Source organism: Arachis ipaensis, chromosome B4, assembly GCF_059453495.1.
Source record: "Arachis ipaensis isolate K30076 ecotype BB chromosome B4, ASM5945349v1, whole genome shotgun sequence".
NCBI classification, from domain to species: Eukaryota; Viridiplantae; Streptophyta; class Magnoliopsida; order Fabales; family Fabaceae; genus Arachis; species Arachis ipaensis.
Genome location: NC_142439.1, coordinates 120,767,340 through 120,834,468, shown reverse-complemented (window position 1 = coordinate 120,834,468; position 67,129 = coordinate 120,767,340). Strand labels below are relative to the sequence as shown.

Sequence of the window (67,129 nt, the reverse complement as noted above, 5' to 3'; positions counted from 1 at the left end):
AAGGCATGACATTCGGTATATTAGACAATAATCAAAACACACTAGGAAAGTTGAGTGTCATCAATTGTTAATCATGGCCTAACCTAGCTATAGTATATTAAATTACTGATCATAGCTAACATAGCCACTATGTTAAGTATTTTGGTAGGATATTTTATAAGGATTTTTAGTTTGAAACTTGTTATACAATAAAGATTTTAAAATATTAAAAATTTTAATCATTTACTAAAAAAAATTATTTCTCATCACTATATCTCCTAATTTAATTGACCAATGATTAATTTGTCACGGATCTGAACTCCTTTTAAAAGTTTTTCATTAACTAATGAATTGCTGCATATATAATGCAAGATTTTAAATTCCGACACTTACTCAAGCAGACGTATGAATTAATCACTTGACCTATCTAAGTAGGTTAAAAAAATATATTTAATACTTTGACACCTGTTTGTCGTTAAATAGAACTTGTTAACTAAATTACTTATTTGGTTAATAATTGATCACATATATGTAACATATATACGTTTAATACATTTTCAGCTTGATACGGTCCTTGTTGCAATTTGCATAATGATATACTTATGTTGAATGCCTCATTGACCTGGCATTCCACTTCACTAAGACACTGATAAGGATGTGAGTAGTAGAAGACAATATAAACTTACATAGATATAAGATTATAAAATAGGAATATATGAAAAAGAAAGACACATTTTGGAAAGCCTATTTGTGATTTAGTATAAATATAATATCTCAGACACGTCAATTTTGTTAACTACACTTGACATCACATTCTAAAAGTAATAGTTATTAATTTATCAATCGATGAACTTAGTGGTGCATGCGGTGTTCATCAAGACAAAGGGATTGGATAATGAAGCAGGTAAGGTGCTTCCATTAGACTATAATTGGGTTTATTAATGGTGGGGAATGGGGATATCACTTGCAAGCACAATGACTAATAATGGATTAAAAGAATATGAATACAAATTTAAAATTAGTTTAATTAAGAAGTGGGAAATAATTTACATTTTTGTGGAAACACCTTTAATTTACTAAATAAAAAGTTAAAACATCATTTGAGATGTTTTATTACTCCCATCAAAGTCAAGGGACAAACATCAAGAGATTTGAGTCCACATTATTTCGAAATAAAGTCCAATAGGCTTTTCAAAATTTGAGATTTGAGTAATCATGCTCCTCTTTCGTTACTTTTGAGGGCCAATTAAATCCACCTAGTTATTATAATACTAAATTATTAACGTCGTGTGCCTCTTTGCTGTCATCAATTCTACAGCATTTTGTGTGTCGCCCCTGTTGTCGTTAATTTTGTAGCATTGCGCAACTCTCCTATTAGGGGGTGAGCATGGACAGTGAGTATTCGATTATTTATTTGAATTCGAATCGAACTAATTAAATTGATTTTAGAATTAACAGATAATTAGATTCAACTCGAACCAAACTAATAACTCTCTTTATTTAGTAATTGGTTTGGGTAACGATTTTAGGAATGCGGAATTCGAATCAACTCGTGGACCAGACCATATATTAATTAAATAAAAAATAAAAATTTTAAAAATATATATGCCTTTTAATGATTTTGAGTTTTTTTCTATTGCACTTTTGTATTTAGCTTTTAATGTATTTGGTGTTTAATATGTTTGAATTTTAATATGTTTAATTTTTAATGTGTTTGATGTTTAATATATTTGGATTTTGATGTCTTTAGTGTTTAATATGTTTAGTTTTTAATGTGTTTAGTTTTTTAATGTATTTAGTATTTAACATATTTGGATTATTTCTATTGATTTTATATGTGTATTGTACTTACATAATTTTTAAGATAAAAATTTTGTTTTTTTTCATGAATTTCTGTTTTATCGAGTATCTAATTATTCGAACCGAACCAATTTATTCTTAATCGGTTTGTTTTGGTTTAGGTACATACAGAAAAAAAACATAAATTCAAACCAAACCAAACTAATTACAATTCAATTGATTCGATTCTAATTTTATTCTAAACTTAGAAGTAACCCGACCCGTACTCACCCCTATCTACTATTATCCGTCCTTCCGACTGTAAACTTCGCGGCAACAACCATGGTAGCCTTGCGTATTAGATTTTGGATGATATTTTTTTATATTTTAGATATTTCTTTTATGAAATTTTAGATTTTTTTATTTTTTATTTTATAATTATAATCATTCACTTAATTAAACCCAAAATATGACGTGAGGAACATCTAAAATAGCATCCGTGAAAATTTAATTGATAAAAAACTATTAACAAAGCATCAACAATATAAGAAATCAATAGAATTAAATAAGGACAAAATAAACTCGCAAATAAGTAAAAATAAATAAAGAAAAAATTGACCAAAGTACACCCGAATTTTCACACTTCTTAATTTTTTAAATGAGTCATTTGCACATAAATATAAAATTTTGTTGTCAATTCTATTCTTCCGTGGCTTGAGTAATTTTTTCGGTGATGGTGGAGGCCAGCTGGCACGGTATTGTGTGATGTGGCTAATTTGGAGTGACACAGTGAAAAATAAAATTACGGATCCAGAAGATTTTGATAGTGGAGCAAAATTTATATAACATGACAATAATTTTTATAATAAAAATAATATATGTACAAAAAAAATAAATATTAAATTTTTTATTAACCGTTATATATTTGTGTATAAATATTATTATTTAATTTATTTTTAATGTGTATTTATATTTTAATATGTATTTTATATGGATAGTTATTTTTTATATACATATAGCATGATTATTGTTATGATTACATTTTATTGTTGTAAAGTACGATTAGCCTTCAAAATATCTAATATACCAATTAAAATACTAAAATAGTAATTTAAATAATAATATATAATTTATAATTCTATTATTTTAGGTTTTATATTTTTAAAAAATTAAATAATTTTTTCTTAGCACTACTATCAAAATTTCTCTTTTTCTATATATATTACTAAACAATTATTTAGAAATTCACTTTTCAACACAATTTAGAAGCAGACTCTTATTGATTTTATAGTTAGAAAAGTTATTTCAATTAATGCAATTGCTACGCAAAAATTAAAGCTAATTTCAAAAGAAGATAAAAAATACTCTTTTGAATTGATTTCTAAAAAATAACACTAATTTCGTTTAAATCTAAGAATTGATCATTCTATTGAATATCTAATATGAAATTCTTAAATTGACGGTTAAGTACCAAAATTTGAGTAAAAAATTATTGTGGGATCAAATTTAATAATCTAATGGGACAAATAAATATTATTATCATATATTACTAAAAAAATTCTAAATTATAGTGGGGGCACTTGCCCCCACAATGCTACACTTGGAACCATCCCTGATTACATTATTAAATTTATTGAAATAAATATAAGAAAATGGCACAATGGAACCACTGTTCATCATCTTCCTTCTCCAATTCCTTCGAACCCTAACACAGAGTGGAAAAAAAAACCAACCAAAGTTGCAATCAAACTCATAAGCCAATATCTCTCAATCCTGCTCCTACAACCCAATCAATGCCAAGGATAGGTCTTGGGTAATTAGATCCGAGGGGTGCCTCATCAATCGGTAACTTGAGCCAACTGGTTCGAGATTACCGATCGAAAACCCACCATCAAGAGTTCTCTTGAGACAAAGCATTTAGAAGCCCAAAGAGGCTTTGGTCATCGATGGCGAGGAACTCAAAATCATTAACTATGTGCTTGTGGTACGAACGTATCAAGGAGTGGTTCGGATAATTAGATCCGAGGGGTGCCTTATCACCCGGTAACTCGAGTCAACTGGCTCGAGATTACCAATCGAACGCCCACTATCAAGAGTTGCCTTGAGAACGGAACATTTAGAGTTGTCATCCCGAAAGCGCTTTGGTATAAAACAAGGATTAAAGATCAACATAAAAGAAGGATCTCATAATACTATCTAAGCCTTAACTCTCAGAAACCCTCCATTCCTAGGAATACAAGACTCATCAAAGATAAAGAGAATTCAAAATGATCACATGAGTTGTTAAACCCCACTACCTAGAAAGGCATGAACTTCAAGAAGGGGTTAACCTTACTCCATCTAATGCAATTCTTTTCTTTTTCATTTTCATTTGCTTGAGGACAAGCAAAGTATTAAATTTGATATTGTGATGCATTCACTTTTTTTGTGTTTTTTCTTCATAATTTTATTTAATTTACTAAGAATTCTTTTTGAATGATCGATGGTTTCATGGTTGAAATAAACATTACTTTGATTTAGTTAAATTTATTGATTACAAGAAACTTTGGAAGGAAAACAGCAAGAAACAGAGAAGAAAAGAGGATAGAAAGCATCAAATAGAATGCTCTCTGGAGTCTGGACTGAACAGAAAGCTTTCCGAATTAAACAGAAAGTCCACTAGACACAAAGTATTGGAAAGCAACCTTCATGTACTATTCATCGATTCGTGCCTATACTAAGTTCAAATTTCGTAAACCGAATAAAAGGACTGCATGGATCAATTTAAGAATTTATATATTTTTCTTATCTTTAAATAAGATTTGGAATAATAGGATTAAATTAAGAAGTTTAAAACTATTCATCCATCTGCGCCTGTCTTTATACAATTTGACACAAAATTATCTATTTTTAAAAACGGAATTAAAGTGTATTGATATTTTAGTAAATTTTAACTGTTGATCTTAATTATATATATTATATATATTTTTTATGTAACACCCTAATTACCCTAAGCTTTACCTCGCGCCGTAAAGCAAAGGTTAATCAAAGGTTACGACAAGTCTAAAGCTCATACGTATTTATATATAGAAATAAATAATAATTCTAGAAGCTGATGAAAAAATAAGCTCAAAAACAGAGTTCAAAAAGCGCAAAACATTCACACGATGCTACACTAATCGAGGCACAAGATATACGTACAGATATCAAGGCATATATAAAGATATATCAAAGTATAATAGTCATAAGGATCTAGCTGCCGCCCGCGAAATTTAAGCCAGCTAGTTATATACATACATACAGAGTTTTGAAAGTAAAACAGCTTATACAATATCTCTCTCAAAGTAAGCCTCTGAGGCATAGATAACTACAAAAGTGAGAGATCTACACAAAATAAACCAAAAGACTTCCAAAACATAGCAAGGATCCTTCGCTTTGTCACTGTCAAGAAACTCACCGAGGTGAGTTACGACCTGCATCTGAAAAACAACAATAGAATATGGTATGAGAACCAAAGGTTCTCATTATGTTAACAGTGCCAGTGATGTAAGATATAAGACTCTGGGACGCCAGAGGCAATCCTAGAACTTCATATCCACCACAAGATTCAAGCTTAAAATATAATTAAACTTTAAAACATTAACTTTAAAAACCACAATGAAAAGGATAATCTAACTTAGTGGATTTCTAATCTAACAATTCTCCACTGTCCCATAGCCTTCGCCAGCCTAATCGCCATGCGATCCATCGCCACCTCCTTCCGAACCTTCTCAATCCCAGCAGAATACATAGATAATAACAATGCAAGTAAAGCACAAGTATAAGCATATATATCAAGTAATTCAATAAGCATTTAGGCATGTTAAACACTTAGGCAAACAATACAAATCGACAAAGCAAACAAACAGATATAATATGCACATGATGAATGCTTGTCCTATTTGGCTATGATATCACATTGTCGGTTCAACTGCCAACCTGACACATCTCCATGGAGATGTCGCCTTTCGGTCACGAATAAAATGGTACCCCCTAGGGATATAGTGTCTGCGCACACTTTTATGATTCTGAAAGAATGCGAGCGGGATACTCTGCCACAGACCTCACATCTCAACGTAAGCGGGACTAACCACCGTCTTTACGCCGCCGCCGCGACCTCGACAGGCGGGATTAACCAAACCGTCCCTGCCAAGTGCATAGCGTCTCAACAAATCTCAGTTTAAAAATATTTCATCAGTGGTTTTCAAAAATTATTTATTTCAGTACTCAGTAGTTCACCACTTCCACAATTCGTACTATCAATCATCAATACAATGCTTCACCATTTCACTCAACCGAATCCGTCTTCAGTACTCTAGAAATCTAAGTCTCCATTTTCTAAATTCTTACAGAAATTCTCTGAAATAATTCACTAACTTATCTTTAGTATTATTAGATCCTAAGGATTAGATTGTACTCTTAAAACAGCATGGAAGGAAGTTTAAAAAGTTAAAGAACCATTGGAAACGAAGAAAAAGCATTTTTCCGAAAAACAGGGTCTATGCGTATACATGCATGCAACTTTTCCATTTCGCGTACGCATGCAAGCGTTCGCATATGCATACACCTCCAGGTTTTACCATTTTCGCGTACGCATACACATGTATGTGTACGCATGAGTGCCAAACAGAATGGCACGTATGTGTATGGGGTGTTTCGCATACGCATACACTCCCAGACTTAGAAAATTTTAAAAAGTTGCAGAAATCAGTTTTAAACCCTAAACTTTAAACGTTCATAACTTTCTCTACAAAAATTTATTTTCATCAAACTTTATATCAATTTAAATATCTTTTAATGAACTTTAATTTAAAATAAATTTCAACAAATTTTGAAAACGTAGGCTCAAGTTATGATCCGTCAAAATTTACTAAAAATTGGTTTTCACCAAATTTCACAACTAAACCAAACCAAAACTCTTACCAAATTTTTACTCACATTACATACTCTTCAACCCCAATAATCAGTTATATCACACTAAAACCATTTTTTTCAACCAACACACTCATCAATCATCATTCTATTCTTATCAATTATCCTAATCAACCTCATTCAATCTTATTACCAACCTTCAATACTATTTATTAACATCCACAACATAATTTATCAAAATAATCAAAATAATCAAATCATCATACATCATCATTCAATCAAATTCAACAACCAATTCAATCCCAACCTATCCTATGGGTCACTAGCCTAAGTGTCCAAAAATATTATATATTACATAGAGAAAACCGAAACCATACCTTAGCCGATTCTCAATATGTACAAAATCACTAATTGATCACACCAAGCTTAAACCAAGCCACCAATTTAACTCCAAATGCTCCCAAATATCCAATGAACATCCAACAAGCTCCAATATTCAAACTAACATAATACATTTCATAGAAATCAAAACTTAATACTCATAATATATCAATTTACAAGAGTTCTTAAAAAATCTTACCTTATGAACTAAAATTTGGGATAGAACCCAACAATCCCTCACTAATGGTTAATACCTAAACAACCAAAACACAAATTTCACTCAAAACCAAAACCCACAAATTCGAAATTTTTAGGACAGCAGAAAAGAGAAAAAATTTCGAAATCTTACCTACAAATGTTAGATGAGAGTAACGGACTCGGCAAGAGTTTCGCATAGCCGCTGACGGTACGCGAATCAGAGCACCGTAGCTCGAGATATGATGGATTGAAGAAGAGAGTGAATAATACCACTTCTTCCTCCTCTCTCTCACTTCTGCAGCTGCACTTAGTGTGTTTAGGTTGTGTTTGAGGCTGAATGGCTTTCATTTAAGCTTATATATATGTTGGGCTTGGTCCAACTCGTTAGTATTTTTGACAAATTTGACTCAATTTTAGGCCAAACCTTTAAAATTAGTGCCCGATTTTTAATTCTAAATGTTTCCTACTGTTTTTATTATTCTCGTTCAATACCGGACATACTTAAATCGGTACAGCCAATTAATTTACTAGTTTGCGTTTTTACGCAGTTTTTTGCAGAAAATTACGTTTTTCAATTCAAAAAAATCTACTGAGTCTAAATATCATATTTAAAATTTTTAATTAATATTCTAAATTTTTAAATCCTAATTTGAGTAATTTTAAATATTTAATTAAACAATTAATTAATTACAATTCTTATATTTTATAATTAAAATCAACTATTAAAAATTATTAAAACATCATTATATCAATATACTTAAACATTTTTATACGAACATTACTTTATCTTCTTCCAAAGCACGGAATAAAGAAACAAATTTATGCATGGCTTATTGGCACCTGCCACCTTATCATATCGTCATGACTCATGAGAGCGCAATCAAGTAATGAAATAAAATTTTAATCTATCTATCTAGAAGTATTTTAATTTCTCAAAATTTCTTGACTTCTTGAGATTAGAGAATTTGAAATTAAGGAATGCCTGGTAGCTTTTCGGGTAGAGACAAGAGGCATTTTCTTAGTGAGATGAATGATTGCTAATTTTGTCCAATCAATGGGGAAAAAGAAAGTCAGAAAAGATTATTCAAAGATCTCATTTTTCTTTTTTTGTATCTAATGATACATAGTAAATCAGAATTATCAATTGTGTATCCCATGACCTCATCTAAATTGAGTATACCAAAACACAAATAATGTTTGCATAACTTTTTAATTTATGCATTTTTTATATTTTTTATAGTATATGTAGAAGATAATTTTTTATTTTTATAGTTAATATTATCTTTTAATATCAAAAGTAAACGATATAAAAAATAAAAAAAATAGTATATATAATATTAAAATTTAATTTTAATACACTGTCAGTATAAAATAATTTTATACGTACATCTAATTATACAATATTATATTAGTAAAAATAACTAATTTTTATATTAATTATGTAAATAATCATCCAAAAAAAGATGTAATTACATAATTGTGTAATATATTTTATACTGCTAATATCAAAATTAAATTCATAATATTATTCATCCTCGTTATAAATAAAAAGTTAAAAACTGTTATAAGTATATTTATTATGAATATGTCCTAAACTGTAACTATAATTTAAATTTTAAGTAGACAATTATAAATATAATCTAGTTGAATTAACTAAGAGTTGGGTACTTACTACTTAGTTATAAATAGTAGTCCCTTGTTATATTTTGTGTACAACATCGATCATTAATAAAATCATATTTTATTTTTTCTATTCTCTTTTATTTTCCTTCTCTTTTCAAACTCTAATTTTTATTTTTATAACATGTTATTAGCACAAAATTCTACTATAAGACTAAGTAATTATCTTCTTCTTGTTATCCACTTTATTCTTCTCATTTTTTTTAAATCACAATGACCTCACAACATATTAAATTCCTCTTCCTTATTCTCAAACTTCATTGTTAATTTTTTTTTATACTTTCACGTTTTTTTTTTATATACCACACATAAACTATTTTATATCTATAACATTGCATCAATTTTTTTTTTTTATTATGCCTGACATGCTTTGCTTTACTATATGCATATCATGTACGCATTTATTATATGAAGTATATCCTGTAACATTAATTTATGTATTTTTATAGTAATTTTTACGAAAAAGCCGTATGCTTTCCTTCCTAATCCATGACATATACGCCATTTTTTTTTTCTTTTTTGTTTTCTTCGATTGCCTTTGAAAATTTTTCCGATCTTTTTTTATTTTTTTTCTTTTAGTTTGTTTCTTGTCTTTCCTCCCTATTTTTTCTTTTATTTGTTACATTATTATTATTATTTGGATTTTTTTATAATATTTTATTTAATATTAATATCATTTTTCAAAGTAAATGATAATTTTTTTATTTCTAAAAAAATTAACCGAGTTTTTCCCCATAACAATATATGTCTATGAATAAATGTGCTCTTGATCATTGCTTGTAAGTTGTGCTGTATTTGGGGGAGGGGGGGGAGGAGAGGGATTGTTTGTGTACGTGGTGTTTGATTTAAGTTATTTTATTAATTTCTTTGAAGTAAATAAGTTGGTAAAATAAAAAAAAGTAAAAGTTTAATCATTTTTAAATTAAGGTACTAAGATTCTTACATGATAAAAAATACAAATTTAACGGCGATTAACTCATTATTTTATCACTTACAATTCTCTTCACTTTAGAGAATTTTTTCAAATTCAAGACTGCATATCATGATTTGATGTTGGCTGAAATAAATAAATAAATAATAATGGAAATAAAGTTTTAAAATTTCATCATGTCAGTTGCATATTCTGAATGGCAATACATATATAGAGTACAGTACCATTCTGGCTTCAAAGTAAAGGGACGAAATTAAAAGGGGAAGCATCTCAATCACTTCATTTAATTTTATCTGTTGGCAATGCAAATTAAGTTTCCGCTAAATTTATGAAAACTAAGCTTCTCCACTCGTTTTAACCGAAAGTGGATCTTTTGGGATCAAACCATAAGATTTATTGCTATGAAAAGAAGTAAAAGAAAACAAGATTACTATTTTTAAGTGCATTCTTGAACAAGGTAAAATAATCACTATTGATGAAAGAGATTTCTAACCTTTTTGGGTCAAAATATTCATAATCGTTACTAAAGTTCACTAATAAAATTCCGACTTTTGCTAGAAACGTCATCAATGAGAGTATTATTAAAAGTATAGATTAGATATTAGTTACATTGATAAACAATTATGAGTTGAATTTTAAAGTGGTTTCTGAACCTACAATTGAGATTTTAATTTGTCTCTAACTTAAAATTATCCTAAATTTGTGTTTGAACTTAACAATGGTCGTCCCTAAGATATTTTATATCAACAAATTGACACTACAAAAAAAAAGGCCTATGGCACGGTATAGCTAGTAAAAAGGGTGACCATAGATCTATGGTCACGGTTTTTTACCGTGGCCTATTCTCTCGTGGCCATAGGTCTATGGTCACGGTTTTTTGATCTATAGTCACGGTTTCAATTTTTAAAATCTGACACTTTAGGCCACGTTTTTTTACCGTGACCATAGGTTAATCTATGGTCACGGTAAAAAACTGTGACCATAGCCTTATCTATGGTCACGGTTTAGCCTTTATGGTCACTCCTCCTTAAAACCGTGACCATAGATAAGGCTATGGTCACGGTTTTCACCATGGCCATAGCCTCCATGGTCACCCCTCTTTAAAACCGTGACCATAGCCCTATCTATGGTCACGGTTTTTCTCCGTGGCCATAGACTCTATGGTCACCCCACCTAAAACCGTGACCATAGCCTATCTATGGTCACCCCTCCTTAAAACCGTGACCATAGCCTATCTATGGTCACCCCTCCTTAAAACCGTGACCATAGCCCTATCTATAGTCACGCTTTTTCACGGTGGCCATAGAGTCTATGGTCACCCTCCTTAAAACTATGACCATAGCCTATCTATGGTCACGGTTTTTCACCGTGGCCATAGCCTCTATGGTCACCCCTCCTTAAAACCATGACCATAGCCCTATCTATGGTCACGGTTTTTCACGGTGGCCATAGAGTCTATGGTCACCCTCGTTAAAACTGTGACCATAGCCCTATCTATCTATGGTCACAGTTTTTCACCGTGGCCATAGCCTCTATGGTCACGGTTTTTTAAAACGGTGACTATAGCCTGTTGTTGTTTATGAGATTCAATTTTTTTAAATTATAATCACATCCCAAAATGATAATAATCACAAAATAAATCTAAAATTAAGAAATTCAAGAAATCTAAATCATAAAAGTTTCATTATAAGATAGATATGTTTAATCTTTAGTCTAAACAACACAAATCCAAATAGAGTTAAATTTTTCCAATTACATGTAATACCTCAAAAAGTACATAACACATCAAAATATTACATTTACATAACTAAGGTCATTGTAAGACCCATCCTATGTGATATTTGTATGGGACATATTTTCTTCATCACATCATGTCTTCCTGCACGTACGTAAAAGAAATAAACATGTTAGATATCTTGCAAAAATGGTTTTGATAATGCAATACATATGCAGCAAAAGAAGGGAAACATTCATCCACAACAAGACTCAAGAATTTTTTACAACCATCATTCACTTCAAACAGCAGCTATTGCAAGAATGTAGCAGTAGTGATAGCTTAGACTCATAAATTCATCAAAGTTATCACTACTGCACAAATAATTCAGAATTTAAACATTCCAGCAGCAGCCAACACAAGAATAAGGCAGCAATAATACTATGCAGCAGCATCATATAAACCAGTTTAGCACAAAAGTAAAACAATGAAATAGCAACATAGGATCAATAACAGTTTAAACCTAATCAACAGCACGAAGCAAACTAATTTAGCACAGGGCAGATCAATGAAGCAGCAGCAGGAAACTAAATTAGAACAGGGCAAGTCATTACCAGCACAGGAAAACCAATTTCAGATAGAATAAATATCAGAGTTCAAACCTAAATCCACTACAAAATCAATTGAAACGTTGTCGTTTTTTTTCCGACCCTCAAATACAATTGAAATGTCATTTTTCACTCCATCCATTGTTACCTCATCGCTCCCAAAATCGACCCCTCTCTCTTCAATAAGAGTATCGGATCTCGCCGCCAAACATACTCCCATCCCGTCGTCCCAAGTCCTTTCCCACCGGCTGATGATGCTATGTTGCTGGCTTCTTCCATGCTACGACTAAGCTACCTTCTCTCTCTTTCGATGACCTTGAAAATGCCGAGAACTGTGTGATCATCGATTATCTGAAATAGTTTATCAGAGAAGATAAAAAATTCAACAGTTCGCTCCACGTTCACCTTCACTTTCAGCTTCAGAAAGAAAATGACGACATTTACAAGTTCGGCGCGGTCTCTGTTCAGCCACGTCATCGATCCGTCGCCAGAAAATACCTTAGGGACGACTGTTGTTAAGTTTAGAGACAAATTTGGGACAATTTTAAGTTTAAGGATGAGTTCGAGACTCGATCACAAGTTTAGGGACCACTTTGAGATTTAACTCTAATAATATTCTTTTTAGTACGTATTTGTTGATTTAATTTACCTACCACCACCCGTGAAATTTGATAAAGTTGTTATTTTTCCAGTAATGATAACTATGACTACTATATATAGTCCATAATTTTACTGGATAAACAATTAGAGTACGAGACAACTTAAGTCAACTTTTTAAATTTTAAAAAATGCACGCCGCTGCCGCGTTCTCCCCCTGAAAAGAAACACCTCGAACCTAGAAAAGAAACATCCAGTAACCCAAAAAAATCATCTATTTACTCAGAAAGAAACATCTGAAATTCTACAAAAGAAATATCCATTTAATTGAAAAGAAATATCTGAAAAAATAGTTAAAAAAAATAAAAGACACGCATCCCTCCAAAAAGAAACATCCTAAAATCTAGGAAAGAAACATATAGTAATCCACATAAAAAAACCATAATCGTGAGCGCGGTGAATCGCGAGGGGGAGAGCACTGCGAATCGCAATGGAAGGCGTTGCGATAAGGAAGGACGTTGCGGTGGTCCTGAGCACGACGAATCACGAGGGGGAGGCCATTGCGGTGATTGGCGGCATTGCAAAGCGTGAGAGAGGGCGCTGTGGTGGTCCTAAGCACGACGAATCGCGAGAGAGGATGCTGCAGTAATGGGTGGTGCTGTAAATCACGATAGAGGATATTGTGGTGGGAGAGGAAGACAACAGTGCGAACAACGTGAGTAAGAGTGATAGAGGAAGAAGAAGGTGTGCAGTTATTTTTTCAATTTTATGGTTTAAGTTTAAGAGAAATTTTTCGTATTATTGGATTTTTTATTACGGTTCACATTGTAATTGACTGGTACCCTAGTTAGTTGATTTTAAAAATGTTTGTTTAGTTTATGATGTTAATTACGAACCAAACTATTGGATTTTGATGATGAAAGAATATTTCTGTAATTCTGTGTTCTGGTAAGTGTTAACCCAATTAACCTCATGTGATAAAGATGCGACAGTGGTTGGTGGGTGGTGACATCGAAAACTGCGTAGAGACGGTGGGTTTGTGAAGAAAGAAATTTGACTGTTTGTAAATGAATGGAAAGGGATTAGATATTTTATAAATTGTTTTTATTGTGTATTATAAATGTGATTAGGATAAATGTAAAAAGAATCTTTTTTAAATTTTAAATTTTAACTTTTAAATTTTTATTTATTTATAAAATTTAAATTATAATAAAGTTGGCTTATGTTAACTTGAAAGGGAGTTATTTTCCTGTACTTTTCCTTATTAATTACTTTTTTTTATTAAAACGGAGCTATTTATTAATTACTCTATATGTTACAGATTCGGCTAAATTTTTTTATTGTAAAAAAAAGCCCGATTCAGCTTTAATACTGGGCTTATTATTGGGCTTTCCTATATTATTCTTGTTTGTATTATTGGTAGACACCATAACTTATGCATGAAAGACCAAAAACATACTAAGCCCTATTTAGAATTAAGACGACAATCAAGCTCCAAAAGAAAAATTGAAACGACAATCCTCACAGTATATAAACAAAATAATCTGTAATCGTTAATTTGAGTCGCCAAAAAAAATATTAGGCCATTACTCTGGTGATGAAGAATATATTCTTCATCAGCTGATGAAATTACGTAGAAGGCACTATTAAGTCGCGTGTCCCTTATTTCCTGAAAGAAGAGACAGCTTCTGAGGTGCTGCAGGAGATTGTATCATGTCATGTCTCTTTTCTGTGGGATTAGATAAGTTAATGACATTTTTTTTAAGTTAAAGACATTGTTATTATTTTAGTTAATCCGTTGAGTCTTTTTGGTTGATTGGCCACTTTTTTTTGTTGTGATTGGGCATTATGGCTAATATATGTAAATCACCAAAAAAAATAGGATCTTGGTGTCACAAATTTAAGATTGAAACCCATTATGACAAAAAAAAAAAAAGATGAAACCCACATTCTTTGACCAACTGAAATCATGAAAATAATAACAATGATAATAAAATAAAAGAGCATCCTTACTATGATGGTTTTGAATTAAAAAAATTGAAATAAATAAATTAGTAAAAACAAAAAATATAAATTAAATGATAAAAACTAATTTTAAAGTTTTATAATTCTATCATTTATATATTATTAATTATTTATATTATTTTATTTTTCAACTTGTGTTGGTCTATTATTGTTATTATTCTTCAATATCTATCTATCATTTATGATGTTTTTATTAAAATAAATATTCTAAAAAAATTTAATTAGTTAAATTTTTGGTATAATAAGAATTTGATTGGTATTTAAAAATCATCATTATTATTTTATATTTTTATTAAATATAGAGGAGTGCATAATAATATTTTGTAATTAAAATTAATATTTTAATATAAATTTTTTAATATTATAAATTTATATTTTGCTTTTTCTCAAAAATTTTCATTAAATCTCTTCTTCATCTGCCCTGAAAAAAAAAATATAATTATCTGCAAACAACAAATAAAAAATTGTGGGTGCAATTTTAATGCCAAAAATTTTTCTCTCTCTCTTAGAGCTATATCCAGTAAGACGGTAAAAATCTCAACTACTATGATATCTTTTCTCAGGCCCCTTTGAGGCACAATCTTTCTTGAGAGATTTTCATTAATCTTTATCTTATAAATCACTTTCCTTACACATTCCAACATTAGGTAAGAGCTCAAACTCAAAAGCACTAAGAGTAGCTTCAATAGAATCCCACCTCATCCTATCATAAGCTTTATTCATATTGATTTTGATGGCCAAATCATGCAATCCATCTCTTCTTTTTTTTTTTTTTTATTCAGACTATTGAACATCTCTTGAACAATAATAATGTTGTGAATTAGCCTACCTCTAACAAAAGCACTCTGTATAAGAGATATTATCTTATCCAAAATATTTTTTAATCTCAAAACCATATGACCCTTGAAATGGTTTTATATATGAAATTGTAACACCTTATAAGTCTAAGCTTGTTAAGAGTTTCTGGTTGCCTAACTTTAGAAATTAGAACAATGGTAGTCTCACTTATGTTTTCATCTATACTACCATGAATGAAAAAATTCGTAACAATAAAACATGCATCTTGTCCTATTGTCTCCCAATGCTTTTATTCCTAAACACCGCTTCTTTAATTTCTTGATCAATAGTTTCCTCCTTAAGACCTTCATTCATATCCTGGATAACTCTCTTTGGAATCATCCTAATGCATTCATCCATCCTCAGATTACTTGTTGCCTTAAAAAGCTCCGCAAAATGATTCTCTGCCAACCTCATGGCTTCTTTTTCGCCGCTAATCCATTCTCCCTTATTACTTATTAATCTCTCTGTTGAATATCTTATAAAAAATAGCGCAAAAAAAATAAAAGATAAAGGAGAGAGAGCAACTGGGCTCATCATTAGGATGAGAAGATTCTCCATTTTGTCTTTTAATTATTCTAGAAAAAAAGATGAGACAAGGAGTTGTGGATAGGACATAAACAAGTTGTATGATTAATGGATAAGAATAGTTATAGCATAGGAGTGAACTATTTTAAATAAAAGACAACTACATAAAGAAAGAGAGGAAGGAAGGAAGAAGAGGAGACTCTATAATTTTCTATCTTGTATTTCAAATTTTGTTCTTTCTATTTTTTGTAATTCAATAAAGAAGTCAGTAAGAGGATGAAATTCTACTGAATTCATCTAAAAACTCAACTTCTTGACTAGTATTAAAGGTGTAAAATCAGAATTTCAAATACCAATCTTTACAACTAGTATTAGAGCTCAATTCAGGGAGCTCTGTGGATGGTGTCTACAACACGTGTCACTACTATCATGGAAACCAGAATGGAGGCAATGGAGAGGCAGATTGCAGAACTCAAAGTAGAATTCAAGGCAGAACTAATTGAATCCAACCAGGAAATGATGGGACAAATCCAAGAGATGTTCCGCCATCACATGCTGCCCATACACATAAACTAAAATTGTCCTCCAACCTTAAACCAGGGGCTAATTGAGCATCAAAATCAGAAACAAAATACAGCAAATGAAGGAACCCGAAGTGTACAATAAGTGCATAGAGGAGAATGTGATTTTCACACCCATCGATATGAGCCAAACTGAAAAATTGACGTTCTAAATATTTTCGGTGATGATATGTGCGGGTGGTTAATAAAGATTGAGTGGTATTTTCGTGTCATTTAAGTGGCTACTGCGGAAAAGCTTAATATCGTTGTAATGGCACCAGAAGGAAAAGCCTTAACTTGGTTTGAATGGTGGGAGGAACAAACACCCTTTCATTCATGGATGCGATTTAAACATGACCTCCTAAAGCGATTCCAACAAGGTATGACAGAAAAACAAAATGAAACTGTGGCAGAATACCATCGGGAGTTCGAGATAGCAGCACGAACCCAATGGAATTCGGGAATAGATACATTGATGTGTATCTTCATGAATGGGCTGAAAAAGGAGATACGAGCAGAAATGTCAATGTCTAATTTCAAATGCTTGCAAGAAATGATGACTCCAACACTCTCAATCGAGAATAGGAATATGGCTTGGCATGATTATGGAGTGAACCCAGGCAAAAGAAGGATAGATTCGAATTTTCAAAGGTAATTGTCCTTCAATCAAAGCTCAAACTGGGTTAGGCAAAGCCCGGGAGGATTTCGAGGGGGGTGGATCAAGACCATATTCTGGATTCCAAGTCAATAAAGTCCAAATAGCAAGCAATAGAGCCCCGACAACCTACCAAACTACAGAAATCAGCCATCACGGGTCAGTGGGTAATAAGCCTATTGGAGTAAGAAAGCTCTCAAATGAAGAATGGTCCGAGAGACAAAGGAATGGGATGTGCTTTTGCTGTGGGAAAAGATAGGGACCCACACATGTGTGTTAATTTCAAAATTTTTAAATAATTCTTATGAGAGATGAAGAGGAAGAGGAGAAGATCGAAGGTGACCTTGCACCCGTGTTAGAGGAATTACAGCTATCATGGCTTGACTGCTTACAAAACATTTAAAGTTTGTGGGAGAGTTAAAGGACAGCAAGTGGTGATTTTGGTAGATTCAGGTGCCACTACAAATTTCATATCAAAAAAGAAAAAAAAAAAAGAAAAAGAAAATCTGAAGCTGCCAATTCAAAAGATTCAGAAATTCCATGTGAAAGTTGAAAATGGTGCCATTGAGGAAGGTGACAAAATCTGTGAAAAATTGGAGCTGGAAGTCCAAGAAATTCACATTGTCCAGCTTTTTTTGTATTGGAATTGGGCAAAATTGAAGTAGTGTTGGGTGTAGGATGGATTGTTAGTCTTGGAAAATTTGTAGGAGACTACAATGAGATGACGTTGAGTTGGAAACTAGAAGACAAAGGAGTTTTGCCTGTAAGGAGATCCTACTCTTAGTAGAAACAAAACATCATGAAAGGGAGTGTTACATGCCTTAAAAATAATGAAGAGGGATATTGGGTGACTCCATTGCAAACTTTAAATACTAAAATTGAAGTGGCAGAATTATCAAAAGGTATGCAATGTCTTTTGGATAATTATGAAAACTTTTTCAAGTTCCTCAACGTCTTCCACTAAAAAGTGAACAAGATCACGTCATTGTGTTAAAAGAAGGAGCTGCGATCCCTCATATTGCCCTTACAGGTACCCTCATTATCAAAAGGATAAAATCCAGAAAATTATTGAGATATTACAGTTTGAAATTATTCAGCTCAGTACTAGCCCTTTTTCTAGCTTAGTGATCTTGGTTAAGAAAAAGGATGGGGGAGGGAGATTTTGTGTAGATTATCGAGCCTTAAACAAGGTCATGATTCCAAATAAATTCCCTATTCCAGTTATTGATGAGTTGCTAGATGAAATTGGAGGAGCTCGTCACTTCTCTAAATTGGATTTAAAATCTGGCTACCAACAAATCAGAATGAAGGCTGAAGATGTTCCTAAAATAACATTTAAAACTCACCAAAGCCACTACGAGTTCCTAGTGATTCCCTTTGGCCATACAAATGTCTCATCTACCTTTCAAGCACTAATGAATAAGGTGCTACCGCCGTGTTTGAGGAAGTTTGTCTTAGTGTTCTTTGATGATATTCTAATTTATAGCTCTGACCATTGATGACGCATCATCTTAACTAATTTTTAGACTTTTTTTTCATTAATTTTATTAATTTTTGAATCAATTCTTTATATTTTTAGTGATGTTTTGATAACTAATTGATCTTGCCTGGGAAATGGGTCGGCTTCAACTCCTCGAGATTAGCCGAGCTATATGCTGCAAGGTTGGGCGTCCGCTCCTCAGAGTCCGAGTTTATTATGTTCGTTGTAGATGTGAGGGTGCGAGCAATACAAAGGGAGTGGAGTGTACCTGCAAAGGCACTCCAATGCTTAAGTCAGTTATGGTGTCAAGTTCAGGAAAAATATATCCAAAAAAGACATTTTACCTTCCTTTTATAGAAATATGTTTGTCCGTTACATTGTAGGTGATAAAATCGGTTTCGTAACCGATTTTATCTTTCCGTTTGGGACGTCGTTTATGATAATATTAACGCCACCGAGTTATAGCTCATAAGGGCCGAGCAATAACGGCAAAATGGCGAGTTATGGTGATGGTCAGTAACGGTTATGAGGCCGAGTTATAGCTCGTATTAATGGTGACCATATCACAGCCCCCAAGCTTAGCCTGAGGAAAGTTTTTTAATGAAGCAGGTTGAGCTTTTGTAATGAGTTATAACTCGGTTAAGTGGGTTACTGAGTGAGCCCCCAGTTCAACGTACTTCATTAAAGTAACTTCCCGTTTGCGCCACGTGGAAAATTGTGCGTGCTTTTTGTTCAGGAGAGAGAAGGAGTGGGTGCTTCATTAATGTTTTGATGGTTTCCAATGCTCCTTTCGTCGTTTGATGTGACTGAGGGAGTTTTGATATTTGGAACGTTTTTTGGTTGTGATTAATTGTTTTTGCTGATTGGAATTTTGGGCGTTTTTGGTTTTCTGCTTCTTGTCTGGAGAATGAGCAAGAGAGGTATGGTCACATTTGTGTTCTTCTAATTCGTTTCTTCTCTCAACTCTTTGTATTTCTTGGTTGCATGTTTGTTTACTGTTTCTAATGGGGTTTGAGAAGGAGAAGAAAGGTGAAATAGACTGGTCTTATGACTGGGTAGGGGATGACGTGAGGTCTCGGGTGTCATTGTTCTGTGATGAAGCTGCTGTTAAGGAAGTAGATGCTAGTAGGGTGGTGAGGCGGAACTCTGGGGTTGGGGTTGAGTTACTGCCCTGTAGTGTTAATGATAGGGTTTATCACCGGGGCAGAGGCTTTGAATTTTTCTATATGCACAGCTGCGTTCTTGAGGAGTTGAGAGTTAGATTACCTTTCACTGATTTTGAATGTCAGGTCTTGAGGCAGTTAAACTGTGCTCCGTCGCAGCTTCATCCCAATGGGTGGGCGTTTCTCCGTTCGTTTGAAATTTTAATGGAGTTTCTGGAAGTGGTGCCGTCTGTTGACCTTTTCTTTTCTTTATTTCAAGCCAAAGGGGTGTGGAAAGGTGGTTGGATAAACTTCAATAGCACCCCTGGTTTTGGCATTTTCAAATTGTACAAATCCTCTTTTAAAGATTTTAAAGAGATGTATTTAAAGGTTAGGGCTTTGGAAAAAGATTTTCCGTTTTTCGTGGATGAAAACCTGGCTGAGAAGTTCCCGTTGTATTGGTGCTCGGAACCTCAGAATATACTCGGTCCTGAGGTTATCTCCCCGAGGAATGTTGGTGTGATTGAGTTTCTTGTTGAAAATATCGGTCGGGGAGACTTAATTTCAATGTATGAGCTTCTGAAGTGGGAGGAGGATAAAGATGCTGTGGTAGCCTATTTGGGTGAGTCATAGGGTTTTTATAAGGTGTTTATTGCTTCTTGTCGTATGTCTGATGTGTTTGTTGTTTTCACAGGTGGTAAATATCCTGGTGTTTCAGCTGTGTCTTTGAGGACGCGCTTCAAGAATAAGAATCTGGAGAAGGAGGTATCGTCGTCTAATGCTGAGAAAGTTGCTGGTGTCGGCGAGGTTACACAGCCTCGTCAAGGTCGGAGGAAGGTGATTGCGAAAAAGAGAAAGAAGTCCGACCTTGTTGATTTGTCGGATGATTCTGACGATAAGGAGATAGGGGTTCCTCTTGAAAAGATACAGGCTTTTATGGGCAATCAAAAAAGGCTTCATGAAATTTCGGAACAAAGTGAGGCATTTTCGGTGTGGGGAAAGGAGTATCCCTATATGGCTGTGGTGGACGAGTATTGCCAGTCGTCGGCTGACGTTACTCTTGCAAAGGAAGTCGGGGACATGGCTATTGGGCAGTATATGCAGGTAATGATTTTACTGGTTTTTCCTTGCTCTTCCTCTGGGAGTCTTATGAATTTTGGTATTATTTCTTTCTTTAGGTTGTTGGTCTTCGTCTTGCAAGTCTTGGGCGTAGCCAAGGGTTGAAAAATAAGAGGGTTGCTGCAGAGAAAGGAGAGGTTTCTGTTTTGAAGGAGGAGTTGGTGAAGAGTAAGAGTGTTGCTGCTGAGCTTCAAGCCCGTTTGACTGAGACCGAGAAGTTGTTGAAGGAGACTAAAGAAAGTTACTCTATTGATGTGGAAGATTTGAAGAAAAAGGAAAGTGATCTAGTGAACATACAAACTCGTTTGATTGAGGTTACTGCTCAATTTAAGGAGATGGAGAAGAAAAAGGCGGATGAGATATTAGATTCTTTTGTTGAAGGTTTTGAAAGGGCGAGGTTGCAGGTTAAGTTTTTGGTTCCAGATGCCGATCTTTCTGGTATGGATCCTGGAAAGATAGTTCGAGATGGTCAACTGATCGAAGATGATGGCGATGCAAAAGATGAAGCCGATAATGTTTAATGTGTTCTGTTAGAAACGTGTTTGAATTTATTTTGCATATGTGATAGTTAGTTTGTTTTGTTTGAACTTTGTTGAATTTGACTTGTTTGAATTTTGAATGTGATGCTTTTTATAAAAGCTGTTTGTTATTTGCCGGAAAGTGTTCCGAGCTTATTGCTATTTTTGTTGGTGTGGTTATCTGATGATGGCAGGTTGTAGCTTAGACATGTATTGGGATTTGTCTGAGCTGTATTTGATAGAGTTATATTTGATCGACAATATTAGTCGTATAGTTATTTGATAAAGATAATATTTGTCTCCTATATATTCGGAGTTTTTATGAACCTTTTGAATACAAAGGTGCAGGTAGGCTAGCCTCGTTAAAACCTCTCCAAGCAAAACCCTTTGGGATAAAATCTTGGTAGTAGGAAAAAGAGTACAAGCCTGTCCCTGTCTTTTAACTATAAAATTTCTTTAAGGAAGACACATTCCATGTACTAGGCATGAGTTTACCATCTAATGATTCTAGCTTGTACGCTCCTTGACCGAGTACGTTTGATACTCGGTATGGACCGTCCCAATTGGCTGCGAGCTTTCCATGTGTTGGTGGTTTCCGAGCAGTTTCGGTCTTGCGGAGGACTAAGTCTCCTTTGACGAATGATCTGCTTTTGACCGACTTGTTGTACTGTCGAGCAATTGCTTGCTGCACCGCGCGTTGCTTCAAGGCAGCGATGTCTCTGATTTCTTCGATGATGTCTAGCTCGGATCTCCGAGCTTCGTCTTGGTTGTCGATGTAAGTTCGGATTGAGTTCTGGGAGATCTCCAGGGGGATCATGGCTTCCGATCCATATACCAGTCTGAATGGCGTTTCTTTTGTTGATGTTTGTGGGGTGGTGTTGTATCCCCAAAGGACTTCAGGTATTAGTTCGGCCCAGAGTCCTTTGGCGTCATCTAGTTTCTTTTTTAGTGCATGCAGGATGACCTTATTTGCAGCCTCAGCTAGTCCGTTCGTTTGAGGGTGTTCAACGGAGGCGAAGTGTTGGTTTATTTTGAGATTCTGCAAGAAAGATTGAAACTTTTGGTTGGCAAACTGGCGACCGTTGTCAGTTGTGATATGTTGAGGTATGCCAAAACGGCAAATAATATTTTTCCAAACGAAAGAAATCATTTGTTGAGATGTTATTCTTGCTAAAGGTTGGGCTTCCACCCATTTGGAGAAATAATCAATGCCGACAATAAGAAATTTTACCTGGCCCGGTGCCGTAGGAAACGGCCCGAGTATATCCAAACCCCATTGGTTAAATGGCTAGCTGATTTTTGAATGATGCATTTGCTCGGCAGGTATGTGTATCAGTGGTGCGTGTCTTTGGCAATTCTGGCATGTCCTGATTTTTTGTTGGCTGTCCTGTTTCAACGTCGGCCAGAAGAATCCAGCTTGGAGGATCTTTGATGCTAGGCTCCGAGCTCTTGTATGTGTGCCACAGATTCCTTCATGTGCTTCTGCTAATGCTATGTCAGCTTCTGGCTTGTTGAGGCATTTTAGTAGGGGGCGAGTATATCCCCGTCGATATAATGTTCCGTTGAGTATTGTGAAGGAAGATGCTTGCCGTCGGAACTTTTTATCGTTCTCGACCTCTTCTGGTATATTACCTGTTTGTAAATAGTGTATAAAGTCGTCCCTCCAATCTTTTACCTGTGTAACACTTAATACATTTGTCAGAGTAACAGTGGGTGATGCTATTGTGAATTGTTGCAGTGTGGATAACTCGGATTGTGTGCTGCCGAGCTTCGATAAGATATCTGCCCTTTGATTTTGTTCTCGTGGTATATGTTCTATTTCAAATTTGACAAATTTTTTTAATAATTTTTTTACTAATAGCAGGTATTTAGAGAGTAGAGGATCTTTTACCTGAAAAAGGTCGTTTACCTGCTGTACTACTAACAAAGAATCACAATATACCTTGATCGTCGAGATTTGGAGATCTAAACAGAGTCGGAGTCCAGCGAGTAGTGCTTCATACTCGGATTGGTTATTGCTGGCTTTGAAAGCTAAGTGTATTGAGTGTTCAAGTATGAATCCATCCTCGGCTTCCAGACGAATTCCTGCTCCACAGCCCCCATTATTGGAAGATCCGTCCACATATAAGATCCATTGTTTTGCATGATCTTCCTCGGATGGTGTAGTAAACTCGGCGATGAAATCTGCTAGAAATTGTGACTTGATCGGTCCTCTAGATTGGTATCTGATATCGAACTCAGACAGTTCGACTGCCCATTTTCTGAGTCGTCCTGCGATTTCTGGTTTGTGTAACACTTGTCTTAGTGGGTGATCTGTTCTGACGTAGATAACGTGGCTCTGGAAGTAAGGTCGGAGACGTCATGCCGAGAATATTAGTGCCAGTGCGAGCTTCTCAATCCTTGGGTAATTGAGCTCGGCATGTTGGAGAGTTTTACTGACGAAGTATATCGGATGTTGCACTTTGTTTCTCTCTGATACAAGGGCCGAGCTTATCGCCCAATCAGTGACTGACAGATATAGAAATAAGTCTTCCCCTTGTAGGGGTTTTTGTAAAATTGGCGGTTGTGAGAGAGTTGTTTTTAATTTGGAAAAGGCTTTCTCACAATCGTCGTTCCATTCAAATCTGTTTTTCTTTTTAATTGTTTGGAAAAAAGGAATAGAAGTTGAAGCTAAACAGGGAACAAATCTGGAAAGTGCGGCAAGGCGTCCTGTGAGACGCTGAACTTCTTTTACTGTTTTGGGGCTGGCCATGTCCAACACTGCTCGGCATTTGTCTGGGTTTGCCTTTATTCCCCTGCACGTTAGTAAAAAACCTAAAAACTTACCCCCTTGAACGGCGAAGGCACATTTCTCGGGGTTGAGGCGCATGTTGTACTGGCGGATCTGGCCGAATATTTCTGTAAGGTCGCTGATGTGATTATGTCCGATTTTTGTTTTGGCGACCATATCATCGACATAAACTTCGATGTTTCTGCCGATTTGTTTGGCGAACACTTTATCCATAAGGCGTTGGTAAGTTGCACCTGCGTTCTTTAATCCAAATGGCATAACTTTATAACAATAGTTACCGAAATCAGTGATAAAAGCTGTTTTATCTTGATTGGAGGGGTGCATGAGTATTTGATTATACCCTGAATACGCATCCATAAAACTTAAAGTAGCGTAGCCTGATGCATTGTCTACTAAAGAGTCTATGGATGGTAGGGGGTAAGAATCCTTTGGGCATGCTTTGTTTAAATCGGTGAAATCGACGCACATGCGCCACTTACCGTTTTGTTTCCTTACCATTACCACATTGGCTAGCCATGTAGTGAATCTGATCTCTTTGATAAATTCAGCGTTGATGAGTTTTTGTGTTTCTTCTAGTGATGCTCTCCTCTTTTCTTCGCCGAGTTTTCATTTCTTCTGCTGTACTGGTCGGATTGCCGAGTTTATTGCTAGTTTATGACTGATAATTTGTGGATCAATGCCGGGCATGTCTGCAGGTTTCCAGGCAAAAAGCTCGGCGTTTTCTTGTAGAAAGGTTTTTATGGCCTGTAACTCAGCTGGGTTGATTGATGTACCTACATATGTAAATTTGTTAGGGTCATTATTAAAATACACTTTTTGTAGGTCATCGGATGGTTTTGGCCGCTCGAGAAAATCGGCTCTTGGGTCGAGGTCAGCTACTGTGTCTTCATTTTGTTTGAGTTCGACATTGTTGACTTGTTGTGTTGAGCGGTTTTGGAACTTCATGCTGGTGTTATAACACTGTCGGGCCTCTTTATGATCTCCATGGATTGTTGCAACCTGATCATCCTGCAGTGGAAACTTTACACAGAGATGGACGGTAGAGACAATGGCGCCGAACTTATTTAAAAAAGGTCGGCCAAGGATAAGGTTATATGGACTGAAACAGTCAACTACTAGATATTGAATATCATTAGTTTTTGAAAGAGGATGCTCACCCAGTGTGGTTTGTAACCACACTGATCCGAGTATTGGAACGCGTTCTCCCAAGAAGCCGACTAAGTCTCCTCCTGTGGACTGTAGCATGTTGTCGCTGAGCTTCATCTTTTGAAATGTGGAATAAAACAGAACATCGGCACTGCTCCCGGGATCCAAGAGTACTTTTTTCACTAATAGATCCCCTAGCTGGAGGGTGATTACCACAGGGTCGTCCAAATTTTGTATGTTGGAGTTAAAGTCGGCCTGTGTGAAGGTGACCTCTGGTTGTGGGTTATTGATTGCTACATCTTGCTTTGGTCCTTCTACCGAGCATATTGCTCTGAATGACCTTTTCCTTGCCGAGTTTGAGTATCCCCCACTTGCGTATCCTCCTGAAATACAATTGATTATACCTCGTGGTCTTTCATATTGGTTTGAAGATGCCTTCTCTTTTCCACGGTGTTGTTCAGAGAGGTCGTTTGTTGTGGAACTGGGGCCACGCTTTTGGATGTGACCACCAATGTATTTGTCTAGGTGGCCTTGTCTTGCTAGTCGTTCTAAGAGATCTTTGGCAACCACACAATCATCGGTATTGTGGCCGTGTTTTTGGTGAAAAGCGCAGTACTTTGATTTGTCTACATGCTTTGCATCCTGGTATGTGCCGGCCTTTCTTGGTGGCTTGATTAATTTGGAGTTTAAGATCTCCTTGATTATGTCCTCCCTCTTAGTGTTAAACTGCGTATAAGAATCAAATCGAGGTGTTAGTTTAAAACTTTTCTTAATGGTTGAGCTCTTATCTTCTTCGCAGAAGTGTGACTTGTCAGATTTCCGAGCTTGTCTGAGCTCCTCGATGTCAATTTGTCCTTTTGCTTTCTCTCGAAATTCTGCTAGAGTCTTCGGTTTTGCCACTGCGATCGTCTCCTGGAATTTCCCGGGTCGGAGGCCGCTTTTAATTGCATGCAGATGGACCTCGGGGTGGAGATCTGGTATGCTGATTGCGACCTTGGTAAAGTGAGTCATATAGTCCTTTAGGCTTTCGTTTGGTCCTTGCTTGATGGTGTTCAGGTAATCGGAATCGTGCAAGTATATTGCAGATCCGGCAAAATGTTCTTCAAATAACTTCGCCAGCTGATGAAAGCGTGAAATGGAACCTGCAGGCAAAGCACACAACCAATCAAGTGCAGGACCGTCTAAATAATTCGGAAAACAACGACATAAAACTGTATCTGATGCACCATTGACGATCATTATTGATCGGAATTTCTTTATGAACTTCCTCAGATCTCCGAGTCCATCATAAGGCGTGAGGGTCAACGGCAGAGTGAACCTCTTCGGCAGTTCGAAGTTCATTACTTCTTCAGTAAAGGGGCCTACAAGGTCCTCGGATTCTTCTTTCTCGTCTTCGGGCTGCTGCTCTTCATGTTGAGCGGTTTCCGAAACATGAGTCGGTTGGGATTGATGTTCCTCATCCTCCGCCTGTTGGCGATGAGCATCATTGTGTTCAATCCGAGCATGATTTAGTTCAGCAATTTGAGCAGACATTATTTGGTTCTCGTCAGCCATCCGCTGATTAGCTTGTTGTAGCTCAGCTACCATTCGCATGAGTTCGGACAGTGACGGAGGCGGTACGTCAGCCATGGATGCAGATGGAAGTGATGGGACCAAAAGAAAAAATATGATTTCCTCGGCCCCACGGTGGGCGCCAATTGATCTTTCCTGGGAAATGGGTCGGCTTCAACTCATCGAGATTAGCCGAGCTATATGCTGCAAGGTTGGGCGTTCGCTCCTCAGAGTCTGAGTTCCTTATGTTCGTTGTAGATGTGAGGGTGCGAGCAATACAAAGGGAATGGAGTGTACCTGCAAAGGCACTCCAATGCTTAAGTCAGTTATGGTGTCAAGTTCAGGAAAAATATATCCAAAAAAGACATTTTACCTTCCTTTTATAGAAATATGTTCGTCCGTTACATTGTAGGTGATAAAATCGGTTTCGTAACTGATTTTATCTTTCCGTTTGGGACGTCGGTTATGATAATATTAACGCCACCGAGTTATGATGATGGTCAGTAACGGTTATGAGGCCGAGTTATAGCTCGTATTAATGGTGACCATATCACTAATCATATATTTAGAGTTGTGTTAGAATAGTTATATTTTCATATTAAAATTACGCAAAACAGGATGAAAATCAACAAAAAAGCAAAACTTGGTGGCATTAGGCTCAAAGAAGACAAGCTCAGCATCTAGGACACCAAGCTGGGCACCCAATTCTAGAGCCCGGCTCCAAGGATTAGTGCCCAGCTCCAAGAGTTGAAGCCTAGCGCTTTCATCCACTAGGAGGAAGAATAAAGGGCCAGTGCCCAACTCCAATAGAAGGCGCCCAGCTTCACCAATTTTCTATGTACTTGGAGCCCAACTCCAAGACCCGGAGCCCGGCTCCAAATGCATTTTTCACTCCTAGGAATCCAAATTTACTTCAAGCCTAATGCTCCTCACCAAGCCCAGTGCCAATGTATAACCAACTCCCAAGAAACTTCAATTCAATTGAAGATTTAAGATTTAAATAATTAGTTAGCAACAACCTCTTTTAGAAAGATAAGATTTGATTGTTAAGATTAGATTAGATTTGAATTTGAATATATCTTTTTCTTTAAAAGATAACATTAGATTAATTTTTGAATTTCAATTAATTAGGAAGTTAGATATAAATAAGTGAATAATAATGCAAATGAGTTATAACTCAAATATCATAATCTCTCCAAATTCACCTAAGAGGTCGCGGGTTCGAGTCTCCCTATCTTTGGTAAAAAAAATTAAATAAATAAGTGAATAATGTTCACAGAGGAGGGACAACACACACGGATAATACACCATCCACCTCTCTCAAGTTTAGTTGTTTTCTTCCCTACCATGAGCAACTAAACCTCTCTTATTAAAGGTTAGGGACTATTTATTTTTATGGATTAATAATGCAAGTGTTTTCTTTATTTTGATTCATGCTTCTCTACTTTTTCAAGATTGAATTTCATTCTTCATCAATAATGATCAGAAGTATTGAGAAATATTCTAATTTTGTTTTGAATTCCGTTATTACTTTGAGAGATTTAATATTGAAATTAGCTTGAAACTCAACTCATAATCTTTAATTATTTTAGAACTCGTTCTTGAATACGTGACATCTAATTCATCTAGGGATAGTATTTGAATATTGTGTGGCTTAAAATCAAAACCATTAGTAACCTCTTCTCTTGATTAGTCGACCAAGACATTGATGATTAATTAAGTTAAGAGAAATTAAATTGCCAAGACATTGGAATTTAATTATAAATGATTTGCTATGAAAAATTTTTGCATGAATCAAAGTGAGAAAATACAAGTATTGTTCTTCCTAAAAGGATTTAGAATCCCCAAAACTTTTAACATTCTCTATTTTGATTTCTTTCTAATTTTTTAAGCTTTCTCTTGTCTCTCAACTCTCTACTATTCTTGCTTCTAATTCAAGATCCACAATCCTCTTACCAAGATTTGATTGATCTAATTAGAGATTAAATTAGGCGTTGCTTGCATCAATCTGTTAATCTTCGTAGGAACGATATCCACTCACTTTTGTATCACTTGATACGATTTGGTACACTTACCAATAGTACGAGCCTATCAATTTTGGCTCATCAACCATGAAGCCCACTTGCAATATCTGAAGCTGGTTTTCGAGGTTCTCAAGAGTAACAAGCTATTCTTGAACAAAAAGAAGTGTTATTTTGAACGATCACAAGTGTAGTACTTAGGGCATATCATCTCAACATCAAAGGTAGTTGTAGATCCTAAGAAGATCGCAGACATGCAAGATTGGCCTAAGCCGTCAGATTTGAAAGGCCTAAGAGGATTCTTCAGATTAACCGAATACTATAGGCAATTTGTTAAAAATTATGGTAAGATTGCTTGGCCATTAACTCAACTCCTCAAGAAAGATAGCTTCAAGTGGGTGGAGAAGGCTCAAATTGCCTTTGAAGAATTAAAAGAGGCAATGACTACTCTGCCAATGCTAGCACCACCTTCTTTCCAAAAGATTTTTATCAAAGAAAATGATACTTCTGACAAAGGAGTAGAATTTGTCTTAATGCAAGAAGGTAGACCGGTGGCTTGTGTGAGGAAAAAAATTTTAGAAAGAGCACAAGACAAGTCTGTCTGCGAAAGAGAACTCATGGCAATAGTGTTGACAGTTCAACGGTGGAGACACTATCTTTGGGGCAACATTTTATAGTGCATACTGATAAAAGAAATTATTAAATATCTGCTGGATCAACGAATGGTAGGGGAAGACCAACAAAAATGGATGACAAAATTGTTGGGATATGACTTTAAGATCAAGTATAAAGCTGGCGCTGAAAATAGGGTAGCCAATGCATTGTTGAGAAAACTCAATTTCTCATCCCTCACCATCACAGTAACAGCAGTAGAATAGGATGAATTGGAAGATGAAGTGCAAGCTGTTGACAAACTCCAAGGCATTATTCAAGAACTTTTGTAATGAAAAGACACTCAGTCGGGGTTCAAACTTAAACATGGAAAGCTGTATTACAATGGCAGATTGGTGATTCCAAGAAACTCCAAGAGGATTCTACAAATTTTGAAAGAATTTCCTAATACAAAGGTGGATGGACATTTTGAATACTTTTGGACCTACACGAGAATTTTCGAAGTGATGTATTAGGAAAGAATGGAAAGACAAATTCAGCAATACATCAAAGAATGTGTGGTGTGCCAACGAAATAAGCATCAGATGTTGTTGCCTGCTGGCCTTTTACAATCATTGCCAATTCCTACAAATGTTTGGTTTGATGTATCTATGGACTTCATTGGGGGATTACCTAAGACTCTGGAAATGGACACTATCTTGCTGGTTGTGGATAGAATGACTAAATATGCTCATTTTTTTGCTCTAGCACTCTTACACACACAAGGAAGTAGCTGATTTGTTTGTCAAAGAAGTAGTGCGACTTCATAGTTTCCCAAACTCAATTGTTTCAGATTGAGATAAATTATTCATGAGCAATTTTTGGGGTGAGTTGTTCAAGGAAGCTAGAACTACTCTCAAGAAGAGTTCAGCTTATCATCCATAAACGGATGGCCAAAGTGAAGTTGTCAATAAATGTTTGGAAAAAACTACTTAAGGTGTCTTATAAGTTTCAAGCCAAGACAATAGCCTAAATGGCTAGCTTGGGCAGAATATTGGTATAACACCAACTATCATAGCTCTCTTCAAATGTCCCCTTTTAAAGCCTTCTATGGTAGAGAACCTCATGTGCTCTTGAGAGGTAGAGCAGAAATAGTGGTAGAAAAAGTTATGGTCCTCCTAGAAGAAAGAAATCGAAAGATTGATGAGCTCAAATTTCAACTTGAAAAAGCCCAAAACAAAATGAAAACATATACTGGTCAGAAAAGGCGGGATGTGACCTATAAGAAAGGGGAGAAGGTGTATATTAAGTTGCAGCCATATAAGATGCAAGCACTTGCCAAAAGGATCAATCAAAAGCTTAGTTCAAGATATTATGGGCCATTTGAGATATTAGAAAGAGAGGGACAAGTTTCATATCGGTTGAACTATCAGAAACAACTAGAATTCATCCTATTTTTCATGTTTCTCTATTGAAAAAGTGTATTAGCTCGAATATCCAGCCACAACCACTTCAAGAAGCTATTTCGAAAGAATGCGAGCTTTAAGCTCAACCAGAAGAAGTCCTCCAAGTTTGCACCGATGCAGCAGGATAGCTCATAGTATTGATCAAATGACAAGATTTACCAGAATTTGAAAATTCATGGGAGTTGGGCACTGAAATTCAGAAGGTATTTCCTTCTTTCCACCTTGAGGACAAGGTGGCTTTTTAAAGGAAGGGTTTTGTTGAATATCCTAGAAAAAATAGTGCAAAAAGAAATAAAAGATAAAGGAAAGAGAGCAAATAAGCTCATCATTAGGGATGGAAAGACTCTCCCTTTGCCTTTTAATCATTCCAGAAAAAAGATGAGATAAAGAGTTGTGGGTAGGGCATAAACAAGCTATATGATTAATGAATAAAAATGATTACAGCATGGGAGTGAATTATTTAGCATGGGAGTGAACTATTTTAATTAGAAGACAACACTATTGATGACTGCTCATCGTTAGTAGTTTTTAGAATTCTTTTTCATTTGTTTTCTAGTGAAATTTTGTAATTAATCAAGTATTTGGAGTTATGTTAATGTTATTGTATTTTCAGAAATTGTTGTCTCAATAATCAAGAATTAAGGACCTTTTAACAAGAAAATACAAAGTCAGTTTAAAGACGGTCCAATCGGGGCATCAATCCGAACGCCCAGCCTTCAAGCATGGACGCCCGGCAGCCGAGCATGCAAGCTCGGCGGCTACAACAAAAGCCCGGCGTGCCTCCTTATTTTGGCACGCACGCCCGGTGGCCCTCCTCCAATTTGATGCACGTCTAGCGGCCATGAAGCCCTGGAGGCTTATTTGGGCTTACGCCCAAATTTGAAGATAGAAACCTAGTGTACATAAACCTCAACTCCCAGAATGCAATATTATTAAGGCCCAATCTCAATTATACAAATCATAAGAAGCCTTAATCTCATCCAAAGATTTAAGATTCAAGAGATTAGTCATCATTAATGCCTTCTAGAAATATAAAGATTTGGTTGTTAGGATTTATTTTTAGATTAGATTTGAATTATTGTTTTTATTTGAATTTGAAATAGGTAGTTAGCTATCTTATCCTTTGAAAGATAAGATTAGATTGAGTTTTTCAATTTGAATTCTAGATAGAACTTAGAATATAATAAGTGAACAAGGTTCACAAGAGAGATCATCATCCATCAGGGGATTACACACCTCTCTCATCATTAAGATTAGTTTTTTTCTATCATGAGTAACTAAACCTCCCCTGTTGAAGGTTAGGAGCTCTTTTTATCATGAGTAACTAAATCTCCCCTGTTGAAGGTTAGGAGCTCTGTTTGGTTTTAGAATTAATAATATAAGTATTTTCTTTATTTTAATTCATGCTTCTTTACTTTTTTAAGATTGAGTTTTGTTCTTCATCAATAAGGGTTAGAACTATTGCAAAATATTCTAAATCTGTCTTAGATTCTAATTTTATATTTGGGAAAATTAAAATTAGAATTAGCTTAAAACTCATCTCACAATCTTCAATTATATAGATCTAGTTTGAAATAAATGACATATAATTTGGCTAGTGATAGTTCTTGAAGGTTGTGTGGCTTAAAATTGAAACCGTTCTTCACCTCTTCTCTTGATTAGTTGACCAAGGAATTGGTGATTAATTGGGTTTAGAGAAATTAAATCACCAAGGGATTGGATTTGGTTATACATGATTTACTGTGAAAAGATTTTTTCATAAATTAAATAAAAAAGCATAAGTATTGTTCTTCCAAGAATCAAACATCTCTGAAGCCTTCAAAATTCTCATCTACTAATTTTCTTCCAACTTCGAATCATTTTCTCATTCTCTTCTTCTTTGTTTCTTCTCTTCTTCAAGATCCACAATTCATAATCTAAGGTTTGATCGATCTAATTGGAGATTTGATTAGACGCTGCTTGCCTCGATCCGTTAATCCTCGTGGGAACGATACCACTCACCATGGTATTATTTGAACGATCTATTGTACTTGCGAGTATCCGTGAGTTCTAATTTTCGCTCATCAACTACATAAAGAAAGAGAGGAAGGGAGAAGAGGAAACCAGCATTTGCTCAGTATCCGTCAGCATTTTCGCTCACCAGAAAATTGAGGCCAAAGGGCTCTTATGCCCAGAACCTAGGAGTGTGATAGAACTCTACAATTTCCTATTTTGTATTTCAAATTCTGTTCTTTCTATTTTCTGTAATAAAGAAGTTACTAAGAGAATGAAATTTCACTAAATTTATCTCAAAACTCAACTTCTTGACTAGCATTAAAGGTGTGAAATCAGAATTTCAAATACCAATTTTTATACTCTCTATTCTATTTCTATCTCTTCTCAAAATGGTTGAAACACGAAAAAAGACTGTATTTTTGTCCCCCATCTTCAACCACTTGACCTTGGCCTTCTAACCTTAATATTTCTCTTCATGTCTCCATAACTGTTTTATTTTACTTTGCACCTCTTTAATTTTCTCCTATTGTCTATTTGAAATGTTAGAGGACTATAAATTATGTAATTTTAGTTTTAGTTTATCAATCTCTTTCTCAGCCCTTTTGAAAGTATTTTTGCTCCATTTTTTAACTCTCTTTTACAACTTTTCATTCTTCTTGTAATATTAGCCCAATTTTTGCCATCATTCCTGTCCTCTATATTCCATCTTTTCTTGATAATATTTTTCATATTCTTGATTATTAGCCCAAAATGCCTCAAAATTAAAGTACTGATTCCTTATCTCCTCTAATTTTAAACAAAGAACAATAGAAGAATGGTCAAAATTTACAGTAGGTAAAGCAATTAATAATGCATGTTGAAATCTTCTTCTCCATTCTCAATTAACCATCTTCCTATCTATTCTCTCTTTAATCACAACGCCATTTCTTAGATTACTAAACCATGTGACTTTAGCCGCTTTTAGATCTATATCCATAAGTGCACTATTGTCCACAAAAATTCTAAAATCCTAAATTTGCCTTCTAAGTCTCATTTGCAAGCCTATCTTTTCTTCTTGGTCTAGAATTTCATTAAAGTCTCTTATGATTAATCTCGGTTCACTTTTATTTGTTATTTCCGCTGTTATTTCTCTTCACTGCTTCTTTCTTTTTCTAGGATCCGGATGTCCATACATAAACGTAGTTTTCCTTCCTCACTATTTTTATATTTAATATTTGCTTTAATAAAATTAGAACACCAAGCACAAACCTTAACATTAACATTAGCATTTTAAAATAAACCAAGGCCCAGGACAAGTTCCGGAATTTCATACAAAACATATTATCAAAGTGTAATGTTCTTCTAATCCTATCTATACTACTTTCTTTAGCCTTAGTCTCAAGAAGAAATAAAATGGACAGCTTTATTGTTTTACATAGATGTTGTATTTCTGCAACTATCACGGGTGCCACCAACCCGCGACAGTTCCAACTAATCATAGTCATGGCTGAGGGTGGGGCATGATTCAACCCACCTCCTCAACCATGAGATCATTTACCTAAATCGTCTGTCTCTTGTTTGAGTTTATCATTTTCTTATCTTTCTCTTTGTTGTGAATTGTCTCTTCTAGCATGAGCAGATCATTTTCTCTCTTTTTTTTAAATACAGAAGCTACTGTTAATATTTTGAATCAACTCTATCTCTCACTGCTTTGTTTTCTCTTTCTCTGGATTACTATCTTCATATTCTTCATCTTCTTCTTCCACCGCCAGCTCCTCAAATAAAAGTCCCCATCTTTAGTGTTTTGTTTAAAAATCCTATTGAATTTTTTTACATAATCATCTTCCTTATGTTTTTCCTACTTCTCCAAATAACCTCTCTGCCAGTAGCCAATTTCTTTTTCACGTCCTGTGCAACCCCTCCTTCTTTTGAATACTCTTCAACTATCCTTTTTTTTTTTGCTACCCCATTTCTCTCTTAAAATGTTCTTGATTGATCTATTATTGCTTTTTTTTTTGTCAAGGATTGATCTATTATTGCTTGGGTTCATTACTGATTGCTTAACTTGGGCCTCATCATATTTGTGTCTATTGCTCATTTTTTATCTGCTAGTTTCTCTCTAATCTACTGATTGGACTCTATGTTCTCACTTGTCCTGCTTGCTTTAGCATCAAGCTGGCCCATATTCATGTTAGAAGGATTAGTTCTTTTTTCAGCCCCAAAATGTAGTTTTTCTCCCTCCCTTTCACTTGGACCTTCTATATTGTGGCCTATTTTTATAATTTGCTTCTCTTTAAATGATTTTAAAATTCCTTCCAAGAATGCAATCAGATCTAAATCTTCGCTATCCTGATTTTTGTTGGTTATCCCCTGATTTTTGGGGATATTTCCCACCTATTTTGCCGCTTTTTCTTTTTCATGTGAGAAAGAGGGGAGTGTATCTCACAATAAGAGATGAGTTTTACGCTGGTATGGTTTAAATAATTCGGACCCTCCGATTTGTTTCATTTTTTAAACCAACAATCAGAAATTGGAAGGTTCGATTTGTGATTTCAAAAATAAAAAAAATTTTAATGTTGAAATCGGACCGTCCGATTTTTATTTTAAAAAATAAAAAAAATAAAAAAAATAAAAAATACAAAACGGACCCTCCGATTTGTAATATATTTTTTTCTTCAAATAAATCGGACCCTCCGATTTGTAGTTTATTTTTTCTTCAAACAAATCGGACCGTCCGATTTGAATAAAACACCATAGAAAAAAAAACACCAAATCTTCTAATAACAATGTATTACACATATATTTAAACAATATAAAAAAAATTAGCCCTATTCTGCAGTCTTCAAAATTTGCAATTCTCTATTTTTTTGTTTACCTATAGTTTCTTCCCCTAATTTCTGGTTAAGTCTTTCTATTTTTCTGTTCAGCTACAGTTTTTTCCCTTAATTAGAATGATAACAATGTCATTAACTTCATTTAATCACACAAAGAAAAGACAGGACATTATGCAAGTGCCTGCATTGCCAAAAGTGTTGTCACTTCTTCGACGGTATGACGGACACGCGTCTAGTAATGATAGTATACACATAATTTCAACACCTTCATCAAGATAGCAAGATCCAAAAAAAATTAAATCTTGTAAACTTCGTCATTTAAATATTCTTAGCTAATGAATAAAGAGTGATAATATCACAACAAAATAAAACTTGTCCTCAAAATGCTCTCTAGACCTCGCTTCTTTCCATAGCTCTGAACTTATGCTTTGTTTGGATGTTTGATGGAAAATAAGAGGAAAGAAAATGGGAGGAAAGAAAATGAAAGGAAAAAAAATGAAAAGAAAAATAGATTTTTTTGTATGTTGTTTGGATGTAGAGAAAATAGATGGAAAGAAAAGAAGAGAAAAAATTATAATAGAATAAAATTACTTTATTATCCTTACATATATTATATATAAATTATAATTTATTAATGTATTTAAATTATTTTTTTAATAAAAAAATCTTTCAAATTATTTTTCAAAATTTTAAATATTATAAACAAAAGGTTATATATTTATTTTTCAAACAAATACATATAATAAAACACTATTTAAAAGAAAAAATTAGAGTGAGTTAAGAATTTTATTTTTTGTTATTGAAAGGGCAAATATAGAATTTAATATTGTTTTTCATTCCTTTGCAGTTTTCATCGTAGGAATGAGATGAAAAATTTTATATGGACCCCACACTTACTTTTTTGTTTTCCATCTATTTTCCACTCTAAACCAAACAAAGTAAAATGGACTTTTCTATTCATTTTCTCCCCTTTCATTTTCCTTCCTTTCAAAATCTGCTGTTCCAAACAAAGTGTTAGTTCTTATTACTTTGCTAGGAGAGTTGTCACTATCATCAGACTTAGACAGCGGTGACCTTCCTACTCTTTGTTCTATCATATTTTTTTTTATTTTTATTTTATTTTATTTTCTTATTTTTTCTCCTTCCTCTTATCTTCTTGTTTTTTTTTTCTATGCTTTATTTTCCACCCTTCCTTCATCTCCTTTTTTCCTTTTTTTTTTTCGGGTACTTATTCTTTTTTTCCTGCTTTCCGATTTTATGAGTTTGAAATCTCATTTTTCAATAATTTTGTAGTTTTTTAGTTTGATTTTTTTATTTTTAAATTTTCAATAAATTCATGTGGCGTATTTTCTCTTCTTTTGTAGTGTTTTGTCTCTCTCTCTTTTTCATTGGTGTGTAGATACTATTTAGATTTTGAAAGATACATCTAAGATAATATTTTGTTTGTTAAAATATTTTCATATCAGAAAAAGATTCAGATTTATTCAAAGAAGAAAAGAATATATCTCACCATTGAAGTACTTTATGTCGTACTTTTAAAAACAAAAGATATTAGGATTTATCTCTATTTTCATAGGCAGGATTCTATGAAATTAAATATTGGACTCATTTTCCAGTTTTAGTTCAACATAGAGAATATTTGGTTTTATTTTTTAGACTTGGATCTAATATTTTTTTATTTATATATAAGTGTCATATGACTATTTCATGAAAGAAATATTTTCTCTTATTCAAAAATAAATAAATAAATATATATATATATATATATATATATATATATATATATATATATATATATATATTGTTAGCTAAATATGAAAAGATTAAACAACTTAGATATTTTTAAAAAAATAATAAATTACTATTTCTATTTATTTACGAAAGTTTAGAGCACTAATAAATTTACTTATTAAAAAAAAAACTGACATTGTATACATGGAAGATAGATTTTGATTGATAAAATTATCAAAATTTTAAAAAATTATCTAAAATTTTTAACCTACCTCCAATTTTCTATATGTATCTCTCTTAATAACTTTGTAATTGTGAAGTCTTCACTAAGATGTATAAAAGATTATTTTTATAATCATTCTAAAATAAAATAATTTTAGAATAATTTTTCTAACTTGTAACAACCTGATGATTTTACCACTTGTAAATTATGAAGTCTATTTACAAAAATTTATAATTCATAAATTTAATCTATATATAATAGACATAGTATCAACCATGATTAACCCAATGAAATTATCTGTTTTTTTGTCGAAAAAGATTAAGATGTTCTTCACTAAAACAATACATTCAAGGCATTCTTATTAGTACAAGTAAAAAATCAATATATATATATATATATATATAAAATTTATTTTAATTATATGAATGATTATTATTATTGTTATTTTTATTTTTTCTATTACATTAATAAATAATATTTTAAACTAAAAGAAAAAAAATTAATTTTTTTAACTTGAATTAAAAAAATTTTTGTAAGAATAACCAAATTTTTATATATTAATTGATTATAATATTTAATAGTATAGTATTTATTATAATAATGACTTAAAATACTAATTTGAGATATATTTAGGCTCAGTAAGAGCAAGATTAATGGGTACTTATGGGAGTACGACAGATATAGACGGAATAATGAGTACGTACTTCTTTCATGTCCCTCGTTTCTATTAAAAAAAATGTTCCTCGTCTCCTTTCCATCTTTATCTCGAGTTCTCTTTAGATATTCTCCTAAAGAAGGTAGATATTCACAAATATTTATAGATATTCTTTTAATTTTAGTGCAAAGAAAACTAAAAAAAATATAACATAATCATCGTAAAATAATCAATTCAATATAATTTAACACAATTTATAAAATATTTATTCTGAATGTGGGATACCAGGCAGACAAAAGTGTAACTCAAGGTGCAACACAGAAGAAATCCACGAGACGAAATTATCCTTAAAATAGAAAGTAGATGTCATGCGAATTCAGCAAAACAGTAAGCATAAGAGGCTGCAAAATTCCCGTAATGCAGGCAGATACAGAATAGTGTCTAAAATGACCAGATATCAGTTGTTGGGTCGTAACTGGTGAGTTCAAACATGCATATCAAGGATTTTGAAGTGGCCACAATAACTCTGTGCAAAGGGCGGAGAAAGATCAAAATGTTTTTCACTAAAATAAGATTAATGGGTACTTGTGGGAGTACGACATGTATAGACGACTAATGGGTACTTGTGGGAGTACGTACTCTTTTTATGTCCTTCATTTCTATTTAAAAAAATGTTCCTCGTCTTTTTTTCATCTTAGTCTCGAATTCTCTTTAGATATCCTCTTCTCTAAAATATATATATATATATATATATATATATATATATATATTAGTGCAAAAGAACCTAAAAAAGAAAGCATAACATAATCAATATAAAATAATCAATTCAACACAATTTATAATATATTTAGAGTAATTATTCACATCAGTCTTTAGCATTTTAAAAGCAGACATTTTAGTCCTAAAAAAAATTAATACACAGATCAATCCTCAAAGTTTTACTCTGACAGACAAATCAGTCTCCAGTTCATTTTTCGACAGAGTAATTACCCAGATCAGTCCCCAAAAATTTTAAAAACGGACATTTTAGTCCCCAAAAAAATTAATGTACATATCAATTCCCAACGTTTCTCGCTGTTAGACATAACAGTCCTCCATTCAAAAATAAAATAAAATTATTATTATTATTATTATTATTATTATTATTATTAATTACATAATAATATTGTACTATAAATTTTTGTATTTTTTAGACAAAAATAATAATAAATTTATTCATTAGATTCTTATGTGTATATTTATATATATATTCACTCAACAACAACAATAATAATCATTTGATTAAAGAAATTTAAGGTTAAAATTATTTGATATTTTTGTATTTAATATAATCAAAACATGTCCTATATTTGATATTTTTGTATTTAATATAGTCAAAAGATGTCCTATTTTAAAAAATATATTTGTATTAAAAGAAACATGTATTTAATATAAATTTAAATTAAAATATTTTCTTTTAATACATATTTTTTAGTACAAACATATTTTTTTTAAATAGGACATCTTTTTATTATATTAAATACAAAAATATCAAATAATTTTAACCTTAAATTTTTTGTAGAATAATCTCTAATAATTTTATTGATTATTATTATTATTATTATTATTATTATTATTATTATTATTATTATTATTATTATTATTATTGAGTGTATGTGTGTATATATATATATATATATATAAGAATCTAATAAATAAATTTATTATTATTTTTGTCTAAAAAATACAAAAATTATAGTACAATATTATTGTGCAATTAATAATAATAATTATTTCATTTTATATTATTTTTAGACGGAGGACTGTTATATCTAATAGAAAGAAACGTTGGAGATTGATTTGTACATTAATTTTTTGAGACTAAAATGTCTGTTTTCAAAAATCACGCTTCCGGCTGTGCTACTTTGATAGCAAGAAGTATTACGACTACTTTACATACTAAATATTAAAAATAGGAGCCTGTGACTCGATACTGTATCGCTGATTTCTTTTTTTAAACCGGAAATAAATACTTTATCTTAATAAAAATATAAGCAGGCACAGATTCATATACAAGACTCCTTACATAATATCTCATAATATAATATACATATAAAACATACAACTCTTATCCCTCTTATAAAAAAAGACGAGGGAAGAAAATAATCTAATTAACAGAACAACATATAAACCAAACGCAATATAATTCTTCTTAATGCTTCTTCATCTGGTTCCTGAAAAGGTAAAGCTGTAAGGGGTGACAACCTAACCACACGGTCTCACCACGGAGTTTTAAAGTTGTCATAAGAAGATATTCAATAAGAAAACTGTTTTCAAGCTCAGTGATTATTAATTGCCTTATGAATCTTTTAAAAACCAATAGGAAATCGTTCAAAACCTTTTCAAAATTAACAATGTTTAATCTTTTTAGAAATCCGAAACCTTTCCTTTTTTATAAGAAAAATCTCAATCAGAAACCAACCACGCAATCAAACAATACAATCATTAATTTAGCATCAAAGTTCATTCTCAAATATAGTACACTAGAACAAACACAGGCAAAACAGACAAAGAACGCACAAGTAGGTAGCAGTTACAGCAAATAGTTCAAGTAGCAATTAAGGACAGTTTAGCAATTAGGCAAATCAAAACAAGTTCAAACCCAAACAAAGCATACAAATGCATATGATGCATGCCTGTCCTATGGCTGATGAGGCTCATCTGTCGGTTATCCAGCCAACCCGACAAGTCTGAATTGTCCTTAGACTGTCCCCCGACGTGCATCCCCAAGAGTCTATGCATAGCTTTTCTCAAATAATCAATATTGCTCAATGGGGGTAAACATTCCCGGGAATTTATATAGTGCCCGGTCACACTTACGTCGTAGGGTCAACAGAGTATCGAGTTTTCAACCTGGTACACGTGGTGGCAAGCCACGGCACTTAATCCAGGGAACCTCGTATCTCAGATATTTCAAATTCATAAGCCATATAAATAATTCAAAGATCATATCTCAACATTCTCAACATTCTCAACATCATCATCATTCATCAATCCAAATCTCATTTCCAAATTCATTCAAAAACCATATTTCAGAGAAAATTCTCAATCATCCTTCTTTCCATTCCGTTCACTAACAATTTCCAATCCAAAACATAACTCTTCCTTTGATAAATGAGATAGTTTTAAATCATATAATACTTAAAACCTTTTTAAAATAACTACTTTCAATGAAACTTCTAATTTTATAAAATTCCGGCAGCATCTTCTCTAAAACTCGGATACTGCCACCCTTTTCGGGTCCCATCCAAATATTTCTCAAACAATTTCCAAATCTCAATCACTTTCCAAAATTCAACCAATTCCAGTATCAAATATTTTCAGACCAGACCAATTCCAATAAGAAAACTCTTTTTAAAGTCAAACCAGCTCAAGTATTAAGTCATTTATAACATCAGACCGACTCAAAATCAAACCGCTTTAACTTCAAACAGAAAAAACCACTTTTCCTAATAATCAAGTAAATAACTTTTCAAATCCACTTCTTATCAACAATCGTACTTTACTCAAGCAATCAAGCGCCCAATAATCCATTCCAACAAACCATCACATCCACAAGACAAATATAATCATAGAAATATATCTTTTTGCATCAATATCTATTTATCACAACTCTGTAATGTAAAATAGATTTTAAGAAAAATTCCTACCTCAACTCGTCGAAACTCTCAAAATCAAAACGCATCAACCTCTTTTCCCACGGCCAGCGACAGCGGCAGCCGCAACCTCAGCTTTATCCACTATCCGTAGCAGCAACCGGAACTCTAAGCGCGACACGCAACAACCGGAACTCGATCCTACGTTACCAACATCTCAAAATCTTTATCAAATTTATAACAGAGTAGACATACACTAGCGGTGAAGGTTTTGGAAAAGATATGCTTACTGGAATAAAGGAGAAACATGGAGACGAAGCAACGGCAGCAGCTCCGACACTTAGAAGAACAAGACTCAGCATAAACGAACCACAGTCGGAACCCAAACTGGAGTGGGCTAGGTATGGCAACTGTAGGGATGTCCTCCAGCGGCTGCAGCAGCGGTTTTCTAGCGCCGTTCGGTGAGGCAGAACAGCGGTGGTAACTTCCACCGTCGTCATCTCCTCTCTTCCGGCGACAAGCTCCTGCGGCAAGGATGGTCGAGCTCCCTTCCAGTAACGGCAACGACGTTACTTTCTTCCTCTTTGCCTCGTTTGACGGTGACGGTGCGGCTGGGGTTCGGTGGCGGTGATTTCTTCGATGGCGGCTACGAGATGCAGCTTCTCGATCGTGTCTCTCTTCGACTCCCACAAGCGATGGCGACACGCGGTGGCCTCGACTATGGTGGCAAGGAACACGGCGGCACGAGGACGAACGACGAGGCAAGCTTGACGGCAGGACATGGCGCAGTGGCGGCGCGGGTTGGAAGCGGTCTGGCGGCACGGACAGCTCCCCCCTTTCCCGGCGTTCTCCCTCTCTCGAATCCTCCCCCTTCTCTCGCAACCCTCACTCTCTTTTCTTTCTTTTCTTCTTTCTTTCACTGAACTGTGTATGCGTGTTAGTGAATGAGTGTATTGTTTGTGTGTGTGTGCTGATTGTGTGGGTGGGGTAACCGTGAGTGAGGGGGGTGAGAGAGTGAGTGTCACATGTGAGGGATGGGGTGTTATTTAGTTAGGGTTTGGGTAGATTAGGAAATTTTAATAAAGATAGGGGTAATAATATAATTTTATAAAATAAATGAAAAGATAAAATAATAATTAAAAACCAAATTAAATGTAAAGTATCCATCTTTAAAAATATCTTTTAATTACCAATCTGTAAGTTATTTTCAATTAAATACCAATTTAATAAAAATTAGAGATAAGTAAATTAATTCTCCTTTATTTATAAAATAAGGTTAAAAATCTATATATTAAAATTAAGGCATACAAAATATTCATTATTTTTCAGTTATAAGAACTTTAAATAATAAATAAGAGTTTACTCAACTTTTATACAAAAATATCTAAAATGTAGTCTTAAATAAATATAATACATCATAAAAATTTATTAATAATTTTTAAATATTTATGGGTTTTAGATCCTACCCCACTTATAAAAATTTTTGTCCTCGAAAATTAAATCAATACACAAAATACTAAAATAGTTTTGATTACTTTACTTTTGTATATTTTAGAAAAACAGAGGTCATGGCATTTTTTATGTATATAATTTTCTAAATACCAAATAATTCGCAAAACTTAGGTGTAAGGAAAAAGTGTGGTCTAAAGCAAAAGTTACAAGATGGTTCATAACAAAGATGTCACATGGGGCTATTATTTTATCAAAACTTAAAGCACAAGAAGGTGCATGTGTTCTAGTTAGGCCTTTGCTGAAACAAAGGGGTATCTAGAAGGCAAAAGTTTGAAAACAGGCTGACGTAAACAAGATAACGTCTGCGCATAGACCTCGTACCAACTTCAAAACTTCCACTTCCTAACTCCACCAGTCACTTCACAACTCCCTGACCGACGACAAGCCTAACATCTACAAACCCTTCTGCGAGAAAGGAAATTTTCTCAACTCGTCACAACGTCGTACACTTACCACTTCACCTTCCATATCCATAAACACGTCTTAAGGAACTAACGCATCGTATTACTATACTTAAAGGTCGCACGTGACATTAAAATAATTTTCAAGTTTATTTAGAAGGACACAAAACCTTAGAAAAGAAGGACAACATCCACAAGAGTTTAAAAGAATTGTTGAGACCACAAGTAAACAAGGATGTACAAGCAATGAAGGGTACTGAAAAGAGAATCAACTGACAACTACAAGGATAACTCTTGAATCAAAGAAATTCGATAGGATCAATAAGAAAAAAAACAGCGTATTAGTTTGAAACAGTTTCAAGCTAAGTTGAAAAAAAAATATGAGATTTTACAAAAGAGAAATGATCAAAACCAATAGTAACGCATCGCAGTAGATCAACTTCAAATTATCACAGGGGTTCATAGTTCATGGAGGAACATAAGATCAACAATCGTGTTGCAAGAGTTTCAACACAGTTGAAAATATAAACAGATCAAGAGATGCATGAAGTACAGATTGTGAAGTGAAGAAATATAAATTACATCTCAAGGAAAGAAAAAGAACAAACGACGCATCAAATTACATGGCACGGTTAGAACACATAAGTCTACGCCGCCTAATTAAGAAGAGCATTAAACATTTTCAAAGATTTAAGGATCCGTATCGTGCCCAAACAATTCTCAAAGAGACAAGTGCGAGTATGTTCAAAGAGATACAAATCTCAGTAAAAGAAGAATAAGCGGCAAGGATAAGATTCACATGAATTCGGAATGCGACGTAGGATTACAACTAGGCAACAACGTACGGGCATGAGAAAACGTTTCAAAAAAAAAAAAGAGTCATTTTGCATCTTAACAAGAGATATTGAATTTAAGAACTCTAAAGAAAACAAGAAAAGGGTAATCATAAATTAGATCAAAATAAGATGAAACTAAATCAGAGAAGCATAAAATTCACAAGAATACGAAGGAATGGTTTACGTCACCAACAAGCTAGAATGGTCAAAGGTCGTGAAGTATTTAAAAAGAAAATTTCGAAATGCAAATAGGAAAGAATTTTGATTTCAAAGAACTCCAATAGAAACTATAAAAGGAAACAGGGCGATTATTTACAAAATTCAAGAGAATTAGTAAAATATTGCGTAAATGAAAACTAGATTATTGCGTCATGTTAAAGCAATTTTAAGTCGGACTAGATTATGCAAGATTTGTGAAATGAAAACTACTTAGACTAATGGTAAAATATTTCATCAAAAACCTTGAAAGACATTGTACGTAATGAAGTAAGAATTTGCATGAAAACAAGAGCGAGGTTGGTCGGGAATCAAGTTATAATCCTAGAAGTCAATTCTTGAATCTCATACCAAGGCAGTCACCAAAACAATCATCGGCAGCCAAATTACAACTTTGTTTTTAAAATATCAAATGAACTCAGAATTGCACAAACTTTATTTCTATACGACCGTCTTGGATTAAGCTTTTTACTAAACTAAAAATCATAATTTTTTACTTACTCCAATTTCAGAAATGGAAGAAAAACTGTGATTGCTCTGCAATGCTTAAAAACCAGAAAACAGCAGTAGCATATGATATTTAAAACTTAATATAAAATCCAAGTTAAATCCAACTACCTTAAAAATTAATATGATTCAACTTCACTCATCCAAGTTTCCTTTCCCGTTGATTCCAGGTCAATATCATTTTTAATGAAGGAGTTATGTAACTTAGAAGTTGAGTAATTTTATATAGAATTCTGTTTTAGAAACTATTGAACATAACATCTTCCAAGTCCCATAACTCACTTATTAAAACATATAAAACCCTGAAATTTAACTCATATATACTACATATACTCAACTTTCACCACCAATTGATTGCATCTCAATATCACTCCAGAATTAAAGATTATAAAGTTTTGAATTTACTGACTTAAAAAACAAAATCTGATTTTTACTGCATAATACATCTTATTTCAAAAATCCATATTTTTAAAACCACAACTCTAACAATTATAAAATTAAAGTAATAAAAATAAAGTTCCATTTAAAATTGGATTCATTTAGAAATTCAAACTGTAGAATTTATAGTAGAGGAAACAAGTTACTGTTGTATTAAACTTTTTGCAGAAAAATCAATTTTAAAATCCACAATTCTAAAATTCACCATAAATCATAAACTTAACAAAAATGTTTTAAATTCACCAATGTAGCTCCTTATATTTCCAAGCTTAATCTAAACTTGGTCCCATGCAATTCCGATCATCACAGAATTAGTTATAGATTTTCAAAGTTTCTACTTTGTTTAAGAGTAGTGCAGAAAATCAGATTTTATAATTCGACTTTGAAAAATCATAACTAATTTTCTAGTTAATACTTAATACGAAACCTTTAAAGTTAAATATTAATAACTATACTTGTTGTAATTCGCTTAGCTTTTAGTCACATAACATTCCAATCTCAAAAAGAAATGAATTCACTTCCCAAAAAAAATACGAAAAATTTAAATAAGGTATTGCATCAATACAACCGAAATTAAAATAAATTATGCAAAGTTTGTAAAACAAAATTTAATTGAGCTATGTGCAAAAATATTCTCTCAAGAGTCTTAAAAAATACTAGGTTCCAATTCACATAAGAATACATATGAAGATTACGATAAGGTTGGAAATAACTCAAGTTGTACTGAAAGAAGAAAATCATAGATAGAAATTATTTTTATATGTCTATAAAAAGATAGGTAAAACATTGCAGATAAACATTAATAAAAATAGATTTCTTTTTTTTTTCTTTTTTTTTTAAAAGACTCAAACAAATTCTCAGGAATACAATCAAGCAAGGTTATTAACGAACCTAAGCAATGTAAACAAGAATCATAAATCGAAACCAAGCACGAAAAGCGAACGCCGAACCACGTGACTCGCATTATCTATTACTTATCAATTCTTATTCGCCTATAATTACCTATTAACTTTCCCGTTAACACAAGTCATCAACATTAAGTTGGCCAGACTTAACATCAACATATATGCAACGGTAAGCTAACAATGTTAATTGATAGGCAATCATGTGCATAAAACTCTAATTCTCGTTATCTGAACGAGACCTATTACATGACAGACGCTCAGAGTATGCAATTGAAGCATAGTCAGTCCAATCCTCAGGCTCTACAAGAAGGACCGCTCTGATACCATAATGTAACACCCTCACTATCAGAAATCACGCTTCCGGCTGCGCTACTTTGATAGCAAGAAGTATTACGACTACTTTACATACTAAATATTAAAAATAGGAGCCTGTGACTCGATACTGTATCGCTGATTTCTTTTTTTAAACCGGAAATAAATACTTTATCTTAATAAAAATACAAGCAGGCATAGATTCATATACAAGACTCCTTACATAATATCTCATAATATAATATACATATAAAACATACAACTCTTATCCCTCTTATAAAAAAAAAGACGAGGGAAGAAAATAATCTAATTAACAGAACAACATATATATAAACCAAACGCAATATAATTCTTCTTAATGCTTCTTCATCCGGTTCCTGAAAAGGTAAAGTTGTAAGGGGGTGAGAACCTAACCACACGGTCTCACCACGGAGTTTCAAAGTTGTCATAAGAAGATATTCAATAAGAAAACTGTTTTCAAGCTCAGTGATTATTAATTGCCTTATGAATCTTTTAAAAACCAATAGGAAATCGTTCAAAACCTTTTCAAAATTAACAATGTTTAATCTTTTTAGAAATCCGAAACCTTTCCTTTTTTATAAGAAAAATCTCAATCAGAAACTAAGCACGCAATCAAACAATACAATCATTAATTCAACATCAAAGTTCATTCTCAAATATAGTACACCAGGACAAACACAGGCAAAACAGACAAAGAAAGCACAAGTAGGTAGCAGTTACAGCAAATAGTTCAAGTAGCAATTAAGGACAGTTTAGCAATTAGGCAAACCAAAACAAGTTCAAACCCAAACAAAGCATACAAATGCATATGATGCATGCCTGTCCTATGGCTGATGAGACTCATCTGTCGGTTATCCAGCCAACCCGACAAGTCTGAATTGTCCTTAGACTGTTCCCCGACGTGCATCCCCAAGAGTCTATGCATAGCTTTTCTCAAATAATCAATATTGCTCAATGGGGGTAAACATTCCCGGGAATTTATATAGTGCCCGGTCACACTTACGTCGTAGGGTCAACAGAGTATCGAGTTTTCAACCTGGTACACGTGGTGGCAAGCCACGACACTTAATCCAGGGAACCTCGTATCTCAGATATTTCAAATTCATAAGCCATATAAATAATTCAAAGATCATATCTCAACATTCTCAACATCATAATCATTCATCAATCCAAATCTCATTTCCAAATTCATTCAAAAATCATATTTTAGAGAAAATTCTCAATCATCCTTCTTTCCATTCCGTTCACTAACAATTCCCAATCCAAAACATAACTCTTCCTTTGATAAATGAGATAGTTTTAAATCATATAATACTTAAAACCTTTTTAAAATAACTACTTTCAATGAAACTTCTAATTTTATAAAATTCCGGCAACATCTCCTCTAAAACTCGGATACTGCCACCCTTTTCGGGTCCCATCCAAACATTTCTCAAACCATTTCTAAATCTCAATCACTTTCCAAAATTTAACCAATTCCAGTATCAAATATTTTCAGACCAGACCAATTCCAATAACAAAACTCTTTTTAAAGTCAAACCAGCTCAAGTATTAAGTCATTTATAACATCAGACCGACTCAAAATCAAACCACTTTAACTTCAAACCAAGAAAAACCACTTTTCCTAATAATCAAGTAAATAACTTTTCAAATCAACTTCTTATCAACAACCGTACTTTACTCAAGCAATCAAGCGCCCAATAATCCAGTCCAACAAACCATCACATCCACAAGATAAATATAATCACATAAATATATCTTTTTGTATCAATATCTATTTATCACAACTCTGTAATGTAAAATAGATTTTAAGAAAAACCCCTACCTCAACTCGTCGAAACTCTCAAAATCAAAACGCATCAACCCCTTTTCCCTCGGCCAGCGACAGCGGCAGCCGCAACCTCAGCTTTATCCACTATCCGTAGCAGCAACCGGAACTCTAAGCGCGACAGGCAACAACCGGAACTCGATCCTACGTCACCAACATCTCAAAATCTTTATCAAATTTATAACAGAGCAGACATATACTAGCGGTGAAGGTTTTGGAAAAGATATGCTTACTGGAATAAAGGAGAAACATGGAGACGAAGCAATGGTAGCAGCTCCGACACTTAGAAGAACAAGACTCAGCTTAAACGAACCACAGTCGGAACCCAAACTGGAGTGGGCTAGGGTATGGCAACTGTAGGGACGTCCTCCAGCGACTGCAGCAGCGATTTTCTAGCGCCGTTCGGTGAGGCAGAACAGCGGTGGTAACTTCCACCGTCGTCATCTCCTCTCTTCCGGCGACAAGCTCCTGCGGCAAGGATGGTCGAGCTCCCTTTCAGTAACGGCAACGACGTTACTTTCTTCCTCTTTGCCTCGTTTGACGGTGACGGCGCGGCTGGGGTTCGGTGGCGGTGATTTCTTCGATGGCGGCTACAAGGTGCAGCTTCTCGATCGTGTCTCTCTTCGACTCCCACAAGCGACGGCGACACGCGGTGGCCTCGACTATAGTGGCAAGGAACACGGCGGCACGAGGACGAACGGCGAGGCAATCTTGACGGCAGAACATGGCGCAGTGGCGGCGCGGGTTGGAAGCGGTCTGGCGGCGCGGACAGCTCCCCCCTTTCCCAGCGTTCTCCCTCTCTCGGATCCTCCTCCTTCTCTCGCAACCCTCACTCTCCTTTCTTTCTTTTCTTCTTTCTTTCACTGAACTGTGTATGTGTGTTAGTGAATGAGTGTATTGTTTGTGTGTGTGTGCTGATTGTGTGGATGGGGTAACCGTGAGTGAGGGGGGTGAGAGAGTGAGTGTCACATATGAAGGATAGTGAGTGTCACATGTGAGGGATGGGGTGTTATTTAGTTAGGGTTTGGGATAGATTAGGAAATTTTAATAAAGATAGGAGTAATAATATAATTTTATAAAATAAATGAAAAGATAAAATAATAATTAAAAATCAAATTAAATGTAAAGTATCCATCTTTAAAAATATCTTTTAATTACCAATCTGTAAGTTATTTTCAATTAAATACCAATTTAATAAAAATTAGAGATAAGTAAATTAATTCTCTTTTATTTATAAAATAAGGTTAAAAATCTATATATTAAAATTAAGGCATACAAAATATTCATTATTTTTCAGTTATAAGAACTCTAAATAATAAATAAGAGTTTACTCAACTTTTATACAAAAATATCTAAAATGTAGTCTTAAATAAATATAATACATCATAATAATTTATTAATAATTTTTAAATATTTATGGGTCTTACACAAAGAGAGAAAGATAAAAAATGCATTGCAAAAACAATTTAATCTAATCAATGAATATAAAAAATAAAAGAGAAAAATTAAGATATGTTCTTATAAAAAAAATTTCATGAAAAAGATTATAAAGAAGAACTTATTAATCAACTTCTATAAAAATATTACAAAATTTTGAATTGCTAGTAAATAAAATAATAACACTCTTAAGAATTTTCAATCAAAATACATAAAAAATAATAATATAAAATAAAATCATGAAAACAAATTAGAAAAAATGAATATTAGAAAAATAAAAAATAAAAAAATTGCAACAATTGTACTTAAAACACAAAAAAAAAAACATAAAGCACCTTCTAATTCTGTATATATAAAAAATAATAAATGAATAAAATAAAATAAAATAAATTTATTAAATTTATTCATGTTATTTTTTAATTTATTATGCACCATTCATCTTACAACTGATTAGTATAATTAATTTGGTTAATAAATTAAAAGAAACAAATATAAAAGAAAGAGATAAAAAAAATAAACAAATAAAAATGTGTAGCCATCAAAAGAAAATAAAAAAAGTCTTTTTTTAGTTGTTTTATTTATTAATTATTAATTTATTATAATTAGTTTCACAATATTTATTATACATTATTCGTCTCTTACAAATTAACTCAATCAATTAACTGATATAATTAATTATAGGTAATTAATTATAATTGATATAACTTATTTCGCTATGCTTTTTAAATAAATAATTAAAAAGATGCTTCTCAATTTTATGTTAAAGTAGAATAAAATAAAATACATAAATTAAGTAGATATAAAACTAAAAATTATAAAATTTTATTAACAATAAAATTAAATTAGTACCATAAAACTAAATTTAATGTCTATTTTAAAATAATTATTGACATTTTATTCTTCTATTATTAATAATTTAAATAAAATAATATCCTATAACTTATTTTGTTATCTATTTTAAATAATTACTAACCTTCTATTTTTTTAATTATTTTTTTATCTTATTTATCATTCATGCTTTCAATAAATTATATTAATAAACATAAGATTTATGTCTCCAATATGAAATGGGATCAACAACAAAAACAATAACCAAAACAATGTAGAATCTAACCTATATAGAAAATAGTGTGAAAGTCAAACAACAAAAAATGGACCAAATACTAATTCATAAATTTTTATAAGACACTCACATCTGCAATATCACGTAACTCCTTTATTATATTCCTCTTAGTGAAATTTAAAAATTCATCCTCAGCAATATATTTCGATTTGCCAAAAAGTACTACAAAGTCTCTCTACAAAACATGCTACTAATAAGTCATAATGCCAAAAAGACACTGTCAATTAGCGGTGTTCATGGTGCGGTTTGGATTGGTTTTGAGTTAAAAATTCATCCGATCCAAACACTAATTTTACTTACGGTGCGGTTTGGATTGAATGATTTTTTAAAAAAAATTCGATCCGATCCGATCCAATTTCAAGCGGTTTGAATTGGATTGGATTTGCGGTTTTGTAAATTAAAAAAAATTAAATATACATAACAAGTCTAAACATCAAATTTTAAATAATCAACAATGACATAATAAGTCTCAATAATATCTCAAAAAGTTAATAATAACATAATAATAGAAATAAAATTATAGGTTAGTTTAAATAAATAAATAAATAATATTTTGAACATAAAATATTTATTAAATAATAATAATACATGAATAATATAAAAATGTAACAAATTGAACATGTTATAAGTATAATTGTAAATATAATAATAAAATAATAATATTATAGCACATTGTGCGGTTTGGATTGGATTGGATCGGTTATGAAAAGTAGATCCGAAATCCGATCCGATTCAGCGGTTTGAAAAAAATAAAATCCAATCAAATCCAAATTAATGCGGTTTTGATCGGTTTTCAGTTTGGATTGGATTAGATGAGCGGTTTAATTTAGATCGGTTTGAATTTGAACACCCCTACCGCCAATAGACAGAATCATAAAATAATTCATAATATTGATATAATACTTTTTTTTAAGCATCACAGCCTTAGAAACATCTGGATTTATCCGAAACCTAGTAGTAATACCATACATAATATTTTGCAAAATATTGGTACATACATACAATAGCCCATGCTCAAGTCAATTGTATAATTATATATGATAGAAAAATTATCGAATGAAAAATAGGTAGAATGATCTTTTTATTTAAAATACCAACTATAATCTACTGTAAATCTAATCAATTAGTATAAAAATCCTTTCAACAATATAACTAATTAACTTAAAATTTAGTTTCTTACAATATTATATAATATCACAAAATTAACTTCTATAAAACACAAAACATGATATTTATACCTGAAATTCTCTTTATATAATAATTGTCGAATAAGGCATTGCACCTAAAACACTTTTAGCAACACTTTTTTATAACTATTTAAAACTTTTAAATTAACATTATTACACTCTCTAATAGGCAATAAAAACAATTCTAACTTAATATCTTACTAAAATTACACTATCACTCTAAAAACACGTGAGAGAACTACTTTAGAGAAGACTGCCAAGTGACTCATTGAGCACCTCTTGATAATTAGTAGTTATTGGACACACAGACAGACGTTGAATACTATTGAATTCAAGACAGCTGATTATTTCTTTAAAAAAAATTAACCAAGTAGGATTTTTTTAAAAAAAAATTAAATCAAATAACGGTGTAAAAACACATGCCTTTACTTGACATATATTTGAATTTAAGCAACTTTACATGAATGAATAATTTGACCAAATAAAATTAACTGGTGATCACACTTACATAAAATTAATCAAATTATTCTTAATTTTGAATCATAGTACTTATGATTCTATTATTATTACATGTAGTATCACACTATAAAATTTAAAAACTAAAAAATCTAAATTGAATCACATCTGAGTAAATAGTAAACAAATTATAATAAAAGATATAACTATATAATAGTGATCAAATTTTCATATATCTCTAAAAATCTTTACTCTTACAAATTAAAAAACAACTATAAGTAGCTATTGCTCACCTATTACCACAAAATTCTTGATTCGATTTGCTATTTTTCCAAGAATAACAACATTAAGTCTTAGACTACAGAGAAAAATATAGATTTTATGGGGGATAAAAAAACAAATAACTTGTATAAACATATTAATTATTGAGTAAGGACATCGAAAACACACACACGTGTCATTCTCAATATGAATGACCAACAGATCAATAATTTTGTCATCCTTTATATATTGCCTTCCATCATCTATACCGATCATAACTTTAGTAATGTCTAAAAAAAGATATCAAACAGAAAATTGTGCACAAATCACTTGCTTTAGTGATATTTTTTCATATACAAAACAAAAATAAATTTATATACTATGTTATGAACTGCACATTTACAAACCAAAAAAAAAGGTGTGAAGAGGATATTTCATAATTTTTCTAAAAAGGACCAATTTAATACCACATACAATGGTATTGCATCATAGAAAGAAGATCTGACAGTAGTCCTTACTTAAAAAAATAATTTGAAGGGATGTGCTATTGTGCGGTATAATCTATAGTTATTGTCAATTTCAAAGTATACAAAAACATACACAGCTCCCTCCAATAGCAATGATCTAAACACAGATATCAAATTTCTATCTATAGAAACATGCTTAGTTGTTTCCTATTTTTTTACAAAAAAAAAAAAAAAATTATTATTTACTGTTTATACATGTTAATAATAAGAGTCCAACCAGTGGCGGATCTAGGGGGCCTAAGGTGGCCATGGTCCCCCCAAAATTTAAAAAAAAATAGTAAATAATAATAATTAATAATATTAAATTTATTTTTATATATAATATTAAAAAGTATATAAGTTACAAAATTTTATAAATTAAAATAATTAAAAACTGCACTATGTATTAGATATTTGAATTATTGTTGCTCTTGTTAACAAATAGCCCATTCTAATAATTAATAAAAATAGTTCTATTATACTAGCTCAAACCCATACTATTAATTAAAGTAACACTAGTACATTTTTCAAATATTTGTTTCAAACCATCAGAGGCATCAGCGTCACTTTTCTCTCTCTTTTAGTGATTTCCAAACTTTTGGTCTTCTACTCTTCTCATTCTAATTTTCTTTCCATACCAAAACAAGACATATGAAGAAAAACCATTGAAGAGAAGTGAACAACAAAATATTAACCATTGAATGCACAACAAAGATTCAAAGAGGTATATTTCAATTTTTTTAAGTTAATAACAATGTCAAGTATTATTTATATTATTTATTTAAAATAATTAATTTATTTTTTTTATAATGGACAGTGTTCAAAGATTGAAGTGAGGGCAAAACTTAATAGAATTATTTTTGGGTGAGACTTGGAACAAAAAAATAATCAGGTAAATCAATAACTTTATTTTTGATTATTATATATTTGTGTTTCTAAAATTATTTGTTATTACTCAATAGATTTAATATTTTTTTAAAGAAAATAATATATATGCAATTATTTTTATTTTTTTTGTTAGATAGTTCAAGTTAAGTTAAAAATGTCAAAGATGAAAATAATTCACTCATTTTTCAAGAGAAAAGAGAGAATATATGATGAATAAAATTCAGCTTCAGATTCTTTGAGTAATGTTCAAAATATTATTGAACAACCTGTGGCACAACTTGTTGAGCAAAATTAAAAAATATCAAAATCTTAAAGTATGTAGTCGAACATTGACTTTTATATAATATAATTACTTTTTTGATATATATGCTACAAATCATATTTTATTAATTTTTTATTATATTTTATATTTAATTGCCCCCTCTTATGAAATTTCTGGTTCCGCCACTGAGTCCAACTAAATAAACAAACGAAATTTTAATAAAATATTTCATACAGTAAAAATAACTAAATAAATTAAAAAATAACATGACATTCAATTAATTATAATGTTCATTTAATAAAATTATAATTTGTAGATTCTATATAGTATGATTTTACTAGTAGTTATATAAAGAAAAAAATAAACTCAATACTCAAAAGACAATAGAAAAATAACAAATTATTTGGAATAAGTTAGTATGTAAAAATTTTTTTTGCAAACAAATTAGTCTCTAATATCTTTATTAATTCTAGATAAATAATTAAAAATAATTAATTAAAAGTTCAATCTTAACATATAATTAACTAATAAATTTTTTTATAAAATATGATTTATTGCACTTCTACCTATATTTCAAAATATAAAAAGATTGAAATTTCATCATTTTTTTAGAAAGAAAAACAAAATTAATGCAATTTTAGTTTTCTGCCCCTTTTTTAAGTTTTTAGATAAGTACTTGATTAATTGTAAAAAAATTGTAAAGATAGATGAATTATATATCTTAAAATAAAAGTATATATCTTAAAATTCACTTCATGTATTCTTTATGTAAAAAATTCTTTTGTTAAAATTAAAAAATATATATCTTAAAATTCACCTCACGAAAAATAAAATTTGAAACCTGCAAAAGGACTTTTAAAAGTGTAAAATAGAATCAAACACATGCACATAATGTTATTCAATATATTTTTAGTTGTCACTTGTCAGCTACGTAACTTACTCAAATCATGTACGGGTGAAAATTAGAAACAGTATTAAATATAAAAAACAACAAGGTTTAATTATTTTGGGTTCACTCTACAAAATAAAAAAATAAACCATATTTAATCACCCAAAAAAAATTGACAAAAAAAATAATAAAACAAAATGTTGTCATTCCAATCAGCTTTTTTTTTTTTTTTCAACTTGGAGTTTTATGTTCCAAATCCTTTTTTATTTATATTTTGTCTATTCTTCTTCTAACTTTGACTATGAATTATGAACATCATAAAGAATCATGGAGAACTCATTATATAGTAATTATCACATAAAAAATATAATTTATGAATTTGTACCATAAAATTTTTGTGTATAAGATTAGAGTTTCCTGCTCATTCATAAATACAATTTCAATAGAGTTAATGAATTTGAGATTTTTGAAATTTGGTGGCAACTAAAATCCAATAGCTCTGATATGAATCTTCCAATATTCTCTTATTGGTGTAATCATTTTCAAATAATTATATTGCCTAGCCATTTTTTTTTTGGTGAACAAAGATTAAAAAAACCTAAATTCTAAAATAAAAATATTCGAGTAAGACACGTATAAAAAGATTGTAGGACCATACCTCTTATAATATCTAAGAAGAGATATATTTTCAGATAAATAATTTTAAAATTAAACTACATCCAAATGTATTTAAAATCACAGATTTTTCATACCTAAAAGAAGAAAAAATCTATCTAAATGATTCATAAAAAAAATATTTGAGTTAAAAATAAAACATACATTTTGTATCATAAATATTTTTCAATTAAAACGTGCAGAGTAAAAAAGATAGAAAAATAAAATTTGAGAAAAAAGAATAAAAAAATAGTGTAAAAAAACAATAAAACCTAATCAAAATATTGAGCAAGAAAAAGAAAATCTATAAAAAAAAAACAGCAACAAAATTAAAATCAATAAAAATAAAACAAGAAAGAGTTGAAAAAAAAACGTTGAAAAAGAAAAACTCAAACGATAAAAAAAAAAAAAAAAAAGAAAGAAGAGAAGAAGCATCCTGAGTTTTAATTGAATAAAGTTCCTTCCACGTCACAAGCGACCTCTCCAAAAAAACTCTCATGCATCATCAATAATCATGAAGATGATTCCACGAAAGATAACGTGGAATAGTAACTAGATTGGGAGAGAAAATTCTGCTCTGCAAATGTAGTTGCCTCTTTAGGGTCCGGTCACTTTGTGATGACCTAAAATAAAAGAAAAAAAATTAAATCGTTTGATTCATTATGTATAATTAATACATATATAATATTTTATCTACTCTTAATTCATTAGTGTAAGTATAGTCTTTCGTTTAAATATTTAAATCAACTAATACAGTAATAATTAAATACAGTATCTTTCTATAATTTTAAGTTTGTCTAATACCAAAAAATATAATATCTTGCTATAATTTCAATTAAAATTAACAGTAATAATTAAAAATAAAATTAAAAGATTATTTTAATTAAATATTTTAATAAATTAAATCATCATTAAAATAAAAAATAATAGTGTCATTTTTAGTTTGATATAAATTAGAATAATAGCAATATACAATAATAAAGTTAGACAAAATTATAACAGATCCATTATTTCATAACTAATATTATTATAAATTTTAATAAATAAGACAATAAAAATTAATCAAATTAATTTAAATTTATTGTATTTAAATAAAATAAATAATAAAATAAATATTTTATTATAAACCTTATAAATTAATGAACTAATTAACTGATATAACAAATTATAATTAATAAATTATAATTAATTGATTAATATAAATTATAATAAATTATATTAATATTTAAATATTTAGTCAAATCAACTAATTGGTATAACTAAATCAGTGTAATAAATTATATGTAATGAGCTAAAGAAATAAATCGAAAAATATTTTTTAGAACATGCTACGTCAACTCTATCATTAAGTGTAAAAATATAATTTTTATATTAAAAATGGATAAATATAATAATACAGAATCTTTTAATTAGATTTGGAAGGAAGCTACATCAAAAATATTTTTCTTTCGTGAAAACATTTTTTAAATTATCTCCGATCTTATTTGTTAAGATTAACTATAATTAAATTTTGTATCTACACTTAGCATATAATTTAACATAGAAAATACCTGTATCCTCTTTTAAATTTAGATGTAATATTTTTTTTTCATTTATAAGTGTCATTAGGCTTTTTTATGAATAATTTTTTGTTAATTTATTATTCTTTTACTTTTCTTTATTTTTAAGTATTAATTTAGTTTTTTTTATGTTTTTTTATATTTCCTTTTTATTGGTAATTAATTTTTTCGCTCAATGTAAAATAAATCTGACATATTCAATATTTATTTATTTAATTAACGTTTAGATAAAAGATAAATTTAAAATATTATTCACTTATAAAGTTTTTTGACAGAAAGAAATGTTTCTCATTCATAAGAAAGTCAATCAGCACTTACAAATATTAAAGAAACATCAATTCTACGTAGATAACAAGAAGATAGAAATCTCATGTATTGAACTAAAATTTGATAACAAGCCCAACATTCGATTATTAAAAATCTTAACAAGAAGAAACAGAGACCAAATAGAATCTCTTTTGTTTCTAAATCTACACATATGTGCTGCAAGCCAATAAGATACATCTTCTTCTTCTCCATATAGATTTAAAATATTTTCTGATTCTAAAAATTTTTCTATAAACAAAACTATTTCTTCGTAGAGTTTTTTTTCAAAATCTGAAAAAATCTGTATCATCAGAACACCACCAGCAACCATAAAAAGAACCAAAACGTCACCACAAATAAGGGGAAAAAATCACATATGGGTTATAAAACCAGAAATACAGAACTAAGTTCAGGTCCGAAGGAAGGTTATTTTAGATTTAGATATGGATCTCAAATCTAAATCCCTAAAATAAAGTCAGAAAAAAAGAAACAAACAAAGAAACAGAAAGCAAGGAGATAAGAGAGAAGAAGATAAAGAGGTGGCAGAGTAGTGTGGGCGGAGGCGGAAGAGAAAAGGAAAACAGAGGAGAAGGAAAAAGGAGGAGAAAGAAGGGAAGACAGTGGAGACGAAAAGAGAGAAAAGGTTAAAGGAGACGGAAGTATAGGAGGGCCACCGCGGCCAAAATTGAGACGGCGGCCCTCAAGAGAGCTTTGCGGTTTTACCTCAACGGGAGAAAGAGAGAGAGGAGCTGCTCTCATTTTGTCCAAACTCTTTCAATGTGTACTTTTATGGTAGAAACTCAGGTGTAGTCAACTTCACGTGAAGTTGATACCTAAGAGTCGTTAGATGATTTGACTGATTTGACTAAATTTTCATCTAACGGCTCTCAAATATCAACTTCACGTAAAGTCGATTTCACATGAGTTTTCACCTACTTTTATTCTTTTGTACTCATTTATAAAGTTCATACAAGCATTTAATATTTAAAGTAATATTGTAATAAAAGTATATATATCAACAAATATAAATATAGATTATTTGTTTAAATAAGTGTGGGAAGTTCAATTTTTATCTTATGTATATATCATGCAGCAATTCATTGATTAATAATAAATTTCTAAATATAATTTTGATTAATAATAAATTAATCTTTAACCTGATTATCGAAATAGAAGATACTATAAAAAATAAACAAAATAAACAAAACAAAATTTGACACACTTGACATATAACAAATATAAATTTAATTTTTACATATTGTGAGTATAAAAGAATTTTATATAAATAACAAATTGTATCATCGTATAAGTAAAAAACTAAAAATAATTAAGTTACAAATTTATTACTTAAAATACTCTTTAAATGCATAAATCTAATTGATGGTTATATAAAACTCTTTACAATATATATATATATATATATATATTAAATTAAAAAATATCATAAAATATTTTATAGGGTAAAGTATAGTTTTGTTCCTAATATTTGCGATATTTTTAAAAAATATTTCTAATATTTAATCTCATTTAATTTGGTTCTAACATTTTCAATTCATTTAATTTTGTCTCTAATATTTTTTATTTATGTCAAAATTATTTTTGAAAGAAATCAATTTTGTCCCTAATATTTTAGATGGAGTTAATCTCCAGGAATAATTTTGATACAAATAAAAAATGTTAGATATAAAATTAAATATAACTAAACGTTAGGGATTATTTAAAAAATAATTATACTATATGTACACTAAAATTAGCCACCAGTATAAAATAAATATTGGAATGTAAATACATTGAAAATAAATTAAGTCACACATGTATTTATACACAAATACATTAATAACTTATTTTAGTAGCTGATTTTATTGTACAAATAATATTTTTATTTTAAAATTACAAATACTAAGTACTAAAAATATATTTTATCCTATTTTATATTTAATAACTCAATATTATTGGCTATTAGATACCATCTAAAGTTTAACTAATTATTAGATGGAAAAAACAATATTTTTATTTTTTACATGAAAAATAATTAGTAATCTTAACATATCTTTTTAATTTTTAAATATATTTTTTGTATATTTTATTTTGGTTTAATTACTCTGTTGGTCCCTATAATTTGGACGAATTTTTAATTAAGTCCCTATAATTTTTTTCCTTTTAATTGAGTCCCTAAACATTTTTTTTTGTTTTAATTGGGTCCTTACAGTGACAAAAAACGTTTGGGTTAACGGAATATTCCGTTCCGAAATTGGATATACCCAATTACAAACGTTTTTTGTAATCCTCAATGTATTTACCTATTTTATGTTGACAAAAATGCCCCTACCTTAATAAACGATTAACCCTGGCTTTTCCTCCCTTTTCACTGAGGCAAAAGAAACCCTTCCTCTTCACCCCCATCTCAGTTTCTGATTGTTGGATGACGCATTCGCATTCCACCATGGTGTGATCGAGGCTTGTTGCTTGCTTTCGTGGCCTCCTTTGTCGAAGGTGCTACTGTCGTCGTTGTTGCAAAGGTACGAGTTACAGTTTTTTACACTTTTTTCCCTTCTTCATTCTTCCAGAAGTTGGCGAATGCTACGGCGTTAAAGTCATTAGCATTGTTGGTAATGTTTGATTAGGGGATGACTAATCAGCACTTTTCGTTTTTTGTTGTGTAGCAATGGGAGAATCAGAGTTCACAATAGAGCTCCATCACGGAGGAAAATTTATTGACAGGGGAGATGGACTACAATATTTAGGTGGGTTGGTTGTGGAAGACTTGCATTTTGAACTAGATGAATGGTCTTTGCAAGAGATAGTGAGTTTTCTGAAGGGTCTAGGCTACAAGGGTTATGCGAAGCTATGGTGGAACGAACCTGGGATGGAGTTGAAGTTAGGTCTGAAAGAGTTGAAGTCAGATGGGGATGCTGTTAGAATGGCTAGGGCTTTAGTTACTGATTCTGTGAAGCATGGTATAGTGTACACTGTTGATGGTTATAGAGAAGGTAATGGGGTTGAAATCACATCAATGGATCCAGATTATGTCCCAGATGAAGGTGAGGATAGTGGACTGATAGAAGTAGAAGTCGATGCAGAGTCAGAACCCTCAACTGAGGAGGATAGGTTTGATGATAGTGCTGATGATGGTGAACATGAGGATTACTTTGGGTTCGATGTAGAGGATGGTGTTGATGATGGACAAGCAAATGCGTTTGGTGGGTTCAATGGCCCGCTAAATCAAGAAGCCACAACAGATAAGGGTGCTGAGGATAATGAAGCTCCTGGAGAGATGGATGAAGAAATTGGAGACATTTCAGATGGTTATGAAACTGAAGACATAGATAGTTACGAGGGAGATTCTGATAACATGATTAAGAAAAAAAGGTTTCCTAAGTATGATGAGGCAGAAATGTGTAGAGAGTATCAGTTTAGGGTTGGGTTGGAGTTCAAAACACTGTCCCAGTTTAAAGAGGCAATTAAGGAGCATGCCTTATTGAATGGGAGAGACGTTAGGTATAAGAAGAACGACAAGTTGAGGTGCAGAGTAGTGTGTAAGGGACAAAAAGGAAAGTGCAAGTGGATTTGCTTTGCAAGTAAGGTAGGAGGATCTGATTGTTTTAGGATAAAAACCTTGAAGGGCAAGCATACCTGTGGGAGAAGTTATACTGGTAGGCTTGCTTCTAGTGAGTGGATATCAAAAAAGATTGTGAACAACATTAGTCGTGGAGAAGATATGCGGCTGGCCACTATTATTCAAACAATTCAGGACAAGTATATGGCAAATGTTAGTGTTGGAAAGGCTTACTGGGCAAGGAGAAAGGCAAGGAAAGAAGTACATGGAAGGGCCATACTACAATATGCTAAATTGAGGGATTATTGTGCTGAGATTTTAAGGGCAAATCCGGGGTCCAAGCTTAGTATTGTTATAGATAGGCCATCTTTAACTCACCAACCGCGTTTCATGAGGATGTACATGTGCCTTGATTCAGTGAAGCAGGGCTTCTTGGCTGGTTGTAGGCCGATCATAGGAGTGGACGGGTGTCACTTGAAAGGGGACCACGGTCAGCAGCTACTAGTTGCAGTAGGGAGGGATCCTAATGACAATTATTTTCCAATTGCGGTTGCAGCAGTGGAGGCGGAAACAAAGGACAGCTGGGGATGGTTCTTTGATCTGTTGCTGAATGATATCGGTGAATCAAGAAGATGGGTATTCATGTCGGATCAACAAAAGGTAATGATAAACTGACTTATGATTGTAACTATTTCATTCTACTTGCATTGTTTTTGTTGATTGAATCATGGTATATTGTACTCTGTTGTTTTTGTTGGTTTAGGGTTTGATGCAAGTTTTTGGTGAGATGGAACCTTCTATTGAGCATAGATTATGTTTAAGGCATCTCTATGCAAACTGTAAGAAGGCATATGGTGGAGGGACAGTTCTGAGGGATCTAATCCTATCCATTGCTAAGGCTACCTATGTGGAAGAGTGGGGACGAAGAATGAATCTGCTGAAGGAGAAAAATAGGGACTGTTATGATAAACTGATGGGAGTGGACCCAAAGTTGTGGACAAAGAGCCATTCACGTTTATGGCAAAGAGTGATATGCTAATGAATAACATATCAGAGGCTTTCAATGGCAGGATTCTTGAGGCTAGAGACAAGCCCATTCTGACGATGTTTGAGTGGATCAGATGCTGCTGGATGTTAAGATTTGCAGAAAAGAAGAAGAAGGCTGAGAAGTATGAAGGATCCATTCTGCCTAAACCAAAAAAGAGGTTGGATCTCATTGCAACAAGAAGTATGGAATGGCAAGCTAGATGGGCAGGTGAGCTGAAGTTTGAGGTTCATCACAAAAATAGGATTATCATGGAAAGGTTTGTGGTGGATCTGTTAGCTGGTACTTGCAGCTGTCGATTTTGGGGTTTGAGTGGTATGCCATGCCCACATGCATGCAGTGCCATCTTTGAAAAGGGTGATAATCCTGAAGAGTATTGTAGCAATTACTATAGTCCAGCAGCATACCTTGCAACATATGGAAAATCAATTGCTCCAATTAATGGAGAGAACATGTGGCCGAAAGCGAACTATGATACCATCATACCCCCAGTTTTCAGGGTTAAACCTGGTCGGCCAAGAATGGTACGGATTAGAGAACCAGATGAAAATAGATCTCAAACGAAGTATAGAAGGACGGGTACCTCTGTGACTTGCAGCAATTGCGGCCAGTATGGACACAACAGGAGGCACTGCCCAAATCCTATTGTCTCAGGTACATCTTATTTTGTTGTTGTTTTATAATTGTTGGTTGCACCAGTAGCTTTCTGTGATGTTCTGTTAATTCGATTGAACTTGCATCAGCTCCTGAACCAGCTGCTGCTGCATCTGATGTTGCAACTGACTCAGCTGCACCTGGGAATAATGCACATGATTCTGGATCTGCTGCAAGGGGGAGAGGCAGAGGAAGGGGTGCGGGACTGGGTAGAGGAAGGGGCAAAGGAAGAGGAACTGTTGTCACAGGTAATTCATGGATTTGTTGCTACATACTAGAAAGTTGATATTTTTGTTATTAGGAAATGAGTTAACCATTATACTTTTGTTCCATCAGCCTCTGCACCAACTACTGCTGCTGCTGAATCTGCTGCTACGAATGGGACTGCTGCTGCTGGATCTGCTACAAGGGGGAGAGGCAGAGGGAGGGGTGTGGGACTTAATAGAGGAAAAGCAACTAGTATCACAGGTATAACTATAATTTGCTATTTCATAATCCATAGTTGAAAGTATTTACTGGTGTAATGATTTAAAAATTTGGTTATTGTTGCATCAGCCCCTACACCAAATACTGTTGCTGCTGAATTTGGATCTGCAACTGTGTCATCCCTTACTGGATCTGGTTCTGCAAATGACTCACCCCTTGCTGGATCTGGTTCACCTGATACTGGAGCTGCTTCAAATCCTCCTCATACACCAGCAACTCAACCAACTCCCTTCATTGAACCACTCATTCACCAGACTCCACAAGTGGCACCAGTTACACAACCTTTGCCTAAGACTAGGACTTTTGGGATGAGAAGAAGTGAAAGACTGAAGATGGGGATAAGAAAGGGAGTAGCCAAACCTGCTGAACACATAGACCTCACAGATGATTGAAGTTTTTAGGGTTATGTAGCTCCTCCTACTGTGGATTTATGTAGGACTTTTTTTGTGTAGTATAGTATACTGTGGATGTATTTTGGTATTGGGAACATCACTTTTTTAGTTTATTTTGCTTTGTGGTGGACCACTTTTGGTAGTACATTGTAGGTGGAGCATTTATTTTGTAACTAGTGCAAGTTGGATCCACTGAACTTATCTAATGTGTGGAATATGTTAAGGACCACTAATATGAATTACATTATTCTAATGATGCATCTGTGATAGGCTGATATCAGTTGTTTTTAGTTGTGTGCATTTTCATTCAATATCACAACATTATATTTATAGCAGCAAACAAATAAAACTTTCATCCATTCAATCTAAATAACATAACATACACTTTTTATAGCTCCTCCGTTTAAAGCCAACAATGACCACTACATCAATAAACTTTACCACACAGCACTGCAACTATTAGGATTACAAAACAAAAAAAATAACATCATCTGCATCTTGCTCTGCTTCTTCATGTTTTCTTCCAACTTTCGAAGTTCCTCCTGGACTGAATTCAGCTCTACACAGATTCTTCCAACACAGTCATCAACTTCTCCAATCTCCACCTTTAACCTCTCCGTGTCAACACTAAGTCTATCAACCTTCCTTTCTTGTGCATTTTCACCCCTAATTTCACCCTCTACTCGACCAGAGTGATACTGTGAAGACAATAAGCAAACATCGCCAACCTTCTTTTCTTCATCAACCCATTCAAAAAATTTGCATCTTCTACTTGGGCAAGACATAAACCTTCTATTTGGATTCTTGGGTGTATTAGAACTTTTCAGAATCAGAGAGTCTCCACAGAAGCAACGACTCCTCCTCTCCTTCTGCTTCAACCACTCACCTTTCACATCATCTTCATTATCAATCCACTCAAAAAAACTGCACCTTGGCACTCGTCCACAAGCTACATACCTCCTTCCATGGCTGGCCACTTTAGAAGAAGACAGAACAACAACTGTCTCCCCACAATAACACAAATGTCTTCTCTTGTTGAGACTTCTTGAACTCGAAATTCTCGAAGAATGTTAGCTGGAATTCATGCAAGGTCAGAAAATTTCAGCAACAAATAAGAAGAAAGGGAGAAGAGGAGAACGACAAACAGAATAGGGTTTTGGAGTTTTAGGAGGAGGACAAGGATTATGTAGTGTTATAAACATGGGTATTTTGGTAAATTTAACACAGGTCAACGTTTTACTTAACGTTGACTGCCAATAGGGACCCAATTAAAACAAAAAAAAATGGTATAGGGACTCAATTAAAAGGAAAAAAACTATAGGGACCTAATTAAAAATTCGGCCAAACTATAGGGACTAACAGAATAATTAAACCTTTTATTTTTAATATTTTTTTGAACTAACATAATAACATATATTTAAATTATTACTCATTTAAATATTAAGAAAATAAATAAAGAAATGTGTTACTCGTAGTCTCGTAATCATTATTCTTTTCGCATACTCAATTACTCATAATTGGATATGATAAGAGTAATAGTAATTTAGTCTTTAATTTTGTATTCGTTTTTGAGTTTCCAACAATAACCAATTTTGATTAGGAGTGAGAAACACCTATGGGGCGATGACTCATGTCATTCAAACAATTCGTGGCTTAGAAAATGAGAAAAGAGAAGAAAAGAAAAGAAGAGAATAAACGCTGAAGTAAAGTGGTTGAAGTAGCATAATCATTGTTCATTCCATTTCCGCAGACCAAAATGGCAGAAGAACAGATAGCGAAGGGAGAAGAATTTGCAAGGAAAGCAGAGAGGAAAATCTTCTGTGGTTGCTGCGCTGTTCTTGGTTCCAATTATGAAGAAGCCGCTGAACTCTTCAAGAAATCCGCAACTTCCTTCAAACTCGCCAAATCATGTTTGTTCTTACTCTTCGCACCTCACATTCTTTCAATCTACCTTATTCTTGTTGTCATTTTTGTTATTCATTCATGCTTCATCATGATGGTTATGCTTATGGTGTTAGGTACCTGCTCAAGGTTTTTATTGTATTTTTTTTACCCGTCAAAAGATCCATTATGAATTTTGGACTTCTATGCACTTCCTTTTGTGGAGTAAATGCCAGAAAGTTTTTTCCTTTTGTTTTGCTAGTGTGTGATTTAGAAACAACCTGCTTAACTTTTGTGTTTTTTGAAATCCTAAATGATCAATTTAAGCATGTAAATTTATTGGTACATTTTCATTCTCCTAAAATAGATTGC

At 32.7% G+C, this 67,129-nt stretch overlaps 2 protein-coding genes and 1 long non-coding RNA gene across 3 annotated transcripts in view; 2 read left to right on the top strand and 1 right to left on the bottom strand.

The window, feature by feature from the left end:
* Positions 1-7,022: 7,022 nt before the first annotated feature.
* On the bottom strand, positions 7,023-7,538 carry LOC110271172 (uncharacterized). The gene is made up of 3 exons (XR_002361569.2): positions 7,379-7,538; positions 7,229-7,283; positions 7,023-7,149 (listed from the first exon to the last, which is right to left on the bottom strand). It is a non-coding gene; the product is annotated as an uncharacterized LOC110271172 (long non-coding RNA).
* A 12,308-nt stretch (positions 7,539-19,846) lies between these two features.
* LOC148568987 (uncharacterized) lies at positions 19,847-21,624 on the top strand. The gene is made up of 3 exons (XM_088483415.1): positions 19,847-20,606; positions 20,679-21,088; positions 21,163-21,624. Exons 1-3 carry the CDS (start codon positions 19,847-19,849, stop codon positions 21,622-21,624), a joined length of 1,632 nt encoding a protein of 543 aa, XP_088339541.1.
* Positions 21,625-66,421: 44,797 nt separating this feature from the next.
* Positions 66,422-67,129, top strand: part of LOC107639644 (alpha-soluble NSF attachment protein) — a 4,113-nt gene continuing 3,405 nt past the window's right edge. Inside the window, exon 1 of the mRNA XM_016343197.3 lies at positions 66,422-66,786. Coding sequence (XP_016198683.1) covers positions 66,633-66,786 — 154 coding nt within the window. The 5' untranslated portion in view covers positions 66,422-66,632. The remainder of the gene's footprint in view (positions 66,787-67,129) is intronic.

Excerpts from the sequence above, each read along its gene's own strand:
- LOC148568987 (XM_088483415.1), top strand. The coding sequence starts at position 19,847 with ATGGGGTTTGAGAAGGAGAAGAAAGGTGAAATAGACTGGTCTTATGAC. Across the intron at positions 20,607-20,678 it reads TGCTGTGGTAGCCTATTTGG|GTGGTAAATATCCTGGTGTT; the intron begins GTGAGTCATAGG and ends TTGTTTTCACAG. Across the intron at positions 21,089-21,162 it reads CTATTGGGCAGTATATGCAG|GTTGTTGGTCTTCGTCTTGC; the intron begins GTAATGATTTTA and ends TTCTTTCTTTAG.